This window comes from Mytilus galloprovincialis, chromosome 6 (genome assembly GCF_965363235.1).
Source record: "Mytilus galloprovincialis chromosome 6, xbMytGall1.hap1.1, whole genome shotgun sequence".
Lineage (NCBI taxonomy): Eukaryota > Metazoa > Mollusca > Bivalvia > Mytilida > Mytilidae > Mytilus > Mytilus galloprovincialis.
Window position 1 is genome coordinate 98,799,298 of NC_134843.1, and position 72,089 is coordinate 98,871,386.

The 72,089-nt window shown below is 32.7% G+C and overlaps 5 protein-coding genes and 1 long non-coding RNA gene across 17 annotated transcripts in view; 4 read left to right on the top strand and 2 right to left on the bottom strand.

The window, feature by feature from the left end:
* Positions 1-4,683: 4,683 nt before the first annotated feature.
* On the bottom strand, positions 4,684-15,252 carry LOC143080924 (gamma-aminobutyric acid receptor-associated protein-like 2). The gene is made up of 4 exons (XM_076257089.1): positions 15,118-15,252; positions 12,783-12,838; positions 6,738-6,910; positions 4,684-6,145 (listed from the first exon to the last, which is right to left on the bottom strand). Exons 1-4 carry the CDS (start codon positions 15,149-15,151, stop codon positions 6,055-6,057), a joined length of 354 nt encoding a protein of 117 aa, XP_076113204.1. The 5' UTR covers positions 15,152-15,252; the 3' UTR covers positions 4,684-6,054.
* Positions 15,222-48,238, top strand: LOC143080912 (serine/threonine-protein kinase PRP4 homolog). 7 transcript variants are annotated; one of them, XR_012979823.1, is made up of 16 exons: positions 15,222-15,334; positions 27,799-28,716; positions 29,759-29,959; positions 30,704-30,889; positions 39,982-40,066; positions 40,504-40,690; positions 41,966-42,087; positions 42,225-42,309; positions 42,661-42,808; positions 43,045-43,182; positions 44,004-44,157; positions 44,686-44,800; positions 45,201-45,439; positions 46,368-47,141; positions 47,848-47,934; positions 48,203-48,238. XR_012979823.1 is itself a non-coding variant. In XM_076257069.1 (14 exons), exons 1-14 carry the CDS (start codon positions 15,276-15,278, stop codon positions 46,569-46,571), a joined length of 2,841 nt encoding a protein of 946 aa, XP_076113184.1. In that variant the 5' UTR covers positions 15,222-15,275; the 3' UTR covers positions 46,572-48,238. The 7 variants fall into 7 exon arrangements, 1 of the variants encoding a protein (XP_076113184.1); XR_012979824.1 differs by having other exon boundaries at positions 47,848-47,925; XR_012979820.1 differs by having other exon boundaries at positions 46,368-47,934.
* Positions 36,273-39,572, top strand: LOC143080913 (uncharacterized). Its single transcript, XM_076257071.1, has 4 exons — positions 36,273-37,488; positions 37,957-38,186; positions 38,584-38,761; positions 39,213-39,572. Exons 1-4 carry the CDS (start codon positions 36,348-36,350, stop codon positions 39,449-39,451), a joined length of 1,788 nt encoding a protein of 595 aa, XP_076113186.1. The 5' UTR covers positions 36,273-36,347; the 3' UTR covers positions 39,452-39,572.
* A 640-nt stretch (positions 48,239-48,878) lies between the features above and the next one.
* Positions 48,879-51,662, top strand: LOC143080926 (uncharacterized). Its single transcript, XR_012979826.1, has 2 exons — positions 48,879-50,379; positions 51,421-51,662. It is a non-coding gene; the product is annotated as an uncharacterized LOC143080926 (long non-coding RNA).
* Positions 51,663-56,958: 5,296 nt separating this feature from the next.
* On the bottom strand, positions 56,959-68,825 carry LOC143080923 (NF-kappa-B inhibitor-interacting Ras-like protein 1). Of its 6 annotated transcripts, none has more exons than XM_076257084.1 (8): positions 68,691-68,825; positions 65,890-66,026; positions 65,148-65,243; positions 61,214-61,261; positions 60,498-60,593; positions 59,477-59,567; positions 58,081-58,167; positions 56,959-57,536 (listed from the first exon to the last, which is right to left on the bottom strand). In XM_076257084.1, exons 2-8 carry the CDS (start codon positions 65,986-65,988, stop codon positions 57,481-57,483), a joined length of 573 nt encoding a protein of 190 aa, XP_076113199.1. In that variant the 5' UTR covers positions 65,989-66,026; positions 68,691-68,825; the 3' UTR covers positions 56,959-57,480. The 6 variants fall into 6 exon arrangements, with proteins under 6 accessions (XP_076113199.1, XP_076113198.1, XP_076113200.1 ...); XM_076257083.1 differs by having other exon boundaries at positions 68,640-68,789; XM_076257085.1 differs by having other exon boundaries at positions 68,675-68,780.
* LOC143080918 (uncharacterized) overlaps positions 61,488-72,089 on the top strand; it is a 493,997-nt gene continuing 483,395 nt past the window's right edge. Inside the window, exon 1 of the mRNA XM_076257077.1 lies at positions 61,488-61,493. The gene's annotated coding sequence lies outside the window, so the exon portion shown is untranslated. The remainder of the gene's footprint in view (positions 61,494-72,089) is intronic.

Here is a 72,089-nt window from a genome sequence, read left to right on the forward strand (position 1 = left end):
GCTGCAAGACCTCGGCGAGCTTGTAGACTGGGCATGCATGAATTCAATCCTCCAAGGTCAAAGAGTCTGATATTAAAGAAAGGAAAGGTGTAGGACAGAAAGAAAGAGATAAACAAGCATGGAGAAACCAATCAAAAACTTAGTCAAGTGGTTTCTTTGAACGAACGAGAAAGCGTAGATGAGATGGTATCACAGGCAGGAAAGCGGAAGGACATTATAGACAAGTTTGGTGTACCTGGAAATTACAAGGCATGGTTCTATCAGAATTGAAAAGTACCAAGAATCACATTGCCTCTGTTGATGAACATCTCACTAAAAATTGTCTAGAGAGGATGTTCAACAGACACTTACGCAAATGGCTTGGGTTCCAAAGAGTTTTTGCAGCATTGGTTCGTACAGTACCAGTTCAAAACTTCGGCTATCACAGTCTTCTATTACCAAACAAAATATGGTGTTAAGAGACAGTAAAGATGACAAGGGACAGACGCAACTGTTGTTGTCAGGACAGGACAGAAATGGGAGACTTAGAATGCTGTTGACGTGCAGAGAGTCTATTAATTCATAAGGACATAGCGGGAGTGGTAACATCAGGATGACTTGGTTTTTTTTGAAACGCTTAGCAAACATTATGGCACTCAGCATATGTAAGACATAGAAGGGAACTTGTTTAGATACAATTGTTCCCCGTCGTGGAAAAGAAAGGATCGCCAAGTTAGAGCCGTCAGCATGAAACAACAAATACAATATTTGAAATGAAACATGGCACGACCAAGAACGATCAGTTGGCATGAGATGTGGAGATCAGTACACGACGTACGACCAACATCCTTGTGCGGTTAGCCAGTAAATCTAGAAAATGTTGTGTGGTCATGTAGGGCAGCTCTGGATGATAAAGGATGTACATGGCGCCATGACCAAGTCCTTCGAGAGATAGCAGCAGTCTTGGACCCACAGATGATGAAGAAGACAAAGATCGAGAAGGGGACCACTGTTAACTGGGAGCCATCATCAGATATAAACTGAGAGAGGCATCAAAATAAAATCAGCTAAGAAAGGTGCTAATATAGCAAGGCTCAAATCAAATGATTAAGCATAAAACAAAACCATGTATTTTTGGTGTGTTAGACAACTATGATGACAGACAAAATTGGGATAATATCAACTACAAGTTACTTATAGAACAAACAAAAAAACCCCAAATATGTAAAGGGAAACGTAAGAAGAAAAAAAGTGTAATTTTGAAGACCTGAAACAAACGACAGAACAATCAGCCGTTCTATGAGAATTAAATACTACATACAAAAAAAATTGAGAATGGAAATGGGGAATGTGTCAAAGAGACAACAACCCGACCAAAATAAAAAAACACAACAGCAGAAGGTCACCAACAGGTCTTCAATGTAGCGAGAAATTCCCGCACCTGGAGGCGTCCTTCAGCTGGCCCCTAAACAAATATATACTAGTTCAGTGATAATGAACGCCATACTAATTTCCAAATTGTACACAAGAAACTAAAATTTAAATAATACAAGACTAACAAAGGCCAGAGGCTCCTGACTTGGGACAGACGCAAAAAATGCGGCGGGGTTAAACATGTTTGTGAGATCTCAACCCTCCCCCTATACCTCTAACCAGTGTAGAAAAGTAAAAGCATAACAATACACACATTAAAATTCAGTTCAAGAGAAGTCCGAGTCTGATGTCAGAAGATGTAACCAAAGAAAATAAACAAAAAAATCTACATCTACATAGAAGCACAAAGTATAGAAGAAGTAAAAAAAAATATCTGAAAATGGCAAGGCAATTATTCGATATAATCGACCCAAATATAATCAATGTCGATAAAAAGTGATCAAGCTGCATGGTCAAAAGTATTCTACAATGGTTTCGTCATGATATTAAAAGAAGACGACATACAATCAAGGTAAAAAAAAGGGAAATAAAGAAATTTTAAATTTCATACATCCGAATAGTTATTTTGGATTTACTCTTTTCAGGAAAGCTCAAAGCCGAATATTTGAGAGCTACGGATGTAAAAGAACCGAAACAGTTATTGTCTAATTGTGAAATTATCAAAGAAAGACAACCTACCTAATTGTGAATTCAAAAGGACGTAGCTTTCAATCTTATCTTTGTCTACAATGAATTGAGATTTTTATCTTTCTGATTAAAAATCAGAGGGAACCTTTAGTTATAGAGAAGATGTAGTGATTTCAGAGAGCACAATAAAGGCATCTGTAGTATATTGCTGTTCGAAATTCATAAATCGATTGAGAAAAAACCAAATCCAGGTTACAAACTAAAACTGAGGGAAAAGCATCAAATATAAGAGAACAATGACACAACAGAAACACTAACATGCAACATTGTTTATATCCACTGTATTTAAACTCTGGTTGGTAGTTTAAACAATCATTCCACGTCTATTTCTTTTTAAATTAGAAATTAAATCTACCATTTGGGGGACAGGTTTGCATTCATTGTTGATGTCATTGGTTAGATTCCAGACTAGTAAGAAATCAGATTTGGAAGTGATGTGTCACCATTGAATAGGCTTGATATAACAGCAAACAAGATAAGGGGGATCCAGCCTAACTTATGTCAAACGTCTAACTGTATTTTTTTAATCAAAGCTAGAAATTCAAGATGCTAATCTAATGTGAAAAATATTCATGTTATGTAATTATATCCTATCCTAAGTGATATTGAAATATATCCAACTGAATATCAATAGATCCACCCTTGAGGTTACCTCATAGAGATAAATACAATATTGACAGAGAAATGTCTGTATACCGGTATTAATTTGATAGTATACTGCGAATGGTGAATATTGAGCAGTGATATTTTAACGTTAACTATGAAAAACTGGACCAATACTGAGGGGAAAGGCCAAACAATCCCAATTCAAATGAGATATGCCAATTCTTAAATTCATATTCCATAAAATGTTAAATAAGCAAAAGTTATTACATCTTAGGACCATGACTGATGGGAGAATACCAATTAATCTCCACCGAAATGAGATGCATATACAACTGCATACCAAATGTTACTTTTCTTCCATTAATCAATGGTTCCCTATAAATTGACCTGTAAAACTAACAGTAACACATACAGTGCAAAAGATTGATAGTTGATGAACCATTACTGATGGGACAGGACCAAATAATCTCCATGGAAAATAGATAAACTAATACACACTTCATTCTGTGTTCTTATATGAGGGGTGCCTCTTATAGTGATCCAATCAAAACATTACTCAAAGTGATTGAGACCACTAAAGTATAAAGGTTGCATTCATTTTGCAATGGAAAATTAAAATAAGCTATTGCCATTCATTAAGCATTGGAAGGCAATAAAATCAATGCAGATATCATTACAGTTGTTTGAACTACAGTTATGTATAAAGGAAGACAACTCAAATTTTAAATATAGCTTCAACAATGACATCATTGATATTTATGGAACAGATAGATCTACTAGATTCATGCATCATATACAGTTTCTTTAATTTTCTTGGTTATGCACATACACATTATTTCATAACTTGAGTATTTCAGTATATACTTCATTGATAAATTGTTTTGGTATGTAGCGTGTATAGAATGTTGTGTCCAATGCATAATGTTTCTGTAACTATTTACACAGAGATGTAATTTACACTTTTAGTAATTTTGATAATGCAAATGTTGAAATCAAATAGCAATACCTTAACATGCAAGCTATGCAAATTTGTAAGGTTAATGAACCATGACTGAGGGTACAGGGCTATACAATCTCCTTAGAAATGAGATGTGCCAATGCTAATACAACTGCATACCAAATACCATTTAATTTTCATACGTTGTTCCCTTTAAACAAACCTGGACACAAACATTAACTTGTAAACTATGTAAAAGTTAAGTCAATGCACCATGATGAGGGATGGGCCTAAGTAATCTCCATGGAAAGGAGACTTGCAATTGCCAATAAATTTGCATACAAAATATAATTGACTAAACATTAGAAGTTTCAAAGTCTAGACCATGACTGAGGGGAGGGGCCATATATCCTTCATTGTAATGAGATGTGTCAATTCTTAAACAACTGCATACCAATTAACATTGACCTACCACTAGTTGTTACCCATAAACTGACCTAATCACAAACTAATACATGAAAACTAAGTAAAAGTTTCAAAGTCAGTAGACAATAACTCAGGAGCCTAGAGTGAAATAATCTCAATGGATATGAGATATGCAAATGCTTATACAACTGCATACCAAATATCAGTGACCTACAAGTGGATCCCCATCAACTGACCTAATCACAAACTAAAACATGTAAACTAAGCAAAAATTGAGAGTCAATAGACCACGTCTAAGAGAGCTGGGTAAATAATCTCCAAGGGAATGAGATGTGTTATTGCTATTACAACAGCATATTGAATATCATTGACCTACCACTAATGGTTCCCAATAAACTAGACATAATCAGAAACTAATACATTGTTGATCCTGCCGCAGACACCATTAACAGTATACCTAGGACTTGCTTTGATAAATATCAACCAGCTACATTAGGATTTTGATTGTCTGAAAGCAATCTATGTCCAAAAAATGTTTGATGTCACCACAGAAATAGCATACTTTACTCTCAACCACCTGACTTAGTCACAAAAGTTATTTGACTAAATTTACATTAATTGCACCATACTTTATTATCATGATACAGGGTTAACAAATAAACACAATAAAATTTATACATTCAACACATTCATGTAAAAGTATAAAAGTTTCATAAGGAAACATATTTCTTATTTTCTATATAAGTTTTCAAGAATTAAGGTATAAACTTCCAGTATTGTAGTTTTTGGCTTAAATGTTTAAAAATTAAAACATAATACAGAAAACATGTGATCAACTCTGACTTTAAAAATAATTGAAATAGTTGTACTGTTGCACATTAAACATACTGTTCCTTACTTTGAAATAGCCATGGAAAATCTTGATCTCAAAAGTTGGTGGTTATTTTATATTTTTTTCTTTCGCATAAAGCGTCTTTTAAAAAAGCAAAGTTATTTTCTTTTTTTTGTTTGATTTAAAGTGCAAATTGGTTTAATATCATACAACATTCACACATTATCACATACATAAACATATATACAGTACAGTTCAGCTTGTTTTGTTCAATCTGTTCAATGAAAGCAATCAATATAGGCAACAAAAGTAGAAAAGCAACACTTAATTTGAAAACCAAAGTGGTATTGTAAAAAAACAGAAAATGGCTGCCCTATATGTTAAAATACATTAACCAATTTTTATGGTGAAATTATTCAAGCAGCAGTATTTCTAGAAAAAGTTCAATACTGTTTTCCTAGCAACCAATTCAAATTTAAATATGCGTAAAAATATTAGGTTGCCAAGTAGTTGGTTTTATGATGTTTATAGCTGGTATTAATACATGAAAAATACATACAAAAATCATTTACCATTTAGTTCCTTTAAAACTTTATGTCATGAAATAGTAGCTTATATGATAAATAATGTAAAATACCCATAATACCTCATGATTCACTGGTAGTACATAAAACACCCTTTATCTAATAAAATAAATAACAAAAATTCATGGCTAGTACCGATACTTAATGTAATATACAGGTGGATCTGTCAAAATTAATCTGGCTCTGCAATACAAAGCACATAGATTCTAAAGTAGGATCTGGTGTATTCTAATGCCTAGCACAGTACAATTATCACGGTAAAAAAAATTGAAACTTTCTCTATTTTTCATATCAGGTTGTATATTGGAACCTTTATCATTCTAAAAAATATTTCAAAATTGTTAAATAACAACATTCAATATTACACTTTGGTTGTAACCAAAATTAAAATCAGAATAGCTGTCTGATGTAGAGTTTTAACATATTTCAGAATTTTTGGCATTTATTTTAAAATTGTCAATATTTGAGTAACTGCAAAAAAAATATTTGACATTCCATCGAAAATCTCCCAAAATGTTCACATTTACTTTATTTTTTATTCCAGGAAGGTCCTTGGTTAAGTCTTACAATCAACACCCAAATGTATTCTCTCCACTATAAGCAATGTATAAGAAACCATCATCATCTTTATGTTCCTCGTAAACTTGTCCCATACTGGCACTAAAATGAAAGATTACAATATATAAATAACACTATGAATTAACATGTTCTTCATAAATTTTATAACAGAGAGTTTAAATATGTTGTGTAAAAAGTGTTGTTATTCGGTTTGGCAGAACTTTAGTATATAAGGTAACTGCACAAGTTTAAAGTTATATAGAGGATTGATTAGTGACTAAACCAGCACACGTTTCACAGTTAGAAATCTAATTTTTCTTCTACAAAATTATTTATGTATTTTTGTTGTCATATTGTTGTAGTATCTAAAACATGTTGTTGATATTTTTTTTTTGTTACAGCTCCCATGCGATTTCTTGTGTGTTAATAGGGACATTATATTTTAGTTTAGACTTTGAGGAAGAGGAGTTTTTTTGTATAAGCAAATAAAAGTAAGAGCTGGTCACTGCATCATTCAGTACCCTAACATTGTGTTTAGGTTTTATTGCATTCAGTAGGGAAAGAACATAATTGCATGTTCTCAATCATGTTCACATGGTTTCAAAGAAGCTGGTGCATTTTAGCACATAAATAGTGTATGCTAGTTAAAACGAAGTAAATTTAAAACATAAATTGATTGTCAAACATAGTGTACCTGGATTGTGGTAGTACTTTGCCAACAAACAAGAAGATAGCTTTCTCTGATGGCAGTTGAATTCTTTTTCGTATAATCCACATAAACTGAGCTACAGAAATGTCATTAGGAACAAGGAATTTTCTCTTGTCTATATCTTGTATGTGAGACTTTGGATCTTTTTCTACTATCACCTAAAATAGAAAATATATCAACAAGTGAATGTGTGTACAGGTAGCACAGGAAATTTGAAAATTAAAAAAACAATAGTGCTGGGATGTGATTTGAAAAAGTTTTTGTCTGTTCAATACAACAGCACTGGATTGTATTATCACTTTTAAATAACAAAGCGTTTAAACAACCTCAGGAGAACACTGTGTGAGATTAATTTCATTGTGATAATATTAACAACAAAAATACAGAAAACATCAGGAATTAATTCATGTATTAAACCAAATTTTACATTCTAAATTTCCATATGAAAAAATCTGTCAAAAAAAACCACAAGTGATTTAACTCTTTTTTTCTCTCAAACAAACTCATGTTGAAGGCTGTACTTTGACATATAATGGATATAGGAAGATGTGGTGTGAGTGCCAATGAGACAACTCTCCATACAAATAACAATTTAAAAAGTAAACCATTATAGGTTAAAGTACGGCCTTCAACACGGAGCCTTGGCTCACACCGAACAACAAGCTATAAAGGGCCCCAAAATTACTAGTGTAAAACCATTCAAACGGGAAAACCAACGGGCTAATCTATATAAACAAAACGAGAAACGAGAAACACGTATATATTACATAAACAAACGACAACTACTGTACATCAGATTCCTGACTTAGGACAGGTGCAAACATTTGCAGCAGGATTAAACGTTTTAATGGATCCAAAAAAATGGTTTACTTGTAAACAAATTTTGACTTGGATGGGAAGTTGTCTCATTTTGCACTCATACCATATCTTAATATGTATATAATATATAATCATATGTATATAATAATTTCTTCTAATATGCTTGCAATAGAAAATGAAATAGTTCATCATTTTTTGGTCAGTATACAGCTGCATTGATATGGTTTGATAATGACCCTTTGAGGAGTATCAATCGAGAAGCACATCTTACCCCTAAAACCTGTGAATATCCATACATTAATGAACCGTCAATTTAATGAAACTATCGGAAAATGACTAAAGTAATGTAAGATACATTAGAATGGAACATGTACATGATGTAGAGCTGCTTTTTTTTATATTCCAAAATGACAAAGGTAATATTGCCATGTTTACAAAATGACTGACTGTCAGGTTGAAATGGTATGTAATGAGGAGTTCAAGATGTATCCAGGGGCGTAGCTAGGTATTCAGTCAACTGTAGGCACCACATGCCAAGAAATTGCCTCCGTTGAAATTCTGCAAACACCCCATAGAGCAAATTACATGGATGATTAATATTGACCATTTGGTATATGGCTGTGTTCTAAGCGACACGTACATGAAGGTCATAAATTAATTTGTTGAATGAAATCAAATCTTTAACTACTAATGGGTGCCGCAGGAGGTTGACCAGAATTTTTAGCGAAGATTTCTTGGCATGAATCAGCAGGGGGTCTGGGGGTCGCTCAAGGCTCCCAGTAGGTCCAGGGCAGAGTCCTGTTAGGGAGTTCAGGGGGGCTTTGCCAACGGAAAAAGGTTTTCAGCGTTTTAGCAAAATTTTATGTACAAAAATATTAAATTTACTGGTTATTTAATCATGATAATTATAATATACATGATGAAAAGTTCGAAGAATTATGAATAATGTACCATAACATCTGACTGGTGAAAATTTTTAAATAACACAGTGCAATCCATCATATAAACAATATTACAATATGCATCGCCCAGCGTAGATCACCGTATCCCTTTAATTAAGCAGTACAGCCTGTTTGGTATTAACATATCTTTTTCGTTTCTGATTGATATATACGTTTTACTTAATTAATAGTACATAGTGATGATCCTTCATTTAAATAAAATAGGCAATTAAACACTGATACTACTATACAATGTATAATAGAACTATCCTTTTGGCTAGACATCAACCATCAATCTTTTGAATCTTAAACCTTCACCCTAGCCACACAAACACATACAGACATACTCAAAATTACTGGAATCCAGTTGATTTTTTTGATTGATTTTTTTTCACATCCAGTGTCAAATATTTATGCAAGTTCAGGACTGTTGAATTCATTTTTTTTACAATAAATACAACTTGGAGCTAGGTCCTGTAATATGTGTCGTCCAGGACGAAGGTCTGGAAATTTAAAAATGCCATGCATTTGAAAATGAGGGATTATTGGATAGGAGCAGAAATTTTGCTTTAAGTAGACCAACTACGAATTCCTCAAAGAGTTGCACTCTCTCTACATTATTGTACAACTAGGCATCGAATTTAATGTCCCCATTCTGACCAGACCTGACTATGTATTTATACATCCTGCACAGCCAAACGGACGACCAACATTGGCAAGTCGGGTGAAGACAAAATGGAAAGCTCGTTGAAAACTAACAACAACTAATTAAATCAAAGCGCTGTAAGCGCTGAAGGCAGTTAACCAAAACCAAGGCAACCGTAATTATGAAAACTGTGGCAATGTTGCCTCAACATTAAACATTCATATATAGTACATTCATGTTTATCTAATGATTTATTCATTAAGGCAAATAATTTATATGTTATCAAGGTTTCAAAAGCAATGCATATATCAATGTATATTTGTTTATGGTGATTCTGCAGTGGTACAAGTTCCCAATGATTGCAGTTGTTCTACTTGGTAGTTAACCTTGGTTTTATTTGACTGCTAGAAGTTCAATTTGACTTAGTATGAACATGTTATAGTATGAATGGACTGGTTTCCCTGTTATGAAAAGAAAACTGAGTTTGTGTTCTATAGTACAAAAGTTATGAGACACGAATCAGACAAATGTTCACTACAACAGGGATCAAAGGTGAGGTCTGACTGACCTGCCCATAGTAAATGTAAATGATTTGTTATTTTGTCCCATACATATGAATATATATAATTTAGGGGTGGGGATCTCAACGGTTTTCAAGTTCTCAAACAGGTAGGGATAGGCAGAGGATTTAGGGGGCAGGGGCAAAAAAATTGGTTGCTTATATAGGGAATCACTGGAGTGGGCCCCACTTAGGTCGGTCAGTGGGCCCGACCCTAGGGAATTCCCCTACATTTCATTTTAATTGTTATATTGTTCATGAGTATATATGGTTTAGGGGTGGAGATGTCATTGGTTTCCAAATTCTCAAACAGGAGGGGTAGGGTGACCCCAGGGACTCCCCCTATATTTCATTTAATTAGTTATATTGGCCCATACATGAATATATATTGTTTTGGTGTGGGGATCTCGACCGTTTCGAAGTTCTCAAACAGGAGGGTTGGGGTGACCACAGGGACTTCCCCTATATTTCATTTGATTTGTTATATTGTCCCATACATGAGTATATATGGTTTAGGGGTAAGGATCTTGACCATTTCCAAGTTCTCAAACAGGAGGGTGAACAGTGACCTCAGGGACTCCCCCTATCTTTCATTTGAATTGTTATATTGTCCCGTACATGAATATATATGGTTAAGGGGTGGTGATCTCAACGGATTCAAATTCTCAAACAGGAGGGGGTGGGGTGACCCAAGGGACTCCCCCTATATTTCATCTGATTTGTTATATTGTCCCATACATGAATATATATGGTTTAGGAGTGGGGATCTCGACCATTTTTAAATTCTAAAAACAGGAGGGGTGGGGTAACCCCCAGCGACTCTTCCTATATTTCATTTGATTTTTCATATTGTCACAAACATGAATATATATGGTTAAGGGGTGTTGATCTCGACCGTTTCCAAGTTCTCAAACAGGAGGGGGTGGGGTAACTCCAGGGACTCCCCCTATATTTCATTTTTTATTTATTATATTGTCCTATACTTGAATATATGCAGGGGTTGATTCAGACGGGGGGAGGGTTGCGGGCTTGCACACCCCTTAAATTTGCAAAGCACGGGTTGTTCTCAGCTTAATAAAGAATATTCCAATAATTTTACCTCAAATTTTTTTAGCCTCGCTCTGCTCGGCAAAAATTTAAGTTTGAGCCCCTCCTAACCTATAATCCTGGATCTGCCCCTCATATGGTTTAGGGGTGGGGAGCTCGACGGTTCCAAGTTATCAAACAGGAGGGGATAGAGTGGCCCAAAGAATGCCACCTATATATCATATGATTTACTTACATCAAGGTATATATAATATAGTTGCATTATTTGTGAAAATAAAGAAACTTTCAGCTACTTTAATTGACCCTTCAAAATTGAGAAAAACAAATATCCCTTCAAAATTGCAGTAATATATTTACACTTTAAAAGCATCTCACATGCATTATCACCATTTATCATTTATAAAGAAAATTTAGACTGTGACCATGAACATGTATATTGTTAGATATACTGTTCCCAGCTGTCACTTTGTATTGTATTTTTAAATTAAAATTTGTCAAAAAGTAATTTTGAGTTTCTGAATAAAATATTTTCTGCTTTTTCTTTCTTTTACATATATCTTTTGGTTTACAATTCTAGTGTTTATATTCATTTACCATGCATAGATGTATTTTTTCACCTGCTTGGATTTATTTTGTAAATGATCGCCAAACCAGGAATTACCCTTATCCGCTTCCGGAATCGGATCCGATATTGTAAAATTTTGTCTTCACGGCCGCCATTGTTACGTGTTTACAATGTTGTTTTTGTTAATCAGATAAGATTTTACTCGAATTTATACAATATTTGTCGGCGATTTTCTGTATAAAGCTAGCTGTTGAACAACATGAAAATCGCTGTCATGACTAATAATGATAAAAATAAGTTTTTAGCTCGTTTAATTGGAGACTTTGATGAACATGTTGAAAAGGTTTGCAAAGTAATTTCTTATTTTCTTTCAAGTGACTACGTCGGGCGTAGCTAGAAACCAACTATCCTATTCGAAATTTTGCTTGCAAAAGTGGAAGGTCGCGGACCCCGGACCACCGCTAATTTGCACACCTGCCTCCAAACTGAAAAGCTAAGAAAATTTCTTTTTCTAATTTGAAATTGCCGCCAACAGCATGAACAGTTGAACTTATTAGGACTACTGACGTACAAAATGTAGTTGTACTACGTATTGATGACAAACAATATTCCTACGACTTTTGTCATTTGGGAAATCTAAACTTCTTGTCTTAAGAGATTTTCGGCGATTAAATATTTCATACAATTGTTCTTTGACATCTTAGCTAAAAGCACAAGTCATAATGAACTACACAAGGATTCTTAATAAGCACTACTTCCTATGTGTAACTTTAAAACTTTTGGATAAATCGACGATCATTTAAGGTTTTTCTGGTCATATTTTTTGTAATCCAGAATAAAAAGTATTAAAAAAGTGTTCAATTAGTTATATATAACATAGTAGCGAGCTAGATAATAACAATGGCAAGTATTTCAGCATTTATTGGGTAGAACACAAATCTAGGGTGTTCGCATAATGCAGCTTAACTGCATAAAAACTCATGTGTCTAAGTTGAGGTTCATTCAAGTTTTTGTTGATAGAAGTGAAATGATCTGAACCAAAGTTCTAGTTTACAGTTTATATATAAGGTAAACTCGTAAAAACATTCAATTCTATCCAATACATATTAATTCACTAAGGACGAGAGACTAGTGTACACAAGACATTCGATATTTAAAGAGTTTTGACAACTTTACAGGCTTTCATCTACAGATAGCGTTGTTTATTATTTTTTTTAACAAAAAATTAAAGTGAAAAAAAAAATATTTGTGAAAAAATTATGTGTAGGCATGTGCCTAAATGCCTAACGGCAGCTACGCCCCTGGTATCCAAATTGTGTGAAACAATTATGGAAATGAAGTTTGATCAAAGTACCGTAAAGCTGTGATAAGTTTTTACATGTCAAAATAGAACAGTGAAAAGTGAAGTAAAAAAGTAGGAAATAAATAAAGACAATATAATAATGATACGTACAGGTATTCTCTCTGGGTATTTATCTTTAATCTTTGTTGATTCTGCTTTTCTTTGTTCTGTAATAAACAAAATTATTTGTCATTATAAAACACACAATTTAGAAATTCATGCCTATGCTTATAAATTATATATATGAATGAAATATTTTTTACCAAATAGTCATCCTTCAATTTTCTAGGTTATGGTCTTTGTTTACACATGTATGTGTGTATTTATAGTTTTGGTCTTTGTTTACATGTACATGTGTATATATATTTTTGTCTTTCACCTGTTGGTACATGTACCTGTAATCAATAACCTGATCAATGTGTCAAAATGATCAGTGTTAATTCAATTGTGTAATCATATGTCATTTACTCTAATTGAATCACAGATTTGTATATTTGTAAATAACAATTTTGGATTGAATTAACTAATTAAGGCTATTGACAACATAACCTTAGGCTATACAATAAATTATGTAATACATTTAAATAATTCACTTTAATCATGGGTAATTCTAAAACTCACTAATGATGATCTTCTATCCCCTAAAGGCATTTAAAATATTAAAAGTTCTAACGAGAACAACATGTACAAATAATTGATCAATTAAAAAAAAAATATGAATTTTAGAAAGGAAAGACATCTGTTCACTACAATCATTTGACAATAGCATACATGTATTGTAACAAAAACACTACAGAGTCTAGAAAGTATTTTTCTACTTATAGAAATGAATATAATATATCAGTTTGTGAAATACAAATGAAGAACCATAACCATATACATATATCATTGTAAACCTGGTTGAAGGAATCTTATCTTTGCTCAGGCTGATTTTGACTTATTCTAAGTTTGATGTACATTATCAGCATATATATACATATATATGAACAGTTAATATACCAATACATGTATCATTTACACACACCAGCATATCTATTGTGAATAAGAATGTACAAGACAAAACCCAAAATATAACAGGTTAAAAAAGCTTATAACAACAGATAACAGTATGTTCCATCTGTCAAGTGATCAACAATCAAAAGAAGTTAGAATTTCAACCAAATTAGAATAACTTCAAACTTTCAACTCGACTGAATGCTAACCATCCAGTTACTTTTAGAACTAAAATTCAACTAAAAGACAAAACTTGGAACCAGTCTGGGCAGTATTGGGCACTATAAAATAACATGTTTCACCTCGACAATTTCTATTTCACTCTGAAGTTCCGGGGTTGGTGTCTGTTGCTGGACATCATTATCATAATTTTTGTTTTGTACATACATGTTCATGTAAATCAGGCTGTTTGTTTTCTTGTTTCAATTGTTTTCATTTTGTTTTTTCTGGGATTTCATAGCTCGTAATGGGATAATGTAATATAAATTCTTCTGTAGTCGCTAACATCTTCTGTATTTCATTTTGGTCTCAGGTAAATTGTTATCTGATTGGCAATCAACCTACATCTCCTCTTTGAATATTCTACTGGAGTACAAACCAAGCTTACAACTATGACCATCACCTTACTTTTTTCAATCATCTGATTTCCTTTACCCCAAAATTACTTGTTTTTTTAAACTTTCATATATGTATCAGTTCTCATTTCAGAAAAGTTACAAACAATAACTATTTTTATCTAGGTCAGTGTGAAATTTTTCCATGAGAAACCTCATTAATCATGTTAATACTACAACATAAAATAAAACCTGAAGTACATTGTATTTTGGTACAATGTAACATCACTGACAATGTTGTTTAAATAAAAAAAATGATTTGAAATGGGAAAATATCATATATGTATTTGTCCTTAGTTCTTAATAATGATAAGCTATCCAATTGAAAAATCATACCAAATATCATGATTTTTTGTATACATAGAAAATGTTACTTGAATAAAATTTTGAGTAATGCATGATTGCAGGTGAATGTACATGATATATATACCAATAATCTAAAGCTAAATAAAATTTATGACATCTTTTGTACTATGAGTAAATATATCAGTTATGTAATCCACTATGACAAATCAAAAACAGAAAATTTCAAGTTTAAAAATTATAATTTATAGTGTTCAATTTAGACATTATTAAACCTATAAATACATGTTATATGGCTTATTTCATAGTAAGGTTTTATTATAGAAGTACATGTCTTATTTGAATACGCATAGAACACATTAATATATTGACTTTCATAAGTAGGACAGATCAACAATGGCGTTTGTTTACAAACAAATCTTAAGAAAAGGTGAACAAAACCACACATATCCTATTTTGACCTTGTTTTACGAAACCTTATATTGTCACGCTTCAATACCAGCAGATTTAACCAAAACAATATTAAAAATACAAACCGAACGTGTGCTCTTCCCTAAACTTGAACTTCATCCTGTTAAAATGCGGAAAGTAAAAATATGTGTGACGATTTGACAGCTGACTTCGACTATGGTTTCTTCTTTGTGACGTAAAACCGGAAGCGGAAGAAAGAAGCAACGAGGCAACAACGAAGAAAATGGCGAATGCTGAAGTTTATACAAATCATGTTTCTTCTAGACAAAATGAAATATTAAGGTGTGAAGCGCACTTTTTTCTATAATTTTCTTCTCAAACTTTTATTGTTAATTCGTTTAAAAGGTTGTTAGGACGTGAAAGTTTTTGTTCCGACTTGCTAGTTTATAAAAAAATGCTTCTTTTCCTTGTTGACATTTTGGTGTATAGCTGCATCCTAGACAGTCTTATTGGCTTTTTGTGTGAAAAACACATAATCCTCATGCTTTAAGTTATCTGGGCTCTGGGTCATACATCTAGGTATTGGGTCTGTTCACTCGTCTTCTAGACCGAATTCCCTATATTGCTTAATAGCATTGCTATACATAATGCATATAGTTACTAATACACCTTCTCGCTAATCCCGGCTGACCCGGCCGCTTGAACTTTTGACGTCAACAACAATCACTTTTTCATTGTGGCGTCAGATATTTTGTTTTATGACGTCAAAATTTTACGGGAACCTGTTTGATTTCCAGCAATGAGGGGGGATAGGACCTTTATCGGGACTCCGGGATCGGGTGTTTTTAAGCTCGGGATTTCGGGATTGACCCTTTCGGGATCCGGGAATCCTTTTTTTCGGATTTCGGGATGTCGGGATTTGCTTTATTTAAATTCGGGACCTCGGGATTTCGTTTTTTCAAGTCCGGGATTTCGGGATCAAGACCCCTCCTATCCCCCCTCAGCAATGGCGGACAAATAGCGAAAAGGCCATAGTTATTATATTTTTAGTTTTACGAAATTTTTTGACAAAACCAATGGGTAGGAGGACGAAAATAAAAAAAAAAAAAAAATGCTGCTGCTGATTTTTTTTTAAAACCAACCGTTAATATCAAATTTTTTTTTTATTATTTCACCAGGAGACTTTCTACTAGTGTAACGAACTATTTTTTTTTCTTGACAAGGTTTGAATTGAAAATCAATGTGCAACAACTTACTAAATCACCAAGAGCATAAATTTAGATCCTTTCATGCAGTTATGAACTAAAAATTATTTTTTTTTGCATGAAAAACACACGGTCGGAGGAGAAAAAAAAATAAAAATCATCATTTTTAATTTTATTTTTTTTCCTATTTGGCAAAAATTAGGGTAGGAGGGTTCGTAAAACTAAAAATAAAAAAACTACGGCCTAAGGTGTATTTACATTCGCTTTTTATTGATTTTGCTATTTCCGTTATTATTTTTTTGTGCAATATAGAGACAGAAAGCAGTGCCCATTCAAAACAGGAGATCGCGCTTATTTTGTATTTGTCAGACATCCTTACCTGTGTAGATGCCCAGTTTTTATACATTTTCGTTTGTTACTAGGATCAAGAACCTTTCTATGTCCAGATAAGGCCAAAATAAAAAGATTGTATGTTTGCCCAAACGCGACCGACCCAAAATAAACCGGCCGACTCAAATTCTTTTTTATGTTTTTTTGAAGAATTTTTTTTTTCGGATTTTTTGGGGTCCGCTCCGTCATCGTACAAAACTTAATGTTTGTCGTCTTTGCGTTTGAAAGTAACTGTAAATAAGATTAAAATGAAAGCGTATAAGAGACGCAGTTAATCGATATTCGATGTTCTCTGTTTTTATCTTCTGATTTAACGAACGTAAAGAAGTAAAATATGTGAAGTGGCACAGTTTTTTGGGGAAAGACGGCTTCAAGCCGTCAATCCCCTATGGGGTTGACCAGAGTGACACTCCCTCACATCATTTATTTTGTTTTTATACATGTTATAGTGTGGGGAAAACCCCCAACAAATCTTACTTGGATTGAAGAGAAGGAGACCCAGAAATGAATAGTTTGACTTTAAACACTTTTTTACACATTTCCCTTCTGTTTTTCACGAAATTATCGTATCTTGAACTCTCCTTTACACTATTTACGTTTATTTAACAATCCAGAAAAATTAGTATGACGAGATATTCTAAATATATCCAACCTACATTGTATTTTATAGTGACGTCATTCTTGGAAGAAGCAGGGATATCCTTCACCAGTTCACTGGTTATTTAAATCATTCTTAGAGATCGTGCACTAATCACAAATTTGTATTTGTTAAATCTAAACATAATATTGTTTACTGTAGATGATTTAAACATCAACATGCAATACTTTAATTTGTAGGTCAACAACTTTCAAAATAAACAAAGATCGTGGGGTTACATGACACAGGGGAAAGAAACGATTTTATTACTTTTTTCGGGTCTCACTAATTAGAGACAAGAAGCGTCAAAAAGCGACAAGAAGCGTCAAGAAGACTATTTAGCGACAAGAAAAACATATTCTTCTTGTCGCTTCTTGTCGCTAAAATTCTTTTTGTTGTTAATTAGTGAGACCACTTGTTTCTGTAAAAATTCTGAGAATCTTCCTCCAATTCAGGAGCACCTCAATTGATGAGTAATTATCCACTAAAATAAAAGTTAAAGTATTTAAACACTTCAAATGTGACATTTCATTGGATAAGTAGTATTCTATTAAAACTAAATTTTTGTGTACCTACATAATCATTGTAATGGTAAAAAAAAAAAAAAAAAAAAAAATTGCATTTTTATAGTTTTAACATACATGACATATTTATATATATTTACAAATATTTCAAAATTATGATTTGGAAACAAGCTTCACACAGTTTACATCACTCATATTGTTTTGTTTTTATTAGTACCTGTTTCCCTGTGATGAGAGTTGTAACTAAGAACTTTAACAATGGAAATTTAAAACTGAATAGATTTTTCAGTCCACACTTTCTAAAGAAAAAATTTTAAAATCCAAGAGTACTGTCACAAAAAATGGAAAATGGCCCTAGCCTGCAGTTCAGTGGTACACAATCAAGATTTCAAAAAAAATTGTAGTTGTTGTGAAATGACAGAATTCAGTTGAGTTTTAGATAATTAGCTATCAACTTTAATCAAATGTTTAGATTTAGAAGATGCAGATCACTTCCATTGGTCCAAATTGAATCCTAAACTAAGGAAATGAAATTACATAAACAACAATTGATTGCAATATTGTCAACCTTTCTACATGTTCTAGCGGTTCTCTTTTTCATTCTTCATATGTAAACTATCAAAAGATACCCCCCTCTTTCCAAAAACATAATAAAATAGAAACAAGGGCCGTCTTTCCCCTCAGAGCTATTCAGCTCTTTGATTTACGCTGTAGTTGTCTGTACTACCAAACCCTTACCTATATGCTCAATGTTAATTTCATCGTGTTATCGAATATATCTGATAAGAATATTCAGGTAGATTTGTTCAAAACCATGTGCAATCGAATATTTTCAATGTTATTCTGACAGGAAATGGATCCGGAAGTTGCGAATTTACAATCTTGCAAGAAGATTTTGTTTTTACTGAATAAAAAGGAATTATTTCTTGATAAATTGTTGTCTTTAACTATAATTTTCCTTTATCATGTAAATTAGATGCCCTTTTATTTAAATAGTTCAAATTTACAAGTCTCATTAGACAAAATCAGTACGTTGCTGTTTGGAAGAATTTGATAAAACTATAATTGCTATACAGAATCAGAAATATAATCTTAACTGAATGTAACTCCTTCTGAATAATTTATTGCAATATAAATCCCTTTTGACAAGAGAAATCTGACTTTTGTAAGAAATATTTTTTTCACATGTGCAAAAGTAAAAACATGTTATGGAAGCCTCTAGAACCATTACCTAAAAATAAATAGTCTTCAGAAAACGTTAACTTTATGCAATTATATTTTATCAATAATGAATATTTTCAAAAATTTAAACTTGATTATTCATTGTTATTTAAAGAAATAAAATTATAACAAATACGTTTTTAGTTTGGAGATTCTACAGAACATGCTTTGATCTACAGTACTCTTCAAAAATATCGATTCGATAACTTTTTTCTCCGATTTCCGTGTTTCTCGGAATCACACCGAGTACCGCGGATTTCACTCCTAAAATCCTCCAAAGATTCTCTCCCAACACCGCGTGGCTGTTAATTGGTTTATTGCCCATCGGATGTACTTCAAATTAACGACGCGTGACAACATAATTGGATTACCCAGATAATTTACCTTTGAACATTTAATCGATCTTGGTTGCACAGGTGTGCTTTAAAATCACGGTATTATAAATTGAACAAATGTTTTCCTTTCTTTGACAGATAAAGATGTGACAATATCATTTAGAATAAGATAATTATTATCCTTTATATTTGTGTCTTATGCCGTTATCTTTAAAATAGAACGTACATACGAAAAAGTATGAAGAAAATTGTTATTTTGTGTTTCTATTACAGTCCCGTCAGGTCATACATTGTGTAACTGTGTTCTTTCAGCAAGGATGATTTTGCCACAATTAGTTTCTTTTATAACTTATTCAATAAGCAATATCTGCGCATTAATTGTTCATTATTAAAAAATCAACTGGCTAATAAAATCATGTTGTTTTTTCGGTAACCCGATTCATCGGATCATCAAGTAAACTTAATTTATTGAGCAATGTAAAATATGATGTTTCACCACCTCGGTACATTTATACAGACTTGAATAATTCAAATTACGAACAGAAACTGTTAAATGACAACTCTGTTGACAAAGGAAATAATTTCAAGTGATATTGATAGTGCTCGTCATTTTCGCATTTTACGGAACGGTTTTCAAATTGACGAAAGTATTTATATCAATTTCGTCATTTGAATTTGGAAAGTGAAAAATATTTTCACATTAATTATATAATAAATGTACTATAATTCTACCGGTGTTTGACAAGTTTATGACGCTCAATCATTTTACGTTTACAAAAGATGTTAAAAGTTGTGATGATAAGTAATCCGCTTATCGCTATCCGATAGGTCACTAATCCTTTAATTATTAATAAAATTTATCAAACCTCATAATTGCCCATCATAATATTCTATTCCAGTTAAATCAGTCATCATTTTATTTTCAAAATTTCCCAACCGCCTACAATTGACATTTCTTTATCGTATTATCATGATTATTGTCATTTGAATACAATCAATCACCCCGGACAATTTCCATCATAATTTCAATTAATACATCACCAACTGTAAATCTATATTATTGACCATGGACATATAACTATAAATGTACTTTCTTTTTTGAAAGATAAAACATTAAAATTCAAATAGTTAAAAATGTGTTCACGTTTATTCGGATAAGAATTATATTTTCCCGATAAATCAATTGTAAAAGGACCTTCTGGAGCCTCAATACGATTGCACAAAAATGTCGTTCTGCAACTTTAGAAACCTTGAATGGACTTTCCCACGGTCGGCCAGAAAGGTCACCTGAGTTCAGGGTTTCCGCTGGCGGTCGCCATTTTCGCAATTTGCGAAAAAATAATAATTGTGGCGATAAAAATTCGTCATTTGCGAAAGAATTTGGCGAAAGAAATATGTAAACCGATTTATTTTCCTCCATCTTGTTTATTTACTTTTTTTCGAGTTTCTCGCACTTTACCCGATCAGACAACACTCGGATTTCACCTTGACCTCATTAAGGTTTAGACAGAAAATCAATAATCAGCTGATTGCATTTTATAGCTATCGACAACAAAGGACTAATTAATAAAGGTGTTGATTGAATTGTTTCACAAAATGATATGGTCAAATGGCTTCCGCTATAAATGTCACATACAGAATTTATTTACATCTTTGCGACGCACGTGTTTGAAGCAAACTTTTGACATCTCTCCCTTTAAAGATAGTTTTGTAAAGAAAGCTGTTGTAGTCCGGCCGATTGGTGCAGATATAGAGCAGAATTGCTCACTTGATGAGGAAAGCATGAAACTTTGCATAGTAGTTCTTGGTTATATATCCTTTGATTTCAGCTATGGACCCACTCTGAAAAATCCAATATGGCTGCCATTTTCAAGATGGCGGAAAAACGGTTTAAAATTCAAGATTGTCCTAAAAGTATTTTTTATAATTTCGGAAATTAAAGTAATGATTCTTAAAAAATGGACTTCATGTTCTTGAATTTGTTATCAATTAATTCAAAAGTATAAAACAAATAATTTGGGTATTTCTATAACACATAAGTTGCAAATATAGCTGCATATACAAAAACAAATAGTGAAATTCAAAATGTTAATCAATATCATAATGTAACATGTTATTGTAATTGTTCTTTAAACGCTTTCAGTTTTAATGGTTGGAATGAAATAGGTTGAAACGAGTCGATTGACGTTAATATAGGTCGGATAAACTCATCTGAACTTTGAGGCAGTGCCGAGGGCACCTTGTCTCGTGTCTCTTCAATGCCACGTCTTACGTCACTTATCGCGTTTGCATCTGCCGTACCCACTACATCGTCAAATTATTCTATGTAATCAATAGGTGTACCTTTCTTCAGGCGGATTAGACGATTGCCATCATTTAAAATGGTTAAGGGGCAACTATTTCCTTTTCCAACTACGTACGTAACCAATTTGCAACATTTCAGCGAGCATGGTCCTAAAATGCACTCCTGGTCAGCACTTTTATTAGTCTTAATGGTAACAGTCATGTTTGAATTTGGTGGAACTGTGATGGTTCGTTTTATGCAAACTAGCTGAGTTAAAATCTCGTTTCCACTATTGACAAATGACGCATTTATCTCTTTATTGTTAATGGTAATTGTGGGACTACTCAGGTTTATCACTGCGATCAGTGTGTCCAAAATAACTAGCCTAAGTATAACATCGTCTGTTAATGGCTCTTTGCACACATCCCATTGTATGTTTACTCTATTAATGTCGAGAGTCGTTCCTTATAATCTTCTCAATAACAAGCTGTTAACCTCACCACATAGCGTTACGTTCTCCAAATCTCAATTTTCTACCGGAATTAATTTCTCATTTACTAATGTTATCATTGCAGCAGTGTCCACAATCATGCTCACATTCTGGGCATGTGTAGTACCTCGTACTACTAAGCTATTTCAAATGGTTCGTCTGATGACAATATTGGACGAGGCACTGGGCCTCTGTTCGATTGTGTGATAAGATGATGTTTCATTGCCAATAGACTTTGGAATCTGAGTTGTCCTACTGACCCGACCCTTTGCTCCATTGTTGAGGTTAAACTTTGATTTGCTCCGTATCCTGGTGAAGGTGACCGTTGTCTAAAATATTCGGGATTTCTGGAGTTTGTCCGTGGAGATGCTAACCGTTGTCTTTAGGGACTATATGATCTCTAGCTTAGTGGGGGTGTTACTGATCGATAGGCATTAAGCTTGGATGTACTTCTATCTGCCGATTTACCGCGATTGTATTGCTCAATAGATCTTCCACGTTTATATTGATCAGGTGATCTTCCATTGAACTGGTGATCTTCCATGATTTTTTTATCAGAAGAACCGAGATTATATTGATCGGCCAATCCAGTGTGAGGTTATGCAACTCATAATCCAAAGGACTGCTCATATTTTCTTTAACGGTGGTCGATGGTCATAATTGGCACTTTTTTATCCATATATCGCCATCTGGTTTGCTTTTGAGGTTTTCACGTGTTTTAACGCCTTGTTGAATGTTTCTAGGTTCCTCTCTATTACATGCCTTAAAGATTCTTTGTCTTTACATCCTCGACGGAATGTTTTGGTTGCAATCTGGTTTGATCGTCTTCCTTGCTGAAGCGCTGCTCCAAATGAATGCTTTTTAAGGCCTTGGAATCATCATCTGTGTTTACCATGCGAGCGTACTCAAAGCCAACATCGGCCTGGCAATCTGGGGCCTACACACATTTTTCCTGATTTCCCATTGTCATCTACCGGCAGTTCGTTCAAATTGGTAAATGGGCGCCTCCCAAGAGATGGATCCTCTTCAATTGAGTTTTTAAATTTGTGGCAGCTGTGGGGTTCGGCTCCGGTCCCTTGCTCAAAGATGTTCTTGCCACATGGTATATTCTCTCTCCAGTGAAAAGTCTGAAGAAGAGGTGTTGTCACACTCTTTTTCTTTCCTCTGCCCTTTCCTGGATCGGTCAATGGAGCCAACTTGATGTTATGGGAAGCATATTAGAGCTCCAGAAGCGGACGAGGTTGTCATAATTGGAGTGATAAATGTGGGATTTGCCATTGACTCGACTGGGATGATACCGTAAGTAGGCACTGCATTCAACATTGGAGAAACTTGATAGAATTCATTTGCAGCTAATTGTTTCTGTAATGGTGTGCTGATCTAAACCAAATATTATTGACTCATAGTAGATGGTTAGTGTGCGTAAGAAGACACATAAGCCTTTTGCTGGTATCCTTGATTAGTACTAGAGGTTTATAGTATGTTCTTAAGTGGAGATTGTTGTTGAATAATTTGAACTGTCTCATGCAGGGCCAAGGGCACTGGCATAGGACTTTTCACTTAAGGCGAAGACACCTTCAACAGAGTTGGCACGGTTTATGGTTCATGCGAACTACAATTGTGGAAAGACCCACTGCATGGATTTGTTTTGTACTTTTGATAAACTTGCGTTGTACTGGCTAAGGTCAAATTTTGGCTTAGATGATGTGTCCATTGCAGTAAATATTAACTTCTTTATTTCGATTGTCCACTGATTCATTCACAACAGATGCCAGTTGTTGGAAGGTACCATGCTGTTCAAATGCACTTTGAAATAGAACTGTGTCTCCTTCCTCAGTTGTTGTCAGCTTGTCCATTCGTCTCACCACAACATTGAATATCTTATTGGTCTGACCATCAATTCCGCCAAGCAATTATTACTAGCCTTGTGGTTTATCCTGTCTTCTGACTGCTGAAGTTGCTGAGATATTGCTTTCACCTGTTTGTTATTGATATTCATTGCCACTTTCTGTTCAGCTTGAAACGTAATGAGACCAACACATATTTTATATATTCGCGCTTCGCTCTGTTTTATATTGCGGTAAATATCAACTGTTCTTTTAGCATTTGATTTTCTATCTGTCTAAATATTCTAGGTACAATTGTTTAATAGTCATTTCTGAGCTGTCCTCTGTTAAAGCGTCTTCAGCTGTGGGTTTCTCAATATCACCAAGGGATTTAGTTTCTGCCATTTCAATGTTCTTGTCCTTGTTGTCCTCAATTCCTGCCATTTCACTGATATGTGTTTAACTGATTCAATTCAGTTTAATGTCTCAAATTGCAAAGTATTGCGACCAAGAGATAAGATAGGCACTGAATAATATCTTAAGGCAGCTTTTTAATTACAGCTTTTATGTGTGACCCAAGACAACAAATAGTGCAGCTTTTAATGAAAGCTACTACTGCAGCTTTTTATGAAAGCTACTACTTTGTGTATGAAATGACAAGCAAGGCAAAATCAGAAAGGACAGAATTGGGACAGATATCAAATGACACTATACATCAATAAAATGCTTATATTCAGGTCAATTCTCAATAATGAATATTTGCTTATTTTTCAAGGTGGCCATTTTGAAAATAGCCGCCATTTTGTAGAACAAAACAAAATCTTGCTAAGTACACCAAGTCATTCAAATATGTTGATTTTTGTGCACCCAGCACCAAATCCACTGTGGTTTGTGCAATACTGAAAAATATTTTAGAACGTAAGGCAGCCATCTTGAAATAGGCCGCCATATTGAATTTTGAGGATGGGTCCATAGCTAATATTGCTCAGTACACAAAAATGTACCATCATGCAAAAATTGGTGCTTTCCTCATTATTTGAGCAATTTTTTCACCAATCGGCCGGACTATTGTTGTGACGAAAATTGTTCAAAAGCAAGAAAAATCTCCGATTTAAAACTTTAATTATTTTATCCTTTGACTTTAATAAAGTCGTTTGAGTGACACATGCACATGTTTCAAGCATAGTTGTACGTCTCAACTTTTTCATTTACGATTGTCAAGAAAAGAAAACTGTTGTTATGAAAAAATCTATCCAAAAGGCTGGGAACAACCCCTCGAATGAGAGTAACCCTTCAATTTAATGACTACACATGAAATGAGGGATCAATTTCATGAGATAAAAGCTTTTGTTTTGTTGTAAAAATTACTTCTTAGTACAAAAGGGCACAACAGGAAAAATATATTTATGTTACTTGGCGAAAAAAATAATAAAGTGGCGAAAAATATATTGTTTTGGCGAAAGAGGTGGCGAAAAAAATAATTGACCCAGGGGAAACCCTGTGAGTTTACTAGTACGCGATATTTTTTCCCGCCCTTTAAAAAACTTGTGCTGTGGATAACATTGATGTTAACTATTTTTAGCATTTAACATTGTTAAGTAAGTCAAGTTCAAGTTCAACCCAAACTGTTGATAACTGAGATGTGTATCGTGGAATTGTTTTCGCACGGCAAATAATTGTTTTTAAAATCTTTTGTTGAAAATACACAAATTTACATTCATTGTGCGAAAGTTAATATTAAACAAAGTTGAATTAATGCAGCTGGAAGTATTCCTGTTGTAACGGAAATGTATTATTATTCTGCTGTACTGCCAACAAATCGTAAAACGAAAATGCCGTAATTGTTAAGCATAACGAATGGTGAATAATATTTTCCTTTTTACTTGAATATACAAAACTTTCAAACACGTAATTTTATTTAACTGCTCAAATTATTTTAGAGAAAGTTTCCGGTTATTTTTACACAAGTATGCTCATTTCGTTAATAAAATATTAATTTACTGGTGAAGACATCGAGGTCAAAATTAAGTAGTTTTCATTTTTTATAAAACTTGAATACAATTGAAAGAATTAACAACAACATTTTGCTTTTAAATCTTTTATTCATTCCAGCAATTAGATAATCGTAAAAAGAAAATGCCGTAGATTTACACAATTATTACGGGGCAATTATTTTGTCTAATGAATGGTGAATAAATTTTCCTTTTTACTTGCATATATAAAACTTTTAGACTTATAATTTTTAAATAAAGACTTTAACTTTGAAGTAGAATATTTTGTTTTTCACATATTCCGCTATATTTTATAATCGTTTTTTTTTTTTAAAGCAAGTACATTAAGGTTAAGATATTTTTAGATGGGCTAACAAAAAATACGAAAATATTTTGACTTTAGTTTTTATTACCACAAATGAAATTTAATTAGTATTAAAGACATTTAAAATTATACAGATGTTTGACACTTAAACTGGTACAGTAGACCGGAAATATAATTCTTTATTACTTCAACCTTTACCTGTCAGGTAATCCAATTACCCATTCAGTCTTGTGCCGGTATAGATCAAAGTAGGATAAGGGCAATTAATTCCTCGGTGTAGAGAGTGAGCTCGTTATCACAATAAACATTTACCTGATTTTGGGAGAGATTACTCCCAAATTCCTCCCAACATTTTGGGAGGAATATCGGAGTTTTTCGGAGTGGCTCCGACATTTTCCTCGGTGTAGGGTGTGGGAGAGTTGGTACTCTTGAAGGGTACTGTATTTATTGCCAAATTAGTTTACCTGTGTGATAATGTAAAATATAAATTTGTTTTCAAAACATAAAAAATACACAAACTAAGGATGGTAGATAATAATGCATATAAATATTTTAGGACATTTAATCTATTTTAATAGAAATAGGATTTAAAAACTGCAAACAAATTTAATCATTACATAATCAGCTGATATTTTTTTTTACACAAACATCGTGTTGATGGAACTGTTGAAAATCACTTCATAAATCCACCAGCCCTTTCACACAGCTAGCAATTGTCAGGGTTATAAACATCTCAGGATACAAATCATATAGTAGACTAATTTATTTATAGAGGTTTTTAAATTCATGGCTTTTGGTTGTCTCTACAAAGGTTTGACAGAAAAAAAAGATATACTGTTTTAAGATTTTTTAATATTTTGATGCAAATTCTGATAAAAAAAAAAAAGAATTTGCCTACCTACCTACCCACACCCAGTCATCATGGGTCGGGTTTGGTCAAACTGAAATATTTTTAATTGTGGCCTAATCCATGTTTTTCAACATTCTATACATTCGACTTTCAGATGCATCAAGTTTGACAGAAAATTTAAAATATTTTTATGTTTCAAATTTTACCTCAATATTAACTTACTAACGTTTTCTTCTGCTGCTCAGTCCATATGATGGCTCGTTTCGAAGCTGAGACATTTTCACATATGTGGTTAAATTTTCAGGGTACGAAGTGAGATTACTTTTTCCTAAATTAGCAAACCCGAGTATTCTTTTGTGATTCTTTGAAAATTTAATACTTTGCACACATTTAATAGCTCCATAGTTTTTACACTTTTATTGTATGTTCCTCTACTTTCTAAATTAACACAAATGGTTCAGATCAGGCATTTGTTTATCATAGAAATGTGTCAAATATCACTTCAGAGATTTTTTGAGTTCCTCATTTCAAGGCGCATCAGGGATATTGTCCCATCTTGGTCTGTTCACCCTGGTACATATACCTGTTCACGCTAATACCTGTTCGCCGTAGGTCCATTTTGACTATTGAAAAAATGTTTGCTAAATAATGACACATCTATCAAGTCTTCGAATACTCCTGTAAATACTATTTTTGATTGTGATTGATAACATTTTATTTTATTTCAGTGATGGCGAAACTTCAGGTAGTGAAGAACCACCAGTTGTAGATGAAGGAGAAGGGGTAGATGAGGAAGAAGGGGAAGTAACTCCTGTTTCCACATCTAAAGACAAAAAGGACAAGAAGAAAAAGAAACATAAACACAAACATAAACATAAAACAGATAAACATGAACGCCACGGGAGTGATAAACACAAACATAAAAAACGCAAGAAACATAAAATGGAAAAGGCAGAAGAAGAAGAGGAAGAAATGGATGAAGATAATGTAGAAAAGAAGAAGCGAAAGTTTGATGAAGACATTGCTAAGTTAGAAAAAGCTAGAGAGGTTTTGAAAGCTGTACTTAGTGTAGATAGTAACAGTAATCAAGAAGCTGAAATGAACCCAATGGATATGATTGCTCAGGGATATGCTGCCTCTGAATCCGAGGAGGAAGATGGAGAGGTGGATCATGAAGAAACAAAAATAGAAAAGAAGATCACAAGAGAATGGCAAATATTAGAACAGGCTTTAGCAGAGAAAGTAAAGCAGGAAAAGAAAGACGAGGAAGACACTGACCATAAAAGTGATAAACGTGATAAACAGTCACGTTCAGATAGACATAGATCTAAGGAAAACGATCCTTACTCTAGTGAAAAACATAGATCTAAGCAAAACGATCCCTACCCTAGTGAAAAACATAGATCTAAATCTCCAGTTGTTATTGATCTCACGAATGATTCAGTTCCAGACAAAAAAAGATCCAGAGAGAAAGACAATAGAAGTGATTCAAGATATAAGGATGGGAGACGATCACCCGCACATAGGTCACCTTCACGCAGGTCACCCAATCACAGGTCAAAGAGTAGAGATCTAATGAGAGAATCACACAGGTCAAAAAGTAGAGACCCTCATTGGGTCAGATCTCCTGGTAGGGAAAGACCTAGGTAGGTTATTACTCATGAGAATATCAGGCTATAAGAATGACTAGCTACCTGTAGTCTAAGAAGAATATTAATTGTCTCTATAAGAATTACCATTTGACTGGATTCCAGATTTATGAAAAAATACTTTTTAAATTTAACATCTGACCACAATCAAAACAAATTCAAATTATGCACATTAAAAAGAAATGAATTTATCAGTAAACTTCAACTTGTGTAAATATGATACAATGTATTAACTAAACACCAAACTTGACAGCCAACACACATGTACATGTACCTACTAATTGGTGCTAAAAAAACCAGTAATCCATAGAATGCAGTACGTTACTTCAGATTAAATATTTTGAGTTTTTTTAAACATTTCACAGTAAATGGAAAGAGCCTTTCAAAGTCAAAAATTTTAAAGTACATCATCAAATTTTATTGGCCTTCAATTCTGAAGATTGTATTGTTAATATATAAGTGTTCCCTATTTATATGAAATTAATTCAATGAGGGCTATTCCAGAAAAAAATGTATGGGGGGGTTGGAAGGCACATTGTATTAATAATACATGGGTGATGGGTATCAGAGCAACTTTTCACACTATACTGCACTATAATTCTCAATTACAATTGTCTGGGTGGCGGGTGCTGACAAAAACTGCCTTCCAACCCCCCCATACATTTTTTTCTGGCATAGCCCTGACATGAATGTGCAAAATTATCATATAATCACCGATATGTAAAGAAAACTAAAGCATTGAAGATGTGCAAAAAGATTGTAGGATACTGAAATACTGAAAAATGGAATTAAACAGTAAAAATGTAAAAAAAAAATCAAAATGCTTTTAATCTTCACAGAAATTAACAGAAAGCCATGCATATATATGTGTATTCACTATTTAAAATTTTGAAAATGGCTGTCAATTTGGGGAGGGGGACATTTTGTATCTGTAAAAGTTCTTCTCTTTCTATCCTTTTTTTGCTATCACACTTCTTCATCTTCCTCATTACTTGCAATGGCAACTCTTGTTGAGTTATATTTTCCCATTATCTTACAGAGACACCAGGAATAGATCACCAGAAAGGAGAAGATCGCCTGATCGACGAACAGATAACAGACGACTAGATGAAAGGAGACGATCTCCTGATTGGGGAAGACCTGTAGAAAGAAATGATAGAAGTCGTGAGAGACTTTTAGAAAATAGAGGATCTCCAGAGAAAAGAAGATCTCCTTTGGTTTCTGCATTTAAAAGTTACAGGTAAAACTTGCTTTAAACACTTTTATAGCTACTGTTTTGACATGAATTTGAATAGCTAAAATACATTCTTTCCTGTTAATTTTTCAAATGACAGGAATCAGCTGCATGAAGGTTCTGGTTCAGCTGTATCAAATTAATTGTGTAGACTCAAATCTTCTGTCAACACTTTTGATTAAAAATTAATGTATCAGTCATAGATTATAAAATTGAAAATGGAAATGAGGAATGTGTCAAAGAGACAACAACCCGACCAAAGAGCAGAACACAGCAAAAGGTCACCAAAGATCTTGAATGCAGCAAAAAAATCCCGCACACGAAGGCATGCTTCAGCTGGCCCCTAGACAAAAATGTGTACTAGTTTAGTCAAGACTCCTGTTTTATCACAAACAGTTAAATATTGCAAAATATTCTTTTTATGGATTATTACACAAATAACACAACCAAGAACTATAATGAAGAATTCTAAACAGTAATATCAAATTTCTCAGCATTCACTTTTACTAACACACATGGAACAAAAGTTGACAGGGATTTAAGATTAAAGAATTGACATTTTTCTATAAATGCTCATTTGCATGTACTTTTTAAACCAAGACCAATGTTTCACTAAAATTATATTCATGGTTTTAATTCATCTCATTTAAAGCATTATTGATATTGCCTCTTGTTTTAAAATAATGAAATATTGTGATTTATACATTTAGTATATTTGAAATGATGAGATGTTGAGTATTTCTTTTACAGGGATTTATATGGTGGAAGAGGCAGAGGACAAGATAGGGGTCGTGACAGGAGAAGTAGATCACGTGACAGACGACACAGGAGTAGATCAAGAGACAGACGAAGACGGGATAGAAAGAAGGAAGATAAATTTAAAGGCAGCTTATCTGAAGGCATGGCAACACACCAGGATGATTCTGAGGATGAAAAGTTAGTTTTTTTCTTCTTTAAATTTCTTTTAATTCCAAGCATCATTTGTAAAAATCAGATAAGAGTTGAATGATTGGTCACTTTTTAGCTCACCTGTCCCGAAGGGACAAGTGAGCTTATGCCATCACTTGGCTTCCGTCGTCGTCTGTCGTCCGTCGTCGTCCGTCGTCCGTCGTCTGTCGTCGTCTGTCGTCGTAAACTATTTCAAGAATCTTCTCCTCTGAAACTACTGGGCCAAATACTTTCAAACTTTAACTGAATGTTCTTTAGGGTATCTAATTTATAAATTGTATCCGAAGTTTTGATCTATCAACAAACATGGTCGCCATTGCTAAAAATAGAACATAGGGGTCAAATGCAGTTTTTGGCTTATAACTCAAAAACCAAAGCATTTAGAGCAAATCTGACATGGGGTAATATTGTTTATCAGGTCAAGATCTATCTGCCCTGAAATTTTCAGATGAATCAGACAACCCGTTGTTGGGTTGCTGCCCCTGAATTGGTAATTTTAAGGAAATTTTGCTGTTTTTGGTTATTATCTTGAATATTATTATAGATAGAGATAAACTGTAAACAGGAATAATGTTCAGCAAAGTAAGATTTACAAATAAGTCAACATGACGGAAATGGTCAGTTGACCCCTTAAGGAGTTATTGCCCTTTATAGTCAATTTTTAACCATTTTTCGTAAATCTTAGTAATCTTTTACAAAAATCTTCTCCTCTGAAACTACTGGGCCAAATACTTCCAAACTTTAACTGAATGTTCCTTAGGGTATCTAGTTTGTAAATTGTATCCGAAGTTGTGATCTATCAACAAACATGGTCGCCATTGCTAAAAATAGAACATAGGGGTCAAATGCAGTTTTTGGCTTATAACTCAAAAACCAAAGCATTTAGAGCAAATCTGACGTTGGATAATATTGTTTATCAGGTCAAGATCTATCTGCCCTGAAATTTTCAGATGAATCAGACAACCTGTTGTTGGGTTACTGCCCCTGAATTGGTAATTTTAAAGAAATTTTGCTGTTTTTGGTTATTTTCTTGAATATTATTATAGATAGAGATAAACTGTAAACAGCAATAATGTTCAGCAAAGTAAGATTTACAAATAAGTCAACATGACGGAAATGGTCAGTTGACCCCTTTAGGAGTTATTGCCCTTTATAGTCAATTTTTAACCATTTTTCGTAAATCTTAGTAATCTTTTACAAAAATCTTCTCCTCTGAAACTACTGGGCCAAATACTTCCAAACTTTAACTGAATGTTCCTTAGGGTATCTAGTTTGTAAATTCTATCTGAAGTTATGATCTATCAACAAACATGGTCTGCAAATCTGACGTTGGGTAATATTGTTTATCAGGTCAAGATCTATCTGCCCTGAAATTTTCAGATGAATCAGACAACCCGTTGTTGGGTTGCTGCCCCTGAATTGATAATTTTAAGGAAATTTTGCTGTTTTTGTTTATTATCTTGAATATAATTATAGATAGAAATAAACTGTAAACAGCAATAATGTTCAGCAAAGTAAGATCTTCAATTAAGTCAATTTGACCAAAATTGTCAATTGACCCCTTAAGGAGTTATTGCCCTTTAAAGACTTTTTTCACAATTTGTTCATCATGTTGACTTACTGCTGTATCAATTTCAGCCAAACTTAGGCTTAATGAGTTTCAGAGTATCTAGTATAAATTTTATATTTTATTTCCTTGTATGTCAAGAAACATAGCTCCTATGGCTAAAATAGAACATAGGAGAAAATGATTATTTTTTTTGGCTTTTGAAGAAAATAGGACGATCCAAAAAACATTTGAATAAATTGAAAAGCCAAAATAATCATTGATGAGAGATTTAACCGAAAGAATTAAGGTGAGCGATTCAGGCTCTTGAGAGCCTCTTGTTTTAATTTCTTAAAAGTTGGAATTTCAAAATGTATTGTTTTTATGTATTCGAAGGAAAAGATTGTTCACACTTCTACATATTTGTGATTTATAGAACAATCTAGGAATTATTTACTCTTGCATAAAAAGAAGTGAGAGATGTAAGTGATATTCACCTCTCAGGTTTGAATTATATTAATTTTTAAGAATTGTGAATTGAAGTAAAGTTTTTCTTCAACATAGCACCTGCACTACTCTAAATAATGACTTCATATTTAGGCCAAAATAAAAAGATTGTATGTTTGCCCAAACGCGACCAACCCGAAAAAAACCCGCCGACTCAAATTCTTTTTTTGCCGTTTTTTGGAAGAATTTTTTTTTTTCCGGATATTTTTCGTGTCCGCTCCGTCATCGTATGAAACTAAATGTAGTCATCTTTGCGTTTGAAAGTGACAGTGTTTAAGATTAAAAGAAAGCGTGTAGGAGACGCAGTAAATCGATATTCGATGTTCTCGGTTTTTATCTACTAATTCAACGAAAGTAAAGAAGTGAACATGTGAAGATGGCAGACCGTTTTTTTACACTGTCATCGTCTGTTATTCTTAAAGTAAACAAAAAAATAAAGCCCATTGTGTCGAATAGGCTTTACCGGTTCAACAGTAAAAAGACATGGAATGATGTATTTGACGAGGTTGCCGATCCGGATGAGATCGGCATGGGGAAAACGGACGTAGTCATGGTAAATGTATCAGACAAAAGTGGACTTCAAACATTTGAGCCCGATATGAGTGAGTCGATAGAGGTGGTCCAGGAATTTGACAACACGCTAAAGTTCGCGACTTTCACTGTGAACAGGTACAATTTGGAATCGGACGAAGAGCCAGAGGAAAATAACAATGTCAACAAAGAAAAATCATACTTGGATGTGTTGATGTCCAACGCCAGGCATTTGGCATGCACTAAAAACCCAATTCGAATAACTGAAGAAAATCCCCGCTTTACAGGTATGTGGAACTATATCATGTACATATTATATGTAATATCAAGTTAATTGTAAGGTAAACTCTGCAAGCTGACATGTTCAATGTTATAAATGTCAGTTTTCCCCTTCAGAGTTTTATAATCTGCCATCGGCCTGGGTGTAGGGTAGGGGGGATGAAGAACAAAATGTGTTTACTAGGGGAAGTGCTGCCCAATTTTTTTTTATACCCTTACCATGCTTACTGTGATGTAAATTAAAAAAAAATGGAAAAGGGGGGGGGGGGGGGGGGTTAACCTATCCGAAAGATTCCTAAACCCTCATTTCAACAATGGAAGGAGTGTAGATTGTCTTTCCACATTTTTGTCACAATTTTCTGACTCTCTGACACTTAGCCTAATAATATCAAATTCTATGTGTATTGAATTTAGGGAACAAGGGGGTGGGGTATTCTGAATGGTACATAGATATATATTTGATCACATTAAAAGTAGCATGAAACTTAAGTTTTTTGTGAAACTCCATGTACTGATTATGATATAAATGCTCAGAGCATATGGCTAAAGGATTCAATGAAACTTTGAGAAGATTTGTGGCATGTGTCTGACATATAACATGTATAATATTTTTTTTTAATACATTTTAGATGTTAAAGAATGCTTTAGATTCTGATTTGATTAAATTTACTCTGACATTATTTATTTCAGCCAAAGATGCCTTATACAATAAAGTATGTGATATGTTTGAAGAATGTCAGGCTAAATTTCCAACAACATATTTGAATGATGAGGTGAAGCGGTACACCATGATACTAGCTGATGCTTTGTGGTATCTGAATGGACACTTTGGTGGCTTGCAAGAAAAAGCATCACACATACCAGATATAGTTGCCATTCCAGAGAGGTATGAAATATGTTTATTCATTGTCAGGAATAAAATTTGCCCTTATGCTACTTAATAAATTGGATATTTATGCCAGACAAAAATTCTGACACTCCCGCCTCCAGGGTAATATATTATATTCTTTTATATAAAAAGAATTTAATACTGAGACTTACAGGGAATTTTATCAAATCTATCCTAAATTTAATGAGACTTGTATGTCCAATTGAATTCTTTATGGAACAACCATATTTATACCAAAACACACATTAAAGTGGTGAGGTATGTCCATCCCCAGGTGCCAGGTTTCCAGATGATATCCTTGGACTGGATTAACCTGGCATATTTAACCCCGCCACATTATTTGTGTATGTGCCTGTCCCAAGTCAGGAGCCTGTAATTCAGTGGTTGTCGTTTGTTTATCTGTTACATATTTGTTTCTCGTTCATTTTTTTACATAAAATAAGGCCGTTAGTTTTCTCGTTTGAATTGTTTTACATTGTCTTATCTGGGCCTTTTATAGCTGACTATATGCAGTATGGGCTTTGCTCATTGTTGAAGGCTGTACGGTGACCTATAATTGTTAATGTTTTTGTCATTTTGGTCTTTTGTAAATAGTTGTCTCATTGGGAATCATACCACATCTTCTTTTTAATATGAGTTGTTTTGAAACTTTGTACAATTGTTAAGCATGATGAAATACAGGTAAAGTTTAAATGTCAGACTTTTTTCATTTTGTTTCATCCACTTTTTTATACCGAAATATGTTTTCAGATATAATTTATACAAAAGCAATTGGTTAATATTAGTACAATAAATTTTGAATGTGTTTTGTAATTCTATTTTGTAGGTTTTTGGACTTTGAAGGCTTCAATGATTATAAAAGGAAAAAACAGAAATGTCCAAATTTACAGTCTAATGTTCTAAATGGTCATGCCAAAACACTTTTACAACTGGCTTCGAAACAGTTTTGTGTAAATTGGAAGGATCTACACGATGATATTGAAAAACTAGCTACAACTTTCAGTTCATACAGTACATTCCTTGACAACTCTACAAAACAGCAAAAAGAGCGACAAAATAAATTTGCACCATCTCGACAAATTGAAAAAGATATTTGGTTGGACAAACGTCAAGCTACTACAAATGACATCAAACTTGAATACCAAGGTCTTGACAATCGTATCAATGAGACAGAACACTTTATACCCATCTTTTTTAACGAGGAACTTTTTTTGACAAAGCCTTTTGATAGTAGCATGGATAGATTCCGATTTTTCCAGAAACTTAGTCTTTCTAGTGAGGTGGCAATCTGTAGATATGATCCTGGTGGTTCAAATACTGCAATTTCATACGTTTGGAAACTACCAGAAAATATTCCTGATGCTGAACTGTTGACATCGTCCACCCGTATAGTTCAAGGGTTGAGGCAAAACCTGTTTGAATTTCATACTCGTCAGATGAGGAGAGACTTTCTCCATAAATTTTCAAATCTTGGTGGCTCTAGAATTCCGCCCCACATCATGAGAGCAATATATGCTGAACTAACACTTGATGCATCTGCAGACCAAAATCCTGAAATAGACCAGCGGGCTAGAATGGCAATATTAGGTGAGGATCCGGAACTTATTATAGACATGAGACATCTGAATAAAGGACGACCTGGAGACACTTTTAACCAGTTTTTTGAACAGCTTGAGAAAGAAGTTCAGTCGATCATGGCTGCCGATGAACGGCGTCATAATGTAGAACATATTGCCCACTACATCTCAGTACCAGATCTGATTAAGCAAGTGAAAAGTAATTTACCAGATGATGCTCCAATCCCAAGTGAACCTACTGTGTTATTCTCATTTGTACCAAAGAACACTCACAATAATGTCTCAAAACTTTACAAAAGTAAAGTTCCACTTCGTATGAGCATTCAGACAAGACAACTGAGAGCATCACATATGGATGATCACTTCTGTGCTGCTATGTTCAAATACATGAGAGAATACTCAGTGCTGTACAGAGATGAAACAACATTTGTTTGTCTTGATGATAAGTCCAAATTAGACTTTGGGGAGCCGTCTTTAGCTTTATCGTCTGGAGTACGAGGAAAGAAAGCCATTGTCCCTTTGAATTCAATGTTATCTTGTCTTGACCATGACTGCCAAAGTAAAGGGTCATTAACACCCTCTGTATGCCTTGATGTTGATATTCCAGATGCAAACGATGAGTCTTTTTATAGGGGACAGGTAACCCTTGGCATGAAAGACAGCGTTTTCCAGTCAAGTAATCCATTCAGGCATGCCGTTGAACTTCAACATATACTTAATCTAAAAGGGCAACAAAAGCCTGTGCTTATGATGTTTACAGATGGTGGCCCTGATCACCGTGTGACATACCATGCTGTCAAATTGGCTCTTATCATCTTATTTAAAAGATTGGGGTTGGAGATGCTTGTTGCTGGAAGAACAGCTCCAGGGCATTCTTGGACAAACCCAGCAGAACGTATAATGTCACTTCTAAATCTGGCTTTCCAAAATGCAGCATTGTCGAGGAACGAGTGCTCAAGTGACATGGAACAGGTGCTAAGAAGTTGTGGTGGTATGGCTGATATCCGGAAGAAAGCTGAAACTGTAAAGGACTTGAAAACTGGTTGGATTGCATCGCTTCAGGAGATGATAACAATGTTAGAAGAACGTGTAAAACGAGTGGAGTTAAAAGGAAAATCATTCAGTTGTATACCACCTGCTACTGATGAAGAAGTCATAGAATTTGAAAGAGAGGTTAATCAGATTGATCCAATTATAGTTATGGGGCAATACCAACAGCAACACCTGAAAAGGGCAGAGAGATACAAACAGTTTATAGGTATTTTAGATGTATTTATGTCAGAGCTTACACATATGAATCATATCTTTCCAACGTATTTTGAATTATCAGAACACAATGTATTATAAGTACTAGCATCATTGAAGGTGACCGCAATTCTAAAGTTATACAAAATCTAAAGTCCAGGGACATGTACAAAACTTGGAAAACAGAAACAAATTTTAGTACTGTTAACAGGTTGATTTGTTTTGTGTTTGTAGCATTAAATAAAATCCTACTTTACTAATGGCCCCCAATAAATGGATATAAAGAAGGGATTTGGTGAACAAGACCTAGACACAAAATCAAAACATTTTACATGTTGTATTAAGTTACAGCAAAGGCACAGTGCTTTTATTGCTTTTTTCATATCAATAACACTCATATGAATATTCATGAATGTTCTGACACAAAAAAAACTTTTTTTTCCATTTTTCATAAATGTATATTGAAACCTTTTAATTTCAGAGAGACATTGCATTGAACGACAGTATTGTTTCCAGATCAAAAGGTGCAATGATGAAATGTGCTGTGAAAAACCCACTAAAGAAAGACCTTGGGTGCCAGATCCAATGTACAGTGATGAAAATGGTACACATTATAAAAAGCTTGAGGATGTAATTGGAACTGAGACATCGGAGAAAGATCGTCCCTCTGCTCAGAAACAGACTGTAACAGCTGTAGCTGAAGAGCAACAGGTATAAATATTTGTATATTATATATCTTTCAATGTATACATTTTTGTTTTTGTCTCTGTCTTCAGTTGGTATATTTTCCTGGACTTTTGAAGTTTGCATACTGTTAATAGAATATTGGTCTTGTTTTTACTTTCTATATCCATCATTTTTAATCATAAGACTTACAGAGACACATGAGAACACATACTGCTGATAAACCTAAGTCCTTATGAATAGGATCCATATGTGATAAAGGGTTACGTCTGACAGAGTTATAACTTTAATACAGGTACACATGAGAACACACAGATGGCAAAACTGGTATGTAGTAAAATAAATATTGTATTTAAGCACTTTCAAAGATATATGACATCACAGTGATGAACCTCATAATATATTTTCTGTCTTTCATTTGCAGGGTTGTAAAAACTCTGTTCTGGTTGGACAGAATGTTAGAATGACAGTTGATTGTACAGACTGTACAAAACCAAGGTGTATCTATTCTAAATTAAAGCTGACACCTAGGGAGATGAGAGGCCTAAAGCTATTGCTTAATTCACATGATTACAGCTGTGGGGCTGTGATTACAACTGACGGTATGTTGAACTGAAATACAAAATGCAGATTAACATTTTTTGAACATTGAAGGAAAAAACAACACATGTGCTTTATTAATTTTTATTAAAGATGGTGTTTTGTGGTGTCATGTATTTATCTCCCTCAGAAATGAAATGGAAGTCTAATATGTCTTCAGAAAGTCTTTTACAACTTTACATTTACATCAAGTATACACATATACAAGAATTAAATCAGCCTGTAGAAATACTAGTATCTGTCTGACAAATATGCAGACATAAACAATGATATACATCAAATTAAAATGGTCCAACTGGAAAAGAAGGAAAAAAACTGCATTTTTATAATATTTTCTATACTTTCGTTGAAGTCTAGCATTGAAAAATGTTGAATGTTCCTTGAGAATGTTTTAGTTTTTAAAATTTATTGTATGTGTTACTTTTTAAATGTTTTTTTTTGTTATTAATACAGGTCATGTTCTTCAAGGAAAGGTCTTTGTGAAACTGCAGCTAAATTGCCAATCACCCATTGAATTTTCATACTACTCATCTGGTATTAACGGAAAACTTGATCTCTGCTGCTATTGTAAGACTGAAGGTGTACAGCAGGATAAAGAGTTAAAAAAACAATTCAGAGTTGTCCTACCAGTGTGTCAAACTTGTCTTGATAATCACAAACCCATACTGAAGAGAAATCCAATCAAGAAATGAACTGTTTCTGACAGTATATGGACAAAATGTTGATTTTTTATTCTAGTCTATGACAGTGTTTATATATATGTTCATGTGCATAAGTCTACACATTATAAATAAAGTTCAGTTTATTGTTGAATGATTTAATTCAGTATAATAGACTAATACATGTATATACAGGTCTTAAATTCATGGCTTTTGATTGTCTCTACAAAGGTATGATGGTGAAAAAGATATACTCAGTGTTTCAATATCTTCATGCAAATTCTGAAAAAAAAAAAAAAAAAAAGAATTTGCCTACCTACCTACCCACACCCAGTCATCATGGGTCGGGTTTGGACAAACTGAAATATTTTTAATTGTGGCCTTATGAATAGCTTTGCAGTAAAAATGTTATTTGGATATCTTGGACACCTTCTTCCTGTTAAGTAATACTTTAAATTACAATTGGGAGGGGGTAAGGGGAGTATGCTTAACATAGCATGTGTATGTTGCTGTTTTTCACCAAAATAAATGCATCCACAGTGAATTTTATATTTTTATTTCAGTCTTGATATAGACATTCCTGATGATGATGAAGATGAAGAAGATATGATAGCAAGAAGAAGGAAAGAAAGAGAAGCACTGTTACAGGTACAATGTTCGGGCTGTTAATATTTTCATGCTAAAGATGATCTTTGATTAAGGGCTTCTTCATTTAATGTGAAAACTGAAATGGAAGTTATGTTTCTGGACATGGGTTTTAGGGCATTTGTAGTTGTTGTCCAATAGTTGTATGCATTATTAATCAAAGCAAGTAGGTTGGTCCTGGGAGAATTTTTAAGTCATTTTTTACCCTCCCACATTCATTTTAATGGAATAGTCCTTGGTCAAACCAAGCTATGGTAAATTAGAGCAAAAACTTTGCAATTTGAAATGCACCCAAACTTAAACAAATAACTAAATTTCTAAAAAAGCTGAAGTTTATTTAGAGCTTATGATTTGCAATCAAAATGTTTTCAAGTGAGATAACTTAGTTTGATCTAGTTCTAAACTGATTTCATATATAAGTTGTAAATATCTATTTATAGAAACTAACATTTGCTAGTAATGAGAACAGTAGAATGTCTCAGGATGATGATACACAAAGTGAAGATGAATCACGAGCATCCTCTGATAGTGACGAGGTGGCAGCACGAGCAGCAGAGATTCTAGATGAAGAACCACAGGATTACTTTGAAATGTCATATCATCAGAAAAGGCAAATCTTTGGATTAGGTAAGGCCACGGTTTTTTAATTTGTTGGTTTACGGATTTTCTCAATAAAAAAGTTGGGTCGGTCGGTCGGGGAAAAAAAAAAAAGAAAAACAAATATCTTTCAAGACAGAAAAATATGCAAAATAAATATACATTTCACCTTTCTTATAAGTAACATGTTATTTTGTCATCATTTCTTAAATTTTAGTTCGATGAAAGATTATTGCTCAGCTGTCATAAACATCGCATCTAATAATTTCCCATAAAAAGGGAGGTGCCTGTACAAAGACGAAATTAAATCGTCATTTCACAAACAAGAAAAACAGATTCGCGTAGCTCTTAATCAATTCCAGAAAACTTGGTGAATAATGATCTTCATGCACGAAAACTGATAAAAAAATGTAAAAACGTCATAAGAAAATGAGCTTCAACACACGTGTCAGAAAACGTAATAGACTCGTCCACTGGAAAAACGAGAATATTGGGTTAATCTGTTGTCATGCATTCCCGTTTTTTTATCCAAATGGCCGATATTTTTTTATCTATGAAACAAGAAAATTCCAAATGATTTGTTGATATTCAGTATTTTTTTATAACATGATATCACATATGGACAAGTCTATTCCTATGAAATGACGCATCTTACGGACTGATGACAAGTAAGGGAAACGAACGTATTGTGTAAGTGGTTTTAAACACAGGTATCGTTCCGCAAAATTATTTGCGCAAACTACATTTCAAGGTCAGTTATAATTGATATGTCTATTTTTAGACTTGAACGTAAACAGGAAGTTTTATTTTTTCACAACAGAAAGTGTTATCAATTTTGTTAGTGATTAATGCATTTCATTTCATTATTCTCATTTCATTAAAAAAGAATATTTTAATTATTTTTCAGGGATAATGCATTTGTTAGGGTCGGCGGGAATAAAAAAGCATGAAAAGTCAATTTTATTTTTATTCTGAAAATCGCCAAAATCGGGTCGGCGGATCCGTAAACCAACAAAGTAAAAAACCATGGCCTAATATTCAAATTTAAAAATAATAGCTTCTCATCTTCTTCAAGCCTTGTCTTTTTCAAGCAATAAGTAAGATACATATATTTTGTAAAGTTTTTCAGTAACACTGTGACTACATTTGCTGCTTTGTATACTGTGGTGAAAATTTTGCTTACCGTAGTTAAATTTCTCATACAGATGCTAAGGTTTCACATCAAATAGCTTAGGTCTAAAACTACGAATAATTAAACTACTTGGATATAATTATTATTATTAAAATATACCCTTTACATTACAGAAGAGGCAGAACAGAAAAAGAAAGAAGAGGAAGAGAAGGAGGGGGACAAAGATAAGGAGGGAGACAAAGAAAAGCCAGCTGACATGTTTTCAGAAAGTGACATGTTCAGTGAAAATTATACCGTAAGTTGTTATTTTCATTAGTGAATTTAAAGTAAAAAATTGTGAAAAAGTTCAATTATCAGGAATTTATTATTGAAATATTGATATAGAAATGCTTGTTTTGTGTATATAAAGAATGTTTGTTTTGTATATTACAGAGTCCTGGAGTAGCCAAGTTTACTACTAATGTTAATGAGAATCCTAGTCTACTGGATAATTGGGATGATGCTGAGGGCTACTATAGTGAGTACATTTATACATCTATCATCAAACATAAAAAAATAGGAGATTAGTTTCAAGTGGTTTTTTTCTTTCTTTCATACTCCTTTTTACTAACAGGCTTCTGTTTTAAATTCTGGTGTAGTGAAGGTAACTCATTCTAGTTTTAGGCTTCTTATTTTCAGATTCAATTTTCAGTTATATCCTTCTAATGGTGGTTCTATATCATTGGGGTTACTGGTTAATTGTGATGTGAAATTTTTCGAAGAAAAGGTTATTGGATGTTGAAATTGTACTAAACATTAGAAAGCGATTTAATTCTATATATTGCATCTGCATGAAGGATTCAAACAAAAAATATACTCTTTATTTTAGGAGTGAGAGTTGGAGAGAACTTAGACAAGAGATATTCTGTGTATGGTTATACAGGACATGGTGTGTTCAGTAGTGTAGTCAGGGCTAGAGATGAGGCAAGGGGCAAAATGGATGTAGCAATTAAAATTATTAGAAACAACGAAATGATGTAAGTATTATATATATCAATAAATTTGGAGATGGGGCGTAAAAAATGAAGTGGAGGGTAAATAAATTTTGAACAATCCCATTTTTGTGGAATGGAAACTTCAATTATTTAATTCACAGACTTCTGTCATATGAAATTTCTGTTCTATTTTACAGACCCCGGACTGGTTTAAAGGAATAAGAGTTCCTATGTAAGTTGAATGATTTAGTGATAATGATGATATTTCTGTATTTCAGGCACCGTACTGGTTTAAAGGAATTAGAGTTCCTCCGTAAGCTGAATGATTCAGACCCTGATGACAAGTTCCATTGTTTACGGCTGTACAGACATTTCTTCCATAAAAACCATCTCTGTTTAGTCTTTGAATCTTTGAGGTAAATACTAGTTAATCTTAGAAAATATTTTTTGAAATGGAAAAATGAACAGGACTTGAGAACTGTATGCATGTCGCCATTAACGATTTTAAGAAATGGTTGAAGATATACCCTTTATTGGGTTCTGTGGTCAATGTTAAGATATTGTGGTTTGATCTGTTTCTCAGGTACTATAAGCAATGGGTCCATTATATTTTTATGCCCCACCTACGATAGTAGAGGGGCATTATGTTTTCTGGTCTGTGCGTTCGTTCGTTCGTCCGTCCGTCCGTCCGTCCGTCCGTCCGTCCGTCCGTCTGTCCTGCTCCAGGTTAAAGTTTTTGGTCAAGGTAGTTTTTGATGAAGTTGAAGTCCAATCGACTTCAAACTTTGTACACATGTTCCCTATGATATGATCTTTCTAATTTTAATGCCAAATTAGAGTTTTTACCCCAATTTCACGGTCCACTGAACATGGAAAATGAAAGTGCGAGTGGGGCATTCGTGTACTGAGGACACATTCTTGTTTGTTTATGACATGCTTGAATGTGTACATGTCATTCTAGTATGGTTCATCTGAAAGTGATCTCAATCTCATAGAACATTGATAATGTTAAGTTTAAATGATGTTTGTTATAAAACCTTCTTGTTACAGACTATCAACATAAATTCAATCAAAAGTGAAGCAGGTGAGACTTTTCAACATGTTGCTCTTGTATATTTCTTTGAACATAAACGTTGAATTGTACCATTTAAGTGATTTTAAGATTTAACAGACAGTCACTTCCTGTTCAAAAATACTTTAAAGTCTAATTGCAATTACTGTTAATTTTTTTTTCCAGTATGAATCTACGAGAAATATTGAAAAAGTATGGTAAAGACATAGGATTACATATAAAAGCTGTCAGATCATATGCACAGCAACTGTTACTAGCTCTCAAACTTCTAAAGAGATCCAGTATATTACATGCTGATATTAAACCAGATAATATATTGGTAAGTTTTCTTAAGTTTAAGGGGGTTGAATATCTGTTACATGTTTTATGAGAGTTTCAAAACAGATATATGTGAAGTAAATTTTGATTATTTGAATTTGAAATCCATTTGGTAAGAACTTTTAATTGATTAACCAAGAGGAGTTCTGAACAACAATTTGACTTTACAGCTTCTGCTCTTTTCAAGTAGGGAACATATTTACCATGCAGTGTGTACAAAATTACAAAACTTGATCCTGAGCCTAATTTAAACCTGTTGATAAACATGGTGTAATAATAAATGAAAATACTTACAAATGAAAATTCTTTGGTGTAAAAATGATTGTTTCCTACATAACTTGCTGTAAAAGCTGTTTAATTAATATATATAACAGCCTCCTGCATCAATTTTTAATTACTGGGTGTCTGCGCATTAAGTAAGTTGAAATAGACTCCAAATATGACAAAAGCTATTACTATTCAAAGGAAGTCGGATTTTATATATATACATTAGACTGACTTAAGAGTTGTCTTTTCTTTGTATTTGTAGGTAAATGAGTCCAAGTTACTGTTGAAATTGTGTGATTTTGGTTCAGCATCTCATGTGTCTGACAATGACATCACTCCTTACTTAGTCAGCAGGTTTTACAGAGCTCCTGAGATTAGTAAGTATTCAGATGTAATAATAATCACTTCTATTTAAAAATTAATGCATTATAATGTTAAATTACGATTTAGACCCTGTGTTTATGCTTCAATAAACATAAAAAAAATAAGATTGTGTCAAATTAGAACACATATTCAATGACCATGTTGACCCTGATTTCATGGTTCCCTGTCAATGGATGTATGATCATGCAAGAAAGATAGTGTCCCATGGACACATAATTTTGTTGTCAATATATCTCTATGGTGTGTCTGCAACTACAAGTTATATACGAAGTTTTTGTTAGGAATATTTCTAACATGTAAATAAACATGAACAGAACAGCCCTATTTGTAAATCAAATGATTTCTCTAGAGTTCAGGTTCAGTTTTTTTTTAAACACATCTTTTCTATTTCAGTTTTGGGTATGGGTTACGACCATGCTATAGACATGTGGTCAGTTGGATGTACCCTGTTTGAACTGTATACGGGAAAGATCCTGTTTCCTGGAACATCAAACAATGAAATGTTAAAGTTTATGATGGACGTGAAGGGTAAAATGCCACACAAGGTGATACGTAAGGGTATGTTTAAGGACAACCATTTTGACAGCAACTACAATTTTATGTACATGGAAGTGGACAAAATTACGCAAAGGGTAAGTGGAGTATCAGTTATGTTATGTAATGTCAGAATTGGAGGGATTTTATCTAAGACAGTAATTATTTTGATATATATATCTAAAAAAAAAATGATTCCAATTCCTTCCTATGCAACCTTCTAAATCGGGAGTGTCTTTATTAGTTTTTTTTTTGTTGAAACTATTGATTATAGTATTTAGTCATGAAAATGGATTAATTGACCATTAAGTTGACAATTCTTTGCACAATACAAATACCTTTTATCAGTTGTAAATGATATGACTAGATTTTATCTTTAAATGTAAATGTTTTAATCTGATAGTTATTTCAATAGGTTTATCTGTTTTATTTGGAAGGAGGGTTTTGTAGGAATTCCAATGTAGAAAAGTGGTGGTTCTAGCTCAAATGTCATTGTTTTTCATGGAATTTATATAAGTTTTGCAAAAAAAGAACTTAAAACCCCGAAATGGAAGAATTCTCCACTTTAATCAACCATAATTGATTAATAAAATGTTTATAGCATTCACAATATGTGGATTGATTATTTCTAATTGAGACCAAAAAGACTCGGCTTTGTGTATTTATTTTTGGAACAGCTCAGACTTAATCATTCATTTCAAAGAAAATATTATTACGTCCTCTTGAAATTGAATTTTATTGTAATAAGTTTTGATTAAAGTTTTGCTCATTTGCTATCATTTAAACTTGATTTTGCTTCAAATAATTGCTTAATTTTGTTTTCTGATGATATTTTCATCCCAGGAATAGTTTAAAATTTTTTGTAAATCTAATTGTTTTTGTATAGAAATAAGTATATATAAAAAGAAAAAGAAAATTTTATGCATACCAACTTTTTTAGTTGGGTCAGCTAAAGTTGAAACTGAAAATTGTTCAAATAAACTATATAAACAGCTGTCTCCAGGTCGTCAATCTTTTTCTTTGTAGGAGAAGGTGACAGGTATGACACAAATAAACATTTCCAAACCATTATTGTCCGAAATGGTTGGCTTCCAGCGACTTCCCGAGGACCAATTGAAGAAAGTGATGCAATTAAAAGACTTACTTGACAAAGTTCTCATGTTGGATCCAAGTAAACGAATCAGTATCAACCAAGCACTGACTCATCCGTTCATTCAGGAGAAAATATAAATTATAGTGTTATTCTTATTCAGTAGGATTAATGGATATAAATGTTTGACATCAAAGAGGTTTATTTGTAAGTCTAAAAGATGTTGTACGGTAAGATGTAGTGCGATGGAACGAGGGTTAGAATATTGACCTTGACATTGAATGTGAAACAAACTCGTGCATCAAAATATACACTGAACATTACATTAAGAATTGAGTAAGATTTCAAACAGTCTTAACTATTTTACAGTTCTTAAGCATAGTTATTTTCATGTAATCCGTAAAAATTTACAAATTTTATATGATTAGAAAACTGCAAGTTCTTTTTACACCTTTAAAATAGAAAAAAATTGATACTATGATCTCATGAAAATCTCTATGTTTATAGTAGTAAAATACTTCAATTTTAGTACAGCAACCAGTGATATTATATTGAATTTGAAACAGACATTGTAGGACATGTAGTTGATATGTATAAATATGTAATTTGTGATTGAAACTAACATGTTAATTTGTGTTTCAGTTCGCTGTGATATGGTTTAATCACAGACTGTTACCTTTTTACTGATCAGTTACAAGAGTTGAGCAAAGGTAACCATACAAACATGGGGAAGGGGTATCAGTTTATTTTAAAATTGGTTTATATTAAACTTATTTTTGTTCAGAGTTCAATAGGTAAGTGAACCTCATTTATGTATGATTTCAGTATTCAATTCTCATTTTCATACACTTTTATCCATGTGTGTCCAAACATCTGTATAATTTATGTTAGTCAACACTAAATCTTTCCAAATTTGGGAAATTTAATAAGGGATCACAAACTTTAATTAAATTTAAGACTTGTATTTGCTTCTGATAAAGAAGGCAGTTTCAAAATTTTTTAAAGTTTTTATTCAAAAAAATATTCTCAAGTGAAATTAATTGAACATTTGATTTTGGAAACCATTAAACTCAGTCCAAGTCTCATTTAACATTCCTTAAGTTTGTGGAATCAAAATTCATATAAAAATTCAATATTTGCTAAACACAATTATTGTTGAACTAGAGACAACCCATTTTATATGCATCATTTTTGTTTCATTATACAATTATATGATTAATAAATGTTTAATAAATGATTTTTTTGTTTGTTAAATAAACATGAAATAATCAAAATGTCAAAAAACAAGTGTAAATATTTTATTTATTTTAGTATTTCATTTTACACATTTTTACAAACAAATTTAAATTGTTTGGAATTTGAAATAAAATTAATTTCCTTAAAAATAATCATTTTTGATTGGGGTTTATTTTTCAGATAGTTGAAGAATTCTGTTTCCAACATATTGAGGTCTAACAATTTTACAGTCTTATCTAAAGATAAGTGCTTTATGAGGTAGAAAAGGTGTGAATTTATTGTTCCTAATTATCTGTTTTCACCAAAAAAGTATTTTTTTACAAAATGCATGTATAACACTCAATTGAGTTGCCATAGCAACAACTTTGCAATATATTTAACATATGTAAATTCATCTTGTGTTAGAAGAGCATACATATTTCTACAATTATGTAAAATTTAGCAGCAATTTTTGTATATCTATGTTAGTGATTATGTATAAAGACTTTTAATTGATTTTATGTAAATTTGTTGACTATGTACTTTTTTCATGCAGGAAAGTCCAGGAATAAAATGCAGACTTGATATCAAAGAGGAGTTTTTCTTGTAAAATTGAGTGGTTATGAACCTGTGCTGTTGTGGTAATAACCCTTTATATATTTATATGGGTATTACTATTGTTTAAACCTAGTCATGTCAGTTTAGGGGTTTGTTCAATAAAGCACTGCTTCTGGTGCATATTGTATGACTGGTTTCATTTCCTCGTGAGAGACAAATTATCTGAGCGCTTTGAAAATATAAAACAAATTCCAATGGACAATTTAATTCTTTATTGTTGAGGCTTTTTCATTTTATAGCACCTTCTTTTGTTTTTTAAATTCATTTTTCAAATACTGCTGGTTGACCTTTTGTTTTTATTGAAAACAGATACATGAATGCATATGCTACTTGAAGGCAAAAGCTGCAAGGCACCAACAATTAATTATTTGAGAACAAGTTTCAAGGCCCCTTACTACACAATAAAAAATATATTAGAAATGCATTATCTTGATCGGTACTCATTATTTGAGTATCATCCCTGGTACAGTATGACATCCCCTGTCATGGAAATCTTTTTCATAAAGTGACACAATAGCAAATCCAGAAAACAACAAAGACATTTTGTGCCATAATTGAAGTTTTAACAAATAAAAAAATGAAAACAGACAATCTTTGCTTTGATTATTACTAGTAAGGAAAATGGCAAGTAACTTGTTCCTGGTGATTAATGGAGAACCTTTTACTATGGAGGTAGAAATCTACAGCCTTTTTTTTTATTTATGATCCACTTGGTATCTTTAACATACAACATTCTGCAAATTTTAGAAAAAACTTGCTATCTGTCATAGAAAAGCTGACAGATTTCAGTGCGATGTTTGAGAGAGAATGTTATTAAAAAATGAACTAGCAACTTATTGATTGGATGTTTGAGAGGGTGATTGTGAGAAACCAATATTAAAAAATAATCTTAGATTCTTGCTGAACTTTTGAAAAGAATTGGGCATGGGCAGACAATTTTAATATGTACTGCTTTTGACAGAATCATTGCAAATATTGAAATAAAATTTAAGATAAGGGTTACAGGATAAGAATCTAGGATTTTAGTTATTATTGTTTTTTTGGAGAATGCATATACCAGCTTGTTACGCCATAAGTAATTTGAAAGGAATATGTTGTGGAAAACCGAAATAAGACTAATAACAATGTATTCAAAGATGAGCTTTATAGAGAGTATATCTAATATATTTCTTTTTTTCTTTTGCACCACCTGAACATGTCAAGTGACGATTGCCACCGTGGAGAGAAGTCAGCGCCACAGGAACATGATATCATGTAATGTTGATGATAACATCAGTTATTGTTAAAATGTAGATTTATAAAGTACTTTGGCGTAGAAAATTATTCTGTTGGGAATGTTGGTAGCTACAGGCTATAAGTTAAAGGTTATTTCCTTGATAAGGGTTAAGACTTTGGGTTGGTAAAATATAATTTACAAATAAATTTTATGAGTCAAAAAATTGGAAATTGTGTTATGTTTTTTTCATGTACATTTAATAAAGACTTTTAAAGTTATATATAAATTTCTAAAATCCTACTTTACGACGAGAAATAAACTTTGTTTGGTAACTGTTTGCAATGTAAATAGAGTGATGAAAATGAATGAACAACATTGACTTTTATTAGAGGCCCATGATATATATCAGCCTTTATGAAATTAGTGGTAGTTTACCTTTTAATTTCAAATTGTTTAGTTTGTAAGGAAAGTTTTTTTTTTCATTCGTTGCTATAACTTCTTTTCAGATAAGAAAAATTATTACAGAGTTCTTCGGAAAAATTTAATTAATTTTATTTGACTTTGAACAGTGGAAATTTGAACAATTTATTATAGAGTAGCACATTATCTTTTTGCCAACAAATCTTGTTGAAATACATATCTGCCTTTTGGGGGGTGAACATAAGTTTTGACACTGCTCTTTACCAAAATGCTGTTTCATTGCTGTGAAATTTTATTATTTTTATTTCAGTTGTCAATGAATTAGGAAGATACAGTTTTGCTTTTTGAACTTTAATGCGAGATAAACAATTGATTTGTAGAAGATTTATATAACAATTTTTAACATTTTCTGTTTTTCTGTTCTTTGTGTTGTAGGACAGACCAGGAAGAAAATTACAGAATACAGATTGGTCTATAAGGTTGTTATTACAGGGATATATATAGATGAACAATATTTTTAGAGTATCCAAGCCATGGTTTTAACAATACCTCTGAAACCACAAACTTGATTTCAATAAGTCTCACAGAATTATGCTTTCATTCATAGGGCCACTTTGTACTTTCAATTTAATTTGTAAACTTAATTGCTTGGAAAGAAAATTTGTTGAAATTTAAAAAAAGATGAGGCATGAAATTATAAACTGGACACTGAATTAATATTGCAGTCATTTTATTTGACCAATTAATTCAAAACAAAAGGTTAGTATCTTTTTGGAAACCTTAAGGTATTCATTGAAACATACAAAATACCAGGAAAAAATAGTCTGTATTTAAGGTGGTACCTAGCACTACAGGGAGATAACTCTGTAAAATCAGCTAAACGTTTTAATTACATTGTGTTGTTAATGGAATATTAACTTCTCAATGATCAAAATTAAAGTTTGTCAAACTGCTATATAACCAGTGTAATTTTTCTGATAAAATGGTTGGTTCAAATTTTTTGAAATTTTTATGTTTTTGTCAAAGGGTAAAAGTAAATACCTTGTCAAAATTTTATGAAAATTAAACGAGCCAAATTAATTTTAGTGTTGGGTACCACCTTAATTCTGCTTTTGTTGTGTCTGCAATGGAGCACAAGGCAAGAAGAGCAGCAGTAAGCAAATTTCTTTATTACTGAATAAATCTTTTATTGTACAGTTTTTCACTGGATCTAAACATGGTATCTTTCATCTGTGAGAGGCTAAAATTAGAAATATTACAACTCTAACAGCCAAATATACTTGAAGACTCAGTAACTCGGTATCTTGTTGGAAGAGGTTAGAAATCAAAGGACAGTACGCAATTTAGAGGTGCAGGACTTTAACTTTTATAATGGTTATAATGATAACTAATTAGACAAATGTCTTGATCTAATGCTTCTTAATTTCAGCTTTAGTGGGAAGATTTTCATATTTAGAATGTTATTTTACAAATTAAAACTTTCATCTTTTGAACTCACCATTGATTTTTTGTTATTTTAGGTATGTAAAAGTGATGGAATGATTCTGGTTAACTAGATGTGTCTCTATAATCATATACAGGGAGATAATTGTTGGAGGATTTGAAAAGCAGACATTTTGATGGGATATGGATCACTTAAACTTCACGTTCTATAAAAAAAACTCTGACATTTTCACCAGACATATTTATTTATTCAACATGCTCAGTATGACCATGTTATGTTTATAAAGTTATATTTATTTATAAAATATTTATTCAGTCAGTTTGTTTTGATTTTGTGAAATGATGATGAGTAATATAAATGTTTTGAACATGAAATAGATATAAGAAGATGTAGTATGAGTGCCAATGAAAAAACTCTCCATCCAAGTAACAATTTATAAAATAAACCATTATAGGTCAAAGTACGGTCTTAACCAAAGAGGCTTGGCTCACATCAAACAGCAAGTTATAATTGGCCCTAAAATTACTATTGTAAAACCATTTAAACAAGAAAACCAACGTTCAAATCTATATAAAAGACGAGAAACACTAATGAACCACATCAACAAACAACAACTACTGAACATCAGATTCCTGACATAAGACAGGTGCAAACAATTGCAGCAGGTTTAAAGGTTTAAATTGGTACCAAACCTTCACCCTTATCTGAAACAATAGTTATACACTTGTAGAATAGTGAAAAAATGTCATATTAGTGTTGAATGATGTTGCAGCTTGATGTTACATTACAAAAATGGAAAGACTATTTACTCAGTTAACAATAAAAGAATCGGAGATGGTTATAAATGTATCAATATTTACCCTATTGGTAGTAATGGTACGAAAAAAACAATTCGAAATGACGATCTGTTCAAACTCAAAATGTGATGAAAAATTAAGAATCAAAGTTGTTCATACCTTAGATCTTGACCTCAATTTTATGGTTCAATAGTCAATAGTTTGGTCTGTTTCTCTGGTACTATAAGGCAAAAACCAATAGTAACATAATAAAATATTTTGGGTATGGAATGATTGTAAATAAAATTGAGAAAGGAAATGGGGAATGTGTCAAAGCGACAACAACCCGACCATAGAGCAGACAACAGCTGAAGGCCACCAATTGGTCTTCAATGTAGCAAGGAACTCCCGCACTGGGAGGTGTCCTTCAGCTGGCCCCTAAACGAATATGCATACTAGTTCAGTGATAATGGACGTCATACTACACTGCAAATTATACACCAGAAACTAAAATTAAAACTCATACCAGACTAACAAAGGCCAGAGGCTCCTGACTTGGACATATACATATAGCTAATGTAGAAAAACAAATCCACAACAATACACACATTAAAACTCAGTTTAAGAGAAGTCTGAGGCTGATGTCCGAATATGAAACAAAAGAAAATAAACAAAAAGACAATAATACATAAATAACAAGACTACTAGCAGTTACTGACATGCCAGCTCCAGACCTCAATTAACTGATTGAAAGGATTGATCATCAAATGGGTCAAACTGAAGACTAGATTATTAGTTTTTGTTGCATCTCTCCAAAGCTTAACAGTAGTTACTGGTAGGGTGACTTGTCTTCAGATGTTCCTGCAAACTGATCTAGCTTGTTACTCCAGTACTAAGCAAGGTTAATTTTTTGTCGAGCCTGCAACTTTTGTCGCAGAAAGCTCGACATAGGGATAGTGATCCTGTGGCGGCAGGGGCAGCGTTGGCTAACTTCTTAAAAGCTTTATATTTTAGAAGGTGGAAGACCTGGATGCTTCATACTTTGTATATGAATGCCTCTTGTTACGAAGTTTCTGTCAGTCCAATGTCCTTGACCTCCTTTTCATGGTTCAGTGACTACTTGCAAAAAAAGTTCTGATTTTTTTAAATGTTAATTTCTCTCTTATTATAAGTACATTGTAATAGGATAACTACATTTGGTATGTGCCTACCTTGCAAGGTCCTCCTGCCTGTCAGACAGCTTTCAAATCACTGGGTCGATACCTCTACTGGTGGACTATCAGTCCCCAAGGGTATCATCAGCTCAGTAGTCAGTATTTCGGTACTGACATGATTTAACAAACTTTACTAAAATTGTCCGTTTATAAATTTATAAATTATTAAGAAACTAAGGTTTCAACTCCCTCAGGCAAAGTTGGCTTTAGATGAATTTGGCTATTTATTTTAGGTATTTTTTATATATAGCTCTTCAACGGTTTTGGTACTTATACATCTTCGGATTTCAAATGTTTGGCTTTGAGTGTTCCTGATGAAGGTAAATCCAGAAAAGCGCTTCGGACGCAAGAAATTAATAACGTGTTGTTTTCAATATTTCACTTGACCTGAAACTCATTTCATGGATCAGTGAACCAGGTTAAGTTTTGGTGGTCAAGTCCATATCTGAGATACTATAAGCAATAGGTCTTGTATATTTGGTGTATGGAAGCAGTGTAAGGTGTACATGTCCAACTGGCAGGTGTCATCTGACCTTGACCTCATTTTCATGGTTCAGTGGTTATAGTTAAGTTTTTGTGTTTTGGTCTGTTTTTCTTGTACTGTATGCAATAGGTCTACTGTATTTGGTGTATGGAATGATTGTAAGGTGTACATATAAAAAAGAAGACGTGGTATGATTGCCAATGAGACAACTATCCACAAAAGACCAAAATGACACAGACATTAACAACTATAGGTCACCGTACGGCCTTCAACAATGAGCAGAGCCCATACCGCATAGTCAGCTATAAAAGGCCCCATTAAGACAATGTAAAACAATTTAAACAAAAAAACTAACGGCCTTATTAATGTAAAAAAATGAACGAAAAACAAATGAACATGTCTAGCTGGCAGGTGTCATCTGACCTTGACCTCAATTTCATGGTTCAGTGGTCAAAGTTAAGTTTTTGAGTTTCAGTCTTTTTTTCTAACACTATAGGTGAACTATATTTGGTGTATGGAAATATTTTATGTACTATATGTCAGTCCTGCAGGTTTTATTTGACCTTGACCTCATTTTCATATAGTTCATTGCTCAGTGTTAAGTGTGTGTTTTGGTCTGTTTTTCTTAAACTATAAGCAATAGGTCAACTATATTTGTTGTATAGAAGAACTGTTAGCTGTACATGCCTGCCTGGCATGGTTTATCTGACCTTTACTTCATTTCATGGTTCAAGACTATCAACATAATGTCAATGATTAGTAAAGAAGACGAGACATATCAGTGTGTGCACTCTTGTGGTTCACATAAACATGCTTATGTCCTGATATAAATATTTACCACTTTAAGTTATATAGCTTCTATCGTCATATAGAAGAACCAAAAACAACAAAGAGCAACAAGCAAAAAATGGTTAAAATCAATTTACACGATATTCTCAAGGTTTCTTTTAATGGAAATAGACCAAATACTCAACAGAAATCTAGGATAGCAGAAACAAACTAGAGGCTCTTTAGAGCCTGTGTCGCTCACCTTGGTCTATGTGCATATTAAACAAAGGACACAGATGGATTCATGACAAAATTGTGTTTTGGTGATGGTGATGTTTTTGTAGATCTTTATGTACTGAAATTTTTGCTCCTTACAATTTTGTCTATCTATAATAAACTTGGCCCTTTCGTTACAGAGGAAAATATTTTGTAAAAAATTACCAAATTAATGAAAATTGTAAAAAATTGACTATAAAGGGCAATAACTCCTTAAGGGGTCAACTGACCATTTTGGTCATGTTGACTTATTTGTAGATCTTACTTTGCTAAACATTATTGTTGTTTACAGTTTATCTCTATCTATAATAATATTCAAAATAATAACCAAAAACTGCAAAATTTTCTTAAAATTTAGTGGCAGCAACCTAACAACAGGTTCTCCGATTCATCTGAAAATTTCAGGGCAGATAGATCTTGACCTGATAAACAATTTTACCTCATGTCAGATTTGCTCTAAATACTTTGGTTTCAGAGATATAAGCCAAAATCTACATTTTACCCCTATGTTCTATTTTCAGCCATGGCGGCCATCTTGGTTGGTTGGCCGGGTCATCCGACACGTTTTTTAAACTAAATACCCCAATGATGATTGTGGCTAAGTTTGGTTAAATTTGACCTAGTAGTTACAGAGGAGAAGATTTTTGTAAAATTTAACAGATGACGATGACGACGATGGACGCAGTGATGAGAAAAGCTCACTTGGCCCTTCAGGCCAGGTGAGCTAAAAAAGGAATATCTGTTTACACTGATTGTGTTCAGGTAAAAATAGCTCAAGTTATGTTTCTCTAGACTAAATTCAAATCAGTACACATCCTATGGATTTTGTGTAAAGAGATCAAAAGCATGGCCTCTCAAAATACCAATACATGAGTATTCAACAAGTAGGACCAAACGTGGAGGCAACTTACTTTACAGTCAAACTCAGACTTTGCTATCTTGTGTTTTTTGTGTCTTGTTGCATATTTTGTGTGGTTTTTTTTGCCAATTTGATAAGTCAATTTTTCTCCATCTGATTTTTATGCCCCACCTAGGATAAGAGAGGGGCATTATGTTTTCTGGTCTGTAGGTCCGTTCGTTTGTTCATCCGTCCCGCTTTAGGTTAAAGATTTTGGTTAAGGTAGTTTTTGTAGAATTGGAAGTCCAATCAACTTGAAACTTTGTACACATGTTCCCTATAATTTGATCTTTCTAATTTTAATGCCAAATTAGAGTTTTTACCCCAATTTCACGGTCCACTGAAAATAGCAAAGCATCCGTGTACTATGATTTTTTTGTATTTATCCTCAAACTTTAGTTTGCCTCAACCAAATGTTATGAAACTTATACACCATGCTTATTACTACAAAACTCGGATCAATAAAACATTTGGGAGTCGTCACTTTTACCGTTCTTCAGTAATTCCCTTTATATGATATGCGAGTAGGGGCATTGGACACATTCCTTATTTAATCAAACTTGAAATATTATAACAGATGTATTTATATTCATTTGAATAAGGTTGTTTTCTATCTAATGCAGCTCAAAGTTTTCTATCTAATGCAGCTCAAATATAAGCTTTCAAACATTCATAATTTATAACTTTCCAAACTTGATTTCTAGTTAACCTAATGATGATTGTGACAGAATATAAGTTCCCCCATAATATTTGTTCTTAAGAACTTTTAGCATATAACAAAAGTTTCATTGGGAACTTTCCTTATATAATATTTTATCCAATGCTATAAGAAAATTTCCTTCTCAAAGGATAAAATATTACATAAGGAAAGTTCCCAATGGAACTTTTGTCATATGCTAAAAGTTCTTTGGAATATTAGAATGATTAGTATGGACAACGTTTTATATTATAAAAGTTCCAGGAATATTTGCTATATTATAAAAGTTCTAGGAATATTTGTTACATTAAAAAAGTTCCAGGCATATTGGAATATTGGCTATATTATAAATGTTCCAGGAATAGTTATCATGGTTACTAGATGATTAAAGTTCTAGAAATATTTATTATACAGGGATCGGAAGTGAAAAGTATCACACTTATTGAAACATCTATCTCAAATTTCATCTTTTTCTTTTATTTTAAGTAAATAACAACATACAGTTTGAAATCACATTCAGTACAAGTATTTTATTATAACAATTTAAATATAATCCTACAAAATAATATACATCTATATTGCACATAAGTTTTCATATATATAACAAAAGGGTGGTAATTGAATCAAACAGGATCTTATGATGAGGTCATCTTTTTAGTCCCTTTAATTCAATATCAAAACATAATTAATCTTGACAGAGTTTACTCAAACCAGTAAATATTCCCCACATATTTGATAACCGATATATAAACATTTCTCAGATAATTTGTACCCCTGACTACATTCTTTTTAAATTATGGTTACACAACTGTACTGAAAAGAGATCCCCTGTATAGTAATGAGAACTGATTTCTAATTCAAAATCTAAATGTTACTTCATTTCATAAATCTTGAGTTCATAAGTCCAATTGCTGCAAATCTATTTAATTTACTAATAAAATATAGCATCCATTCAAGTCGCTGACCAGTAAGGTACAATATCAGTAATTCATCTTTTGGTCAACTGGCTGATATTACCATTATCTACTGGTCAACATTCATTAACCTTGATTTTCTCCCAGGAAATATTGTAGATTTAGCTGAAAAAGAAATAAATAAATAAAACTAAAATTTCTCTGATATGTGACTTGGAATTAATACAAAGACAATGTGCCAGGGCTTCCAAAACAGTCATATATTCTGGACATTTGTATAATGTTATATGATAGGTGAACTATTTCCTGTACCGGACTTATACTCATGTTATTTTAGCCCTCACTATTGCTTGGGCAATAATAATCAAGAATATAATGCCTACTCATGTTAAAACTACAGTAAAGTATAGCTTGCATCAATTATTTCTTTAATTAAAAGAGTAATAATCTTGAAATGAAAATATGCAGGAAACAATATTTAAGTTTTGTTTTTTTCACTCTGCAAGGCAAGACAAAAAAAAAGCTATTTTCAAATATCTTTTCTGATAGTTATATGCAATTTATAAAATGCAAAGATTAAATATAAATGAATTGTAGTAATTAATTTGTAGTTAACACTTAATTTATTTAGAACATTTCAATAAAGAATGAATATTTTATGTCTAACTACATAGTACTGAGAGCAACTCCTTATGTACAATGAACTGACCTGGTGGCTTAGTAATCATTGATGTTAGATGTACAAAAGGTTCTAGTAAAGATTGTCTTGTCTGGACTGAAGCTTCCCATAGTCTCACTGTAATTAAATAAATATTAATTTTTATTATTTTGTCTATATCTTTTTGAATTGTGAACCAACTTTTATAGTGTTACTGATCAAAGAATCTTACATAAAATTCTAAACCCATCTTTTTTTTGGGTTTCTTGAAGCTGCAACTTCAACAAGTCGTATGTAATGAAATTCAAAAATATATAACTGTTTTGACCAATGCTTTTATGTCAAAAGTTTATGTATCTGTAATATATACAAGAATGTTGCTTTTTTTTGTGCCTATCATAACTCCACTCCTGATTCATCAAGTATCAGAAACCAGGAAGTAGATATCTGACAGAAAAATGAACACAAGTCAGATGTCATTATTTTTGAACTGCTGACCAATATGAATTAATCTTGAATCATTCTTTTAAAAAGTATTGGAGAAAATGTGACAAAAAATTTCATGTTCAGTCAACATATTGATAAATTCAAAGTATTAGCAAACAGGAAGTGTAGGTCCGACATCAATTTATCATTGTACTGGACAAAATATGTAGAGTGGGGTGCTCATTTTTGCCATATCTTTCCATGTTTTCCACAGTTTATGTTCAGGTTTATATGTTTTTGAAGTATACTGATATTTCTATATGAAGATAACTTCAAATGCAAAATATTCTTAAGCTTGAAAACGTGTTTGTTTGAAAATAATCATCTGAAAAGTTAGATTAAAGGGTGTTTGAAATTGCCTGATGTTTTGTCAATGGGGGACACACATTCGCCGTTTTTATACATATATTTAAACCCAAATAACTGTAGCTTTAAACAATATTTTTCAAATCAATTTCATTATAAATGGCAAAAGCAGACATTTTAAAGGTGTACAAAACTGAAATTTAGGGCATTCAGTCAAATATTTACTAAGAAATACTTCTTTGAAATCCATTCAGGAAATTGGCCGAAAATCGTTGTCCTTTTTCGGTCCTTTGCGGCACTTGCCGCAATTTTGTTGCAGTTTAACAAATAATCATATTTGTTATAAAAATCAAAGTTACCGGCATATTTCTTCCATTTCAGCCATCTTTTGAAGTATTTACACCTCAATATTATAAAACGGCGAAATTGTGTCCCCTGCGAATATGCGCACCCCACTCTAGTTGACCTGTTTTATTTGCTAATGAACTGACTGATTGACAAGTGATTGTAATATAGTAACAACAGATACAATGTAATTACAATAACTCACACTAGCTCTTTTTTTTCAACAATTGTATTATCTCAGACACCTTAAAATTACTGCCAGTCAGTATCAATTAAATGTTACCCTACTATTACACCTAAGAAACCATACCTTTCTCCTTTGTAGCCCAGGCTTGTGCTGTAGAGAAATCTACCTGTCTAGTTTCTTCTTCTGTCTTGTTACCAATGACAACAATGTGTACCTTCAAAACATGTAAATAAGGTCATAAGTGTCTTTATTGTAGTATTTTTAACATTTTAGAAATTATATGCAAGGTTAAAACTATCCAAATTACTCATTTTGCATGAGAAGTGAAAATGATTGTTAATGAAAAAATCTGCTTTACTTAGTTTTTCCCTTCTAAGACCTACTAAATTGGAGAATTATATTATTTGTTGTTTTCATCATTTTATGTGCAAACATGATAATGTTTTCATTCAATACAAATGTTTCGGTTTATTTTACAATGAAAATATACCCATATAATTGATAGATTTTAAAATGTCTTGAAATAGATGAAAACAACATTATTTACTTTGCTTTTAAAAAAATTGATCCATTCCTTAAATGCAATCCTCAAGAAAAGTCTTGGTAAAAGGCTTTATGAATCTTTCTATAACATTGAAAAGTGATTATTATTGTTATAATGTAGCTTCAAAAAAGTATTTTCAATAAAATTCAGCCTATAAAGAAAAAGAATGTCAGAATTACAGATATTTAGGTAAGCTTAGCAAGCCAATTTGGATAACCAGTCTTGTTACTTAAACCTGAATCAATAAAATTGAGAATGGAAATGGGGTAGGTGTCAAAAAGACAACAACCCAACCATAGAACAGACAACAGCAGAAGATCACCAATAGGTTTGCAATACAGCGAGAAACTCCCAGGCCCAGAGGCATCCTTCAGCTGGCCCCTAAACAAATATCTAACCAGGCTTTGTTTGATGGTTTTTATATGTATGTTTTGGGAGCAGTCAGTTGTTGGTTATTGATGTGGTTGATCTGGTCTGGTATATTCAGTGATTCTTTCTATCATGTTTATGTATTATTTCTTTCAAAAGAAATCTTATAAACATTAAACAGTAAGATCTTACATTAACCATCTACCACTTAAAATGATATCCATGGCTTACCTCCCTTTTATCTTTATACTTGTCAATATCTTTCTTAATTTTTTCTAATTTTTGAAATGATTCCCAACTGGTCACATCATAAAACAATACAAATCCCTGTAAAAATAATGATAATGCAACTGTATTTTATAGTTTTACCTATTGGGTAAGAATGAGTAACTTTTAAAATGAAAACGGAGTTGTTGTACATGTTGTATGATTTTTTGAATTGCAATAAGTTTGTTCTGACCATTATGCTGGATCTGCTACTATTATACATTTATTGTATAATAATTATAATCTGAATTTTGATCTGATTTCTCATAATTAAAGTCATGATCAGGTACTCCTTGACTAAACCACAAAAAGAAGTGTCCCAAAAAATGGCTTCAATACAGTATGTGAAGTTTATTTATAAAATTATTTGTTCAGACAAAACCAATTAGTCTGTACAGTGTTTCTATTTAGAAATAACAATGTCCAGTGGCAAGTATTTTCTGAATAGGAATTTTCTTCTTTTGAATAATACAATGTTCAGTGGAAAACATTTTATGCAAATGAATCAATATAATAGGTCTTGTAGAATATGTTGGCTGTTATATTTTGTAGAGACAGAACATTTGTTATGGTTTATTTGTGCGCAGAGAAGATGGCATTGATTGTCATGATTTTTTTTTATAAAAAACAGTGAATACTGTTAAAACATATTTGGAACAGTTGATATCTTACATACTTACATCAGGGAAACTAAAGTAATGTCTTGGTAAATCTGCTTTACTGCCTTCCTGTTTAAGATAAAAAGAAAGATTAAATACATTTGTATTTTTCATATAAAACTTGTTCAGCAAAATATGAGAGCAACTTTTGAGTTCAAATGTGGTAGGTTTTCAAAAAGGGATATTCATTTGCTAGTCTTAACTACTTATTGAAGCAGGAAAACATAATTTATCTCACAACTTTTGTTGACTTAAATGTCTGATCAAATAAAAAACTTATGTCCCAAAACTTCAACTTATTTCAGTTCGACTACAATACAATCTCTTACCAATATCATATATTCTGACTTTTTCTTTAACCCCTCTATTAGTTTCTATCATAGCTGTGTATATATCTTACCAGTCCCCCAATATCATATATTCTGACTTTTTCTTTAACCCCTCTATCAGTTTCTATCATAGCTGTGTATATATCTTACCAGTCCTCCAATATCATATATTCTGACTTTTTCTTTAACCCCTCTATCAGTTTCTATCATAGCTGTGTATATATCTTACCAGTCCCCCAATATCATATATTCTGACTTTTTTTTTAACCCCTCTATCAGTTTCTATCATAGCTGTGTATATATCTTACCAGTCCCCCAATATCATATATTCTGACTTTTTCTTTAACCCCTCTATCAGTTTCTATCATAGCTGTGTATATATCTTACCAGTCCTCCAATATCATATATTCTGACTTTTTCTTTAACCCCTCTATCAGTTTCTATCATAGCTGTGTATATATCTTACCAGTCCCCCAATATCATATATTCTGACTTTTTCTTTAACCCCTCTATCAGTTTCTATCATAGCTGTGTATATATCTTACCAGTCCCCCAATATCATATATTCTGACTTTTTCTTTAACCCCTCTATCAGTTTCTATCATAGCTGTGTATATATCTTACCAGTCCCCCAATATCATATATTCTGACTTTTTCTTTAACCCCTCTATCAGTTTCTATCATAGCTGTGTATATATCTTACCAGTCCCCCAATATCATATATTCTGACTTTTTCTTTAACCCCTCTATCAGTTTCTATCATAGCTGTGTATATATCTTACCAGTCCTCCAATATCATATATTCTGACTTTTTCTTTAACCCCTCTATCAGTTTCTATCATAGTTGTGTATATATCTTACCAGTCCTCCAATATCATAAATTCTGACTTTTTCTTTAACCCCTCTATCAGTTTCTATCATAGCTGTGTATATATCTTACCAGTCCCCCAATATCATATATTCTGACTTTTTCTTTAACCCCTCTATCAGTTTCTATCATAGCTGTGTATATATCTTACCAGTCCCCCAATATCATATATTCTGACTTTTTCTTTAACTCCTCTATCAGTTTCTATCATAGCTGTATATATATCTTACCAGTCCCCCAATATCATATATTCTGACCTTTTCTTTAACCCCTCTATCAGTTTCTATCATAGTTGTGTATATATCTTACCAGTCCCCCAATATCATATATTCTGACTTTTTCTTTAACCCCTCTATCAGTTTCTATCATAGCTGTGTATATATCTTACCAGTCCCCCAATATCATATATTCTGACTTTTTCTTTAACCCCTCTATCAGTTTCTATCATAGCTGTGTATATATCTTACCAGTCCCCCAATATCATATATTCTGACTTTTTCTTTAACCCCTCTATCAGTTTCTATCATAGCTGTGTATATATCTTACCAGTCCCCCAATATCATATATTCTGACTTTTTCTTTAACCCCTCTATCAGTTTCTATCATAGCTGTGTATATATCTTACCAGTCCCCCAATATCATATATTCTGACTTTTTCTTTAACCCCTCTATCAGTTTCTATCATAGCTGTGTATATATCTTACCAGTCCTCCAATATCATATATTCTGACTTTTTCTTTAACCCCTCTATCAGTTTCTATCATAGTTGTGTATATATCTTACCAGTCCTCCAATATCATATATTCTGACTTTTTCTTTAACCCCTCTATCAGTTTCTATCATAGCTGTGTATATATCTTACCAGTCCCCCAATATCATATATTCTGACTTTTTCTTTAACCCCTCTATCAGTTTCTATCATAGCTGTGTATATATCTTACCAGTCCCCCAATATCATATATTCTGACTTTTTCTTTAACTCCTCTATCAGTTTCTATCATAGCTGTGTATATATCTTACCAGTCCCCCAATATCATATATTCTGACTTTTTCTTTAACCCCTCTATCAGTTTCTATCATAGTTGTGTATATATCTTACCAGTCCTCCAATATCATATATTCTGACTTTTTCTTTAACCCCTCTATCAGTTTCTATCATAGCTGTGTATATATCTTACCAGTCCCCCAATATCATATATTCTTACTTTTTCTTTAACCCCTCTATCAGTTTCTATCATAGCTGTGTATATATCTTACCAGTCCCCCAATATCATATATTCTGACTTTTTCTTTAACCCCTCTATCAGTTTCTATCATAGCTGTGTATATATCTTACCAGTCCCCCAATATCATATATTCTGACCTTTTCTTTAACCCCTCTATCAGTTTCTATCATAGTTGTGTATATATCTTACCAGTCCCCCAATATCATATATTCTGACTTTTTCTTTAACCCCTCTATCAGTTTCTATCATAGCTGTGTATATATCTTACCAGTCCCCCAATATCATATATTCTGACTTTTTCTTTAACTCCTCTATCAGTTTCTATCATGGCTGTGTATATATCTTACCAGTCCCCCAATATCATATATTCTGACTTTTTCTTTAACCCCTCTATCAGTTTCTATCATAGCTGTGTATATATCTTACCAGTCCCCCAATATCATATATTCTGACTTTTTCTTTAACTCCTCTATCAGTTTCTATCATAGCTGTGTATATATCTTACCAGTCCCCCAATATCATATATTCTGACTTTTTCTTTAACTCCTCTATCAGTTTCTATCATAGCTGTGTATATATCTTACCAGTCCCCCAATATCATATATTCTGACTTTTTCTTTAACTCCTCTATCAGTTTCTATCATAGCTGTGTATATATCTTACCAGTCCCCCAATATCATATATTCTGACTTTTTCTTTAACTCCTCTATCAGTTTCTATCATGGCTGTGTATATATCTTACCAGTCCCCCAATATCATATATTCTGACTTTTTCTTTAACTCATCTATCAGTTTCTATCATAGCTGTGCATATATCTTACCAGTCCCCCAATATCATATATTCTGACTTTTTCTTTAACTCCTCTATCAGTTTCTATCATAGCTGTGTATATATCTTACCAGTCCCCCAATATCATATATTCTGACTTTTTCTTTAACCCCTCTATCAGTTTCTATGATAGCTGTGTATATATCTTACCAGTCCCCCAATATCATATATTCTGACTTTTTCTTTAACCCCTCTATCAGTTTCTATCATAGCTGTGTATATATCTTACCAGTCCCCCAATATCATATATCCTGACTTTTTCTTTAACCCCTCTATCAGTTTCTATCATAGCTGTGTATATATCTTACCAGTCCCCCAATATCATATATTCTGACTTTTTCTTTAACCCCTCTATCAGTTTCTATCATAGCTGTGTATATATCTTACCAGTCCCCCAATATCATATATTCTGACTTTTTCTTTAACCCCTCTATCAGTTTCTATCATGGCTGTGTATATATCTTACCAGTCCCCCAATATCATATATTCTGACTTTTTCTTTAACCCCTCTATCAGTTTCTATCATAGCTGTGTATATATCTTACCAGTCCCCCAATATCATATATTCTGACTTTTTCTTTAACCCCTCTATCAGTTTCTATCATAGCTGTGTATATATCTTACCAGTCCCCCAATATCATATATTCTGACTTTTTCTTTAACCCCTCTATCAGTTTCTATCATAGCTGTGTATATATCTTACCAGTCCCCCAATATCATATATTCTGACTTTTTCTTTAACCCCTCTATCAGTTTCTATCATAGCTGTGTATATATCTTCAATTGTTGGGTGCATTGGCTACAAAGAAAGAAAGATATATGTTAAAATTTATTGAGACAGAAAAATGCATCTATAGCAGATAAAACATTGTAAAATGTGATATAATGGAAAAAAAACTTTCAATAAGAATTTATATTTAATTACTTTATAAAAGGCTTTTGAAGAAGAGACAGGCAAATCACACGATATCTGAAAAGTAAAACATATGGAACCCAATGATAATAATTTGTACAGGAACTTTATTCATCATCCCTTCCAAGTTGTCCAAGTAGTTAAATTTAGACAAAAATATAAAGATGTGACTTTCCATATAGGTTTTCAATTGGAACTTGTGCCATTAATGATTCAATCAACATTCAGCAAACTACTGTTTTTCATTTATCTATTTCATGCAGATTCAATGCATTTTTAGCCTTGTTTTTTCCTTTTCGAAGAGGAGTTCTTAAAGTTGGCTAATCAAATTATCAAAATCAAAGAATGCCTCTTTTTGTTTGTCTTGATGACCATCCTCCTTATTTTTTCATAAATTTTGAAATTTTCCTTTTATCAGACATGTTAGAGATAAACCTTAAATCTTTACTTCTAAAATAACTTAATCAATCACTCCATATTCAGTTACATTTCCAGTAATATGTAGCAAATATCTATTACCACTATGACTTACTGTTCCTATGACATGGTTACCAAAAATAAGTTGTTCTATGGCAGCAGTCTTGCCGACACCAGTGTGACCACATACTACTATCTTACTTATTTTACCCATAATGCCTTGGTTTTGTTACTTCATTATTCTGAGTTTATCTGGAAAAAAGACAGAAACAACATTAAGCAATATTTATGATGTACATGACAATGATGTAACTGAAATTTTTAAGTTAGGTTTAATGGATTTACTACATGTATATGTATGTTGTACATGACAATGATTGATGTAACTGAAATTCTTAAGTTAGGTTTAATGATTTACTACATGTATATGTATGTTGTATGTTAGTAGGTTCCTTTTAATGCAGACTTCAGATTTGGCAATATGGAATCGAAGGTCAAACCTGAAATTCCAGAAGTAGAAGTTTAAAAGGTTTTATTTTTATGCTTTAGTCAAAGCAAGACATTCCGGCCACACTTTCAGTTTTCATCCATGTTTCGTAAATAAAGTTTTCAATAAACTGAACAAGATCGAATATACAGATAAATATATAGTTGTAGAAAAGTGAAGAAGATTTTTGATCTTATAATAATCATACATGTAGTTATCGCACCTCAGGTAATTTAGTGACATATATTAATAATAACTAACAGTGTTCCAGCTAGCATGAAATGGAGGGGCACCGTGCCCCGCCCCCGAAATTTTGTGCCCCTCTCTGCTCTTTTGAAAAAAAGTTTAAAAAACGATCTTTTTCCTCATATCGTCGCCATTTTGTTGAGTTCTTTATACACACACTTCATTAAGACAACAGATTAAAATTGTTGACACTTGTTACCTGTATATAATCACCTATTTGATTAGAGTCAATTACTTAATCAGGTGAAAATTTACGACCTATCTAATCCCTTTGCCCTGAAGCACCAAACATCCAAGTTAAATGAATTGATTTTTTAACAGCTGACGATGCAAAATAGAATTTATAAAATAAATGTAAACGGTGTTCATTTCTATTGTATTTGTTATTTATAAAATAACGTTCATTTAAAAAGAATCATTCCAATAGGTCAATTCACAAAATGCTGACAAAAAAGAGAAAAATTGACCAACTCCGAAATGACAAGAAGAAAATATCAAAGACTTGCCAGTCTAATACATCTTTTTTCAAAAATAATGACTATCAAAAGTAAAAAATAATTATGAAAAATCAAGAAGAAGAAAGGTTTCTTATCAAATATCGCAATTATTCTTCTATTGTAAATTCCGCCCAATACGGAGCACTCGAAAGTTGATTTTTATATCATTTTTTCTTAAATTGAATTTCGTTTTGACTAACTTTAATATTGATATTATTAAATACGCTCAACATGAAGTAAACGGAGATGCTTGTTGAATTGATAATAAACGTACAAAATTGTATCAATTTATTATTGTACCAATTACGGAGTTCTTGAAAGTCAATTTTTTTTTTTTATCCATTGGAAGACCCCCCTATCAACGTATATTTCCGTAAATATACGTTGATAGGCAGATACAATGTAGGGGGTCTTCCAATGAATAGAAACAAGTGCCTGTGATTGAAATCTGTTTTGACAAACTTATTGATTTTATTAGATATGCTCAACATGAAATATACGGAGATGCTTGTTGAATTGAATTGGCTTCAAAAAGAGGACGAATTATAGTTATCCCGTACCATTGTAAACTTGTACCAACGTCAACTCTTACAACTAAAAAAAACCTCGTACCAATGCAAACTCGTACCACTGCTAACTCGTACCAACTTATTCAAATGCATTTAAATGGTGTTTAATGATGAATATATACATGATATCGTTACTTTCACTCAATACCTCTTAAGTTAGTAAAATGTATATAATTTGAAAGTACAATGAAGAATTTGAAGCTAATGTTCCTTGTCTATTGGAAAGAAAATACCGTGGCAGTTGTAGATTATTAAAGTATTATCAGTTTCACCCCAAGACAATATTAATTTTTCATGAATAAATCTTAGCAGTTAATCAAAATGATTTCCAAAATTAAATTCTTACTGTCTATAAATTACAATGAAATGTAACTGTTTCCTGTTAACATGGTTAAGGGGTTCCCGAATTTTCCCGTCAAAAATTCAAGTAATTCAACTTTATTTTTATTAAGTTTACAAACAAAAACCCATAAAACATCGTATTTTTTAATATATTTTTAATGGTACGAGTTTACAGTGGTGCAAGTTAACTATTTTGGTACGAGTTAACGTGGTACGAGTTTTCGGTGGTACGAGTTAACTTCCTTCCAAGAGGACCATTTAAGAAGCACATGTAACATTACTGACCCACTCCAGTATATTTTGACACTTAAGTCTAACACAAGGTACCTAACTCATAGATATAATGCCCTATTACATTTTGTAGATAATTCAATGTAGATTCACCTGATAACAAGTTTTAGTGGGATAGACAACAGCAAAATAGAAATATAACATAAGTTTGCAACTGGTTGGCAACTTGGCATTGCTCAAATATATGAATTAGGTACCTTGTGTGTATCTGGTCCCTGTCAAATACCTGAGTGTGATAACTTTAAGGTTAGACCTTAAACCTCTACATTGGCCGCAGCAACTGTAAATAATGGCTAATATATATATATATAGAAACCTGCTGATTTAGCTGGACAACTGTTCCGGGTAAGACTCCTTTTTAATTTTATTACTTGTCTTTGAATGATTTTAAAGTTTGCAAACTATCAGTTTGCTCTTTATTGTAAGTAATTACTTAATGTTCTCTGATACTCAAAAAGCAGCATTTACTTTGCAGTTTCTTTACCTCTCTCTCATGATCGGAAACTGTTGGAAAAAAAATCAAATTTAGCTTAATTTCAATGCACTGGTACCCTTGTTGTGTATTAACTTGGAACCAGTAGTAATAAATACAAGCTAAAACAAGTTCGGATACGGTTGCTATTTCCGTATATCACAAAATACGCAGTGAGGGCACGGATGGGGTTTACAGACTATAAAATAATGGTCAAGCAATACAGAATTAACGAGGAAAATAAACTAGGACTAATGTATCAATGCTAGTATCTGTATCTGTATATTTTCTGCCAATATAGGCACACCTTCAGTATGAAGTCAATATATCCCTTCACCAATAGAATGTCATACAGTAGTGAATTACAATATCCAATCACCAATAGAATATATATAACTATGTACACTATTTACAAATGTCGGTATATCTTTACACACAAATCACATACGTTCTCATCTATAAAATCTAAAAATGAGTCCTTAATAGAAAATATGGGATTTGCAGTCCACACACAACTTTTTTTTCATTAAATAGGGCTATGATCTTAAATTATTTTTTCTAGATCTTTTCTGATCTAAATTTAAAAGTTTGTATCTGTGTAAATGAAGCTTATATATTAATGTTCTACAAGCAGGCTCTATATGGATGTTAATAAAAGCACAAAGTTCACTGGTTAGAGAGGTACCACAATAATTTACTAGATGATATGGATTGATAATAACATGGATGAAGTCTACATCTATATCATGCATATTAATGTTTAGTAGTTCTAGCACTTTGATATATTGTTCTCGGAGAGATTTCAAGAGAGACATTCTTTCAGCTTCTAAAGGTGTACATGAAATCAGAAAATGTGAAATAGTTTCATCCTCTTTACCGCAAACTCTGCAGACGGCAGATACATCATTTTGATTAAATTTTGCTCTATTTGTCTGTAAGATGTAATTGCCAGTTGCAAATCTGGTCCTAATGGGTAATTTGATTATGTCTCTACAATTTGATGTATTTGTTGTAAGAATTGGATGTATTCTTTTTGCCATATATTCACCAGATATGTATTTTAAGCTGGAGTATTTCTCTGATTCTTTATTAATTTTGTCATTCCAATAGGTATGTATTTTTTTGGTGATTAAACTTTTCCATTGTAATTTTCCTAAAGGGTTATTTAAAAAATCCTGACAGTCCAAAATATCATATTTCAAACATATTTTCTTGATTTGGATGAACCAGCTATTACTTTGGTTTGTCTTTAAATGTAGTTGTCTTTCTGCTAGTCTCCATTCAATGGTAGATCTATCTGCTCTTGTAATATTTCCGTATAGAGATAATGCTTTGAGATGTAGTTCAGCCTCCATAGGTAGAGATCCACTTAAAATGTATACCGCAGGATCAGCTGTATTTTTGGCTAATGACAGTATTTGTTTTATCATTTTCTTATGGAATTGATGTATAGTATCCAAAATACGGCCAGATGGAAGTAAGATTTCAAGGCCATAGGTTAAAATAGGCATGACATAAGTATATAGGATCGTTATAGCTGTTCCAGGATCCAAACCATTCTTTCCATGTAGACCTGTACCCATAAGACTATAGAGTGATCGTCTTGCTTTTTTCATGTTCTCCTCAGCAGTAAGTTTTGCAGAATTTTTTTGACATTTTTGTATTCCAATGTGTGTGGAATGTTCTACAACTGGCATCGGATTTTTATTGATGTTCCAATAGTTTTCATCGATTTCAATAGATTTAGTAGAGGTACTAATTGGTATGACTACACTTTTTGTTGGTTGCAACGTGTAGCCCTCTCTCTTACTGAAGTTGGCAGCAATGTCTATCAACATTTGAAGTTCCATAGGGTTGTTTGAAATTATGGCTACATCATCAGCACAAGTTGGGGCACAGCATCCAATGTCACCTATATGTCCACCCAGTCCTGTTCCACTTAGAATATTCAATAGCGGATTAACATACAGTTTATATAAATCAGCGCTAATGGCTCCACCCTGTCGTACACCCTGTTCTATCTCAAAGATCTGTGAAGTGTTGTTTCTCCATTTTACGCATGAAGTTGCATTTTTATATAAGCTATCTATTAATATTATAGATTGGTCTGAAATACCGGCTTGATATAATCTCCGTATTAAATTTGAATGAACAACTACATCAAATGCAGATTTACCATCTAAAAGAGCTATATATGTTGGAAGTTTTAAATCTTTGCTCTCACGTTCAAACTCTTCGATCATAAGTTCACATAATAGAGGGGTGGTGTTTTCTGTAAATCCTCTTTGGAGTGGATTCTGATTTTTCAGGATAACTGGATTTTCCCTTATCTTGATTATTTTCTCTATAAGCTTGGAGTATGTTGGAGTTACGGTAATACCACGGTAGTTTTTAGCACTTTTAATATCACCCTTATTCTTATATACTGGGAACAATATTCCAATTTTGAGAATGTCAGATATGCAGCCAAATTCAAATGATTTATCAAAAAGTAATTGTAAATATTGTTGAAGTTGTTTTCCACCATGTATGATGTTTTCTGCATTAATGCCAAAGTAGTCAACTGCTTTATTTCTATTTAAATCAGATATTGCTTTTTCCATTTCTTTGTTTGTTATTGGGCAATGTTTGAAACGCTGTTTGCAAATGTCTATTATAATTTTAGCTTCATTTTCAATCAACTCAAGATATTCATTGTCGTAATTTGGATTTGGTATTTTCTTTGCCAGTTGATGGAAATGTGTACTCCAGCCCTCTATTATATCTTCATTATAAAATATCTCATCATCGACATTTAACTGGTCAATAAACTTTGATAATTTTCCTCTTTGATTTTTAATGATCTTGTGGAACATTTTACGATCCGCTGTTCTAGCATCAACCAATTTTTGACGTTCACATAGCCTTCTTTTAGCAACTTCCAGTCTACATTCTTTTCTTAAAGCATGTGTCGTTTGTTTTTTATTTTTCAAATATAAATTATCAGTCTCTTTCGGTCTACCATTAATTTTCCATTTAAAAAATGCAATCTTTTTGTTTTTGAGAGCGACTTTAATTTCTTCATTCATAACTTGCAGTTTTGGTCTTTTCCTGCCAATTTTTCTAGTTGGGATCAGAGCTTGAGTAGACTGTTTAATGATTTCATTGAGTTGAGTAAATGCATTGGTTATGTCTTCAACAGATTTGATTTCTGAGTTCTTATTTGAGAGTTTGGAGTTGATGTTGTTTTCATACTTTTCCTTATCAATTCTATCCCAGTTAATTTTTGGTTTTAAAAAATCATTCAGTGATTTTTGCTGAATCAAATAACGGCGATGTTGAAGGACCATTTTAATTGGATAATGGTCTGAGACATTAGCACCTATATCTAGTTTCTTGATTTCAAGAACAGAATGTTTATATGAATTCTGG

Coding starts and splice junctions, on each gene's coding strand:
- LOC143080924 (XM_076257089.1), bottom strand. CDS start 15,151: ATGAAGTTCAAGTTTAGGGAAGAGCACACGTTCG. Junction 12,839..15,117: donor TAGGGAAGAGCACACGTTCG/GTTTGTATTTTT, acceptor TGTTTATTACAG/AACAAAGAAAAGCAGAATCA. Junction 6,911..12,782: donor AATACCCAGAGAGAATACCT/GTACGTATCATT, acceptor TTTCTATTTTAG/GTGATAGTAGAAAAAGATCC.
- LOC143080912 (XM_076257069.1), top strand. CDS start 15,276: ATGGCGAATGCTGAAGTTTATACAAATCATGTTTCTTCTAGACAAAAT. Junction 29,960..30,703: donor TCTGCATTTAAAAGTTACAG/GTAAAACTTGCT, acceptor TTTCTTTTACAG/GGATTTATATGGTGGAAGAG. Junction 44,801..45,200: donor TTACAGAGCTCCTGAGATTA/GTAAGTATTCAG, acceptor TTTCTATTTCAG/TTTTGGGTATGGGTTACGAC.
- LOC143080913 (XM_076257071.1), top strand. CDS start 36,348: ATGGCTGCCGATGAACGGCGTCATAATGTAGAACATATTGCCCACTAC. Junction 37,489..37,956: donor GAGATACAAACAGTTTATAG/GTATTTTAGATG, acceptor TTTTAATTTCAG/AGAGACATTGCATTGAACGA. Junction 38,187..38,583: donor CTGTAGCTGAAGAGCAACAG/GTATAAATATTT, acceptor TTTCATTTGCAG/GGTTGTAAAAACTCTGTTCT.
- LOC143080923 (XM_076257084.1), bottom strand. CDS start 65,988: ATGGGTAAAATAAGTAAGATAGTAGTATGTGGTCACACTGGTGTCGGC. Junction 60,594..61,213: donor ATTACTTTAGTTTCCCTGAT/GTAAGTATGTAA, acceptor TTATTTTTACAG/GGATTTGTATTGTTTTATGA. Junction 58,168..59,476: donor CTGGGCTACAAAGGAGAAAG/GTATGGTTTCTT, acceptor ATTTAATTACAG/TGAGACTATGGGAAGCTTCA.